This window comes from Juglans regia, chromosome 10 (assembly GCF_001411555.2).
Source record: "Juglans regia cultivar Chandler chromosome 10, Walnut 2.0, whole genome shotgun sequence".
Classification (NCBI taxonomy): Eukaryota; Viridiplantae; Streptophyta; class Magnoliopsida; order Fagales; family Juglandaceae; genus Juglans; species Juglans regia.
The window spans coordinates 19,962,147-20,034,235 of record NC_049910.1 but is presented as its reverse complement, the minus strand read 5'-3'; the positions used below and the strand labels follow the sequence as shown (position 1 = coordinate 20,034,235).

The following is a 72,089-nucleotide window of genomic DNA, read 5'->3' as shown; positions in this document are numbered from 1 at the left end:
ATTCTGATCTGATGCAATTTCAGCACATAGGGCAACCATTTTATCCTACACACAACTTATAAAATTAATATTGACACAATAATTTAAATATGTTTAATTAAAACAAATTATAATACTTACATAATTCTCACGAACATCGGGATGAGTCAACTCTCTATTACTATTAGTATGTGATACAACATATAATTTTGTCAGATCATAATTGATGTCTGACTCTTTCTACAAGAGATATTGTTAAAATATAAATTCAATATTAAAAATAAACTATATAAAATAAAATAAAAAGTACATTACCAATTTCAAAGAGAGGCGATGGAAAGATCTTGAATCTGCATGATGATGAATCTTCAACTTTGATTTATTTGTTTTGTTTATAGAACTATGCTTCTGCATAGAAGTTGTAAAAATTAGTAAGTGAAAATTACAAATAAGACACATAAAGAATTCATTTAATTTACTTTATATGATGGATCCTCAAATATGTCGCAAAGTTTTCCTAATCTTCAGGTCGGACATCCTAAAAAGGATATTGGCATGCATCTTTCTTGTTGTGATACTTCTTGTAATGTTTGTGACACATTGTCTTATACTTGCAGAATGCATTACACATCAGCTCCTCAATAGTTTTATTCTCTTCTCTCCGACCAAAATTTAGTTCGAAGTGATCGTTGAAAAAGTATACATACAAAAATATTATCATTTATAATATTAAATAATATCAATATAAATTTATTATTTAAATATTACGTACCAAACAACATTTATTTATATGTTCTTTCACATCTTACATAACTTTATGCCATGAACTCGTAGCCAAAGGTGTATAAGTCTGTATAAGAGCACCAACAAGCGATGCAAGGCAAGCTGCTCGTTGTCTCTCGCCTCTAATATGTTCGTCAGAAATGTTAACCTTAATCTTACACACTTCATGATATTTCTCCAACGTCACGCCTCTAGTAGTGCCTCGTCCGTGACAAAATTGTACTGTTATCTCTATAAAATAATATTTAGTTATTTACCTCGTAGTAATTATCAGTTATCTTAATTGAAAAACTGAGTATTAGATATTTTTCTTGTTTCGTAGAGTCAGTCTCTAATTGTGAGTTAGATGAAGAGTTAGGAACAGGTAAATATGGGATGCGAACCTCCTTACTCTTTGGTGGCATAATTGCAAGATACTGTATAATGTAAACACAAAATCGGTCAATCATCTGTAGACTCGCTCTCATCATCATCATCTTTAGATACTTCAGATGACTCAACACTTTGATCAACTGTCGCCTCATCAACTATTTCAGCTTTAATATCTTCCTTATGTAATGGAATCATTTCATACTGGCTCAAATCCACAAATAAGTTAAAGGTAAGTTGACTCTCTTGGTATGCTTCTTGAGTAAAGGGATCATCTTCTTCTTCATATTTTCCCTCTGCCTTAGAGATAACGTCATACAAATTTCTAGGAGAAAAACTTTTTTACTGCTTGCCATTAATTTCTTAATTCAGGATCATCTAAATAGAATACTTGAAATGCTTGGAAAGCCAAAATAAAATGATCATCTTAATACCATTTTTTTTTTATGTATTAATATTCAGAAAATATTTATCATGGCATTTTTCCCCTTTGAGGATTGCTTAAATTCCACCAATCACACTTAAATATATAAACCACAAGCTCCCCCACATATCTCATTTCAATTATATCTGCGATAACTCCAAAGAAATCAACGTTATCTCCATCATGACTCCCTTCGACAATGATACCACTATTTATGTTTTCCTATAAAGTTCTCGATCAATCGTGGGATACCTACTTCCTCGAGAAATACATGCAAAATATCGAGTAGCGCGTCTCGAGGGGCAACGCCCTAGTGCATATATTTCGTCTGATAGATCATTCGAATTACTCGCATGCATTTGTACAACCTACATATTAAATAAAGCATAAACATTCAATTGCAAAATCGCATCTGTATTAATGTCATTACCCGTTTTTCGAACGATTTCGAGAACTCCTGTTCATGTCTCTGGTCTATATCATTTACTCCCAATTTTTTGAGCATGTTAATATGACCACTGAAATTAAACATTACCTACAATAAGTATATTCGTATAATTGTTTAATAAGTAAATTCAATGATTAATTAACAATTAATTTGAACTTACTTCAAGTGGCTCTCTATCTCAGGGCAATTTTTTTGCACGTACCATTGACTTTTCTCGAACTCCCTACTACACAAATCATAATCACGCTGAGCACCAAGTGGACGTACTTGTTGGGAAAATGCAGAAAACCCATTTCGTTGTCTTGCTTGGTAAACATCAAAATTTATTTCCGGCCAATCAAACCTTGTGTCAATGCCGTGGAAGTATTTGGAATATAATATATGCCACTCATCATCAATACATGTTTCTACAATTGATCCTTCTGAGCGGGCCTTATTTCCCACTGTGTGTTTCAACTTTCCAAGAAACCATTCAATGAGATATATCCATCTATATTGAATTGATCCTGCAAATCGAACCTCATGTGGCAAATGAAGGGCTAAGTGAACCATGATGTCGAATAATGATGGTGGGTAAATACTCTCTAACTTACACAATATTATAACAATTTCTTGTTCTATACGATCCAAAGCTTTTACATTCAATGTTCTAGCACATAAATCTTTAAAAAATATATTCAACATTTTAAGAATTAATATGAGTTTAATTAAGTATTAACAATTCTTAAAAATTATTTTAAGTTAGTCCTCATAGTTTTTAATTAAATTATCTTTTAAGCATTAATAAGAATTTAAGTTGTAATAATTCTTATTTTTATTATTTTTATGTTATTTTATGACTTAAGTATCACAACTCATGAATACAACCGTTCGAACACTTAAATGTCTATTCAAACAAGATAATCCGTTCGAACAAAGATTATAGTGTTCGAACGGTTTCAACCCAAAATCCAAACGCAAGTCAGAGACGAAACACAATCTCAAAAAAATCACAAACTCATTTTCAGAAAACACTACAAACATACAACATATATATTTCGAATAGCAATTATATATACAAAACATGACAAACATACAACATATATTTTGAATTTAATCCATTAAACACCTACACAATATATATATAAACTATAAAATTAATAAACACCTACAACAACAATATAGATTTCTCCAATAAACACCTATACAATATAAATATCAAAAATAGAATCAATAATTGATTTGGAAATAAAATAAAAAATAAAACCATACCTTTAATCAATATAAGTGTGCAACCCTTTTTGTAAGATGATAGAATGAAGGATTTTGCGAAGAAAATTGAGGATTTTGGAGAGAAAACTCAAAATAGAGGAAAGGAGAAGAGAGCAAAATGAGGATTGACGGCACCGCGGAAACATTTTAAACTCTAATTTACCGTTCAAAGGGAACTAATTGGCAGTTGAACACGAAAAAATTTCAGCGCGTAAGTTTTCCAGCTCCAAAATTTTTCGGAGAATCGTTGGAACAGTCATAAAGTACAATCGAATGGTTTGAGGCAGTCATTAATTGGTAAGATATTTTCCCATCACTGCAATAAACCGTTTGAATGGTGTTTTCATATGTTCAAACACAAAATATAGTCTTCGAACGGTTTATAGATACAAATCGAACGTACCTTAATGTTTAAATATATTTATTTTCATCATTATACATATTAAATAATAGTATACTATAAAGTATCATATATATTATACTATACTAAGTTATAGAGGAAAATGTAAGATCATATATATTAGTAATCTATACTCTCATATATATAGTATCATATATAACATATATAGTAAAGTATAATGGAATATATAGTATGATATATATTAGCTAAGTATAAACTCATATATATAGTACCATATAGTATCATATATATATATATATATAGGAAAACTCATATATAATACTTTGATAGTATAGTATTATAAAATATTATATATATATAATATAATATGTATATATTATTATGTTTTCAAGTATTATACTATCATAGTGTATATATATATAATCTACTATAATAGTATATATTATACTAAATTATAGCATTATAATGTCATTTAAAATAGAAACTAATTATAATATGCTATAATATACATTTTTACTAAATTTGAAACAAATATTGTTTGATCGGTAAAATCACCGATTGAACAGTTCTTTAAAACCATTCAACCGTTTAAAGATACCGTTCGAACGGTTTTGTACATATAAGTTATCGCGAGTGAAGGCATTTCAATGCCGTCGTCCCCAACCGTTGAAAACCGAGAGAAAACATTTGAACGCTCATCAATTGCTGTCGTCTGCCGCCGTAATCACCACCGACGTTAAACACTAATCCTCCTAAGTGAAGGTATGCTTTTTATAAGTTATTTTACCGTTTATTGTTATTGTTTTATCATTTATTTGTTTTCTATAGAAAAATTATACTTTTTCATCAATAGGTATCGTAGAACACTGCAAATCCATTGTAGGATGTTTAGAAATGAAGAATAGTATGTGTTTTGTCAAAGAAACCAACTGAATCGATGTATTTAATATGTTTTCATGGCTGCTCAGTTGACTCAACTATGGGCAAGCTCGATCTGTTTTACTTTTGAATGTGTTCGAACGTATTTAACATGTCCGATTGAACACTTTTTTGACGTTCAAATGGTTTGAGCCAAACAAGATGTACTCTGTTCGACCACTTTTTGTCCCAGTCGAACATTCTAGTATCCTTTCGACCACTAAATATACCATTATAACAAATAATTTTATATTAACTTATTAATTTATTGTCATGGTCTTATTAAATTGTTCTATCAAATAATTTACTAAATTGCTATTACTATATAATTTTGTGAGTATTTTCTCATATTAAATTTTATCACTAATGTTTAATGTATATTTTATTTTTAAATTTCAGATTCATAATAATGTCTTATAGGGGCTGTAAATGTGGCAGATCAGGCAAGCCTTACATCCAAACAGTTTAAAAGTGAACTATTTTATTGGAGCAACATGTAAAACTGTATGATTTTGTGACTCTTATGTAGGAAGGTCATTCCCTCCAATCAATATTCAACGATGGTGGTTCGACACCAATCCTAGATCAACGAGAAGAAGCAATGAAGCTCTTTCCTATATTGACATCGCTGTTGAGTTCTATAAAGAGCTCGGTGGTACTAGTCCAGACGATGGAGGGGCATATATGATCTGTGTCTGAGGAGCTCCTGTTATATTTTCAGTGGACGACTAGCTGCATATCTTGGTATTCCTAGGCTAGTCAATGCCTATCCGAACATATCGCTTATAGAGTCTAATATTTCAGGTGATGCAGAGATGGCTCAAGACAAGGGACCTGTTTATACAGATAAGGTCGATACACTTGCTGATCATGAAGTCAGAGACCTGCTTGTTGGTCCAGATGCTCCAGTGTACGATGAGATGAAGAGCATTAGACAGGCAGATTTATCTTCTTTTTTCAAGATCATGAATCTGATCATTGCCAACAATATTGACCATCGGCAGTACAAGACCAAGGTTGGCATGAATCGAACGAAATTTATGATACGGATCGCTCGTGGCATTCTAATCGATCTTGTGAGGTATATATTTGAGAGGATCCAATCAGAGGCTCGGTACATTACGACAGATATACTGCCATTGATTACTCGATTTTCTACATTACGAGGTCATGCTAGAAGTTGCCAAGCGTGCACAAGATCCAACGAGACTGATCAATAGCACCACCCTGTCACGGAGCATTGGACACTTGAGGCTTTGTTTTCATGGACTTGTTCCTGACTGGACTGATATGAGATGCACAGCCAAGAGATCATATAGTCTCAACTGGTGAGGTATCTACATAGGCCGAGGCATCATGCATATCTACTCGCGAGGAGATGGCCGGCATACTGTGTGCTAAGAAAGGCATACACATATCAGCGGTGATCGATGCAGTGCATACTACCGTATCTGAGTTGAGTATAGAGATTACGTACAAAGATTAATGCTAGCATCTCTGAGTTACGTACAGATATTCATGCCAGTAATGCAACTCAGGTCACGCTAAGTACTCGACTGAGCCAGCAGAGAGATGATTAACTGCAATCGAGAATGTGTGTAGAGACCTCGCATCATAGTAGTTTCTATATTTTATTTATATTTTTTTTGTTACAGTTATGGACAGTATATGGTGTTTTGATCATTTGCTTTAGTTATGAATTAAATATTTTTTGTCTTCTCTAGATTAATTATTGATTTATATTATGTGGTATATGGCTGATAATATTTATTTAACTAAAAATCTTATTTAACATAAAAGAAATCGTTAAAATATTTTTAAATTAATTACATAAAATTAATTTATGAATTCGTATATATGATATATATACATTTTTTTATATTTTGAGTTACGCATAGATATTAATATTATACGTTCGAATGTATAAATATGATGTTCGAATATGTTCGAACTAAATATGTTTCATTCAAACAGTCTAGAAACCTTCTCGTCAGATTTTGCCACCAAATCTTTCACGTTTGGACAAAAAAAATTTACATTCGAACGGTTTTAAACTTTTCCAAGCAAAATAAATTACTTTCCCGCCATGATTTGTATGTTCGATTGGATTTTTTTTCCGTTCGAACGGAAAAAACTTTTTGAGAAGATCTAAATATTCATTATAAAAGATCCTGTTTCGAACGGTTTTATAAATTCATCCATTTTTTAGAGTAAAATTTAGTTGGTCCTGAAATAAATTTGTCTATAGAAGTCAAATTTGTTGTAGTGTAAGCTGAGACAATGCTTGTATATATATATATATATATATATATATATATATATATTATAATATAGTTTAATCTTACTGTAGAAAGTTGCATTAATTATTGTTGCAATAAATAATATTGTTCCATTAATTAATTAACATGAAACAGAAATATCAACCAAAGCATTAATTTCCATTTGTCTTTTATTTTTATTTTTTATTTTTCCTATTTCTTAGTTTTTTTGTTAAAATTATTTTAAATTGAAAAAACTTCGTTAATTAGTTTATATATTTTTTATTTTCTTACGTTTATTTTATTTTTTTACTTTTACTCCTTTAAAGGATGTATTTTGACTTTTCAACTAGACAGAATTTCTTATTAAAAACATTAGAAATGTGATAATCAGAAAAAAAAAAATATATATAATACTCAAAAACTAATCACGCCTTATATATATATATATATATATAAATATATATATATATTTCTAACGTGCTAAAAAAAAAAATGAAACAACATATATTTCTAGCATGCATCCGGGGATCATCAGTTGTCCAACATATTTTTCTAGCAATATCCTTGCATGGGATCATCGATTCATCAGTACTTGTCCATTTTGGATGGCGATGATCAGTACTTGCTGGGGCTTGACAGAGAAAGCATCTAGCTAGACCGACCAGTGAAAATTCACGCGTGCGTGTGTAGCTACTTTTATCTTTTGTCCTTGATGCTTACGTTTTTCTGTACGTTAACTATTAAATATTCGAAGTGGTATATCGGCATTGCTTTTGTCCACTTTCTCTATCTCCTCTTTTTTTTTTTACTAAGACAATAATATATCAACATAATACATTTTATAACATATTTTACAACACATATTATAAAATAATATTAATTTTATAAAATATTTTATAAAAATATTTTTCTTTTTAAAATTTTATTGCATAAAATATTGTGTAAAGTATAATGTATTTATAAATTTTTTACAAGAAATGATAAAACAAACACTCACTATAACAAAAAAGACTTTTTAAGACAATTTTCTTTTAGAACGAAATGAAAATCATTCTAAAAAGTGAGACTTAGGGATGAATTTCATATTTCATCCCAAAAAAAAGACAGAAGAACAAAACCGTTCGAATGGGATAATTAGGGACGAAATATTTTGTCCCTAATAATAAAACCGTTCGAATGTAATGTTTTAACGTTCGGACGGTTAAATTTAACCGTCCGAACGTACATTTTGGCGCGTTAAGTAATATTATTATAGTGAAAAATTGTTCTATCGTTCGAATGTATAATATTTAGCGTTCAAACATTATTTGCATGGTTCAAACGGTGATCATATGTTTTTTTAAGAGAATTATATTTATTTTAACTAGTAATTATAAAAAAAATTATCAATTAAATAATATGAATAATATCATTTAGAAAATATAAACTAATACTAATTCATAATTAAATACTAAAATTACAAAACACTAAATATTTTCTATTCTAAAAACAAAAAATAAAAAAATAAAAAAAAGATAGAAAGTACTAAAACCCCAACTCTTTGCACACTTCCTCGACTACAGCTAAGCGTTCCTCTATCTGTGTCAATCGAGTATTGATGGTGACCTGAGTCGCAGACATGGCATCAAGCTTCGTACGTAACTCAAAGATGATACCAGTAATCTCTGTACGAAACTTAGACACAACAGAATGGACCTCCATATTCACTGCATCGATCAACGCTGATGTCTGTCCACTGATCGCTGCACGCACGACCTCGGCCATATATATCCTCACGACATAACCTCTTAATCTCGCTCTCCTCTCGCACGCCACTCTCAGTCTGTTACGAAACAGAGACCCTTCGCGACACCAGGTATAATTCTTCCTCAATCTAGCCTCCAAACTCAAAAGAGCTTTCATCTCACTTAATTATTCTCGGATTACTACTTGTTGGGGAGCTCCTTCGCACGGCATATAATATAATCTCCTTACCTTTTCATCTCCAAAAATTCAAGTATGCCTTTTATATTCTCATTTTGGTTTGAATATAATATTTTGCAATATTGGAAATTTGTATGTTCTTGAATCCCTGATATTGTTGTTTGTATTGATGTCAGTTCGTGATTAATGGAGTTTTCCGTTGTTGAAGACAATTGAAATTTGGAATGAATCCGTTCGAACGGGTTAGTCTTACCGTTCTAACGTGTATGTTATGTTCGAACATAGTTTAGCACTGTTCGAATGTAGACTATACATCAATGTATTTACAATTAGAATACAAATATATAATAATAGTTGTAAATTATATGTACTACTAAATCTTTAAATTAAAATACAAATAGTTAGGATTTAATAACACTTAAATAGTTAATTCTAAATTAATAAAATTAAGTATTTAATTTAAAATACTATTACATCTTAAAATTAAAATACAAATGGTTAAGATTTAATAATACTTAAATACTTAATTCTAAATTAATAAAATGAAGTTTGTAAATTAAAATTCTACTAAATCTTTAAATTAAAAAATAAATAGTTAAGATTAAATAATACTTAAATACTTAATTCTAAATTAATAAAATTAAGTATTTAAATTAAAATACTATTAAATCTTTAAATTAAAATACAAATAGTTAAGATTTAATAATACTTAAATACTTAATTCTAAATTAATAAAATAAAGTTTGTAAATTAAAATACTACTAAATCTTTAAATTAAAATACAAATAGTTAAGATTTAATAATACTAAATACTTAATTCTAAATTAATAAATGAAGTTTGTAAATTAAAATACTAGTAAATCTTTAAATTAAAATACAAATAGTTAAGATTTAATAATACTTAAATACTTAATTCTAAATTAATAAAATGAAGTTTGTAAATTAAAATACCACTAAATCTTTAAACTAAAATACAAATAGTTAATATTTAATAATACTTAAATACTTAATTCTAAATTAAAAAAAATACAAATATTTAAATTAAAATACTATTAAATCTTTAAATAATACATACTAATTATGTTTTTGTTGTATTATTATATAAATAATATGTTGTTATTGTTTGACATATGTTAGCATATCTTGTATTATTTGTTCATCAAAATAAACTTTAGACCCGTTCGAGAGTTATCAATCCAGATGAATGCTTGATTGATAACTCTTGAATTGTCCAGAGTGGACAATTTGGGATTATAAGATCATTCTCGCAAACTATCGAACTATATCTGTTGTCGTCCAACATTATGATTTTGGTAGATTCATCCATTGTTCTCCGGATATGCAGTTTCAGTGATGGTGCAATGACGTATTAATCGTCAGTACACACAACCAAACGAGCATATTTGGAGAACTATGGGGAGATGCTACCAAAATTTTGTTGGACGTGACAGATAATAGATCATAGGTTGGCGACTATGATCTTACAATCCCGAATGGGATAGGACCAACTACCCAGTGAAAGGTGCCATATTCCTTGATTAATACATGATACATGCTTGTTTGCTGATGCACACGTGATTTTTTGTAATGAATATAGTCGGCATGGATAAGAGTTGGATGAGAGTTAGCGATCGATTGGGTCAGAATTACAATGTATATGCTGAAGGTGTTAAGAAATTTTTGGAGTTCGCATTGGGTACATGCGATAGTGATGGGCGTATTAGATGCCCATGCAGAGAATGCAGGAATTTGCGTTCTCATAAGATAGAGTTGGTGAGAGAGCATTTGTCTGTCAAAGGTATTGATAAGGGTTATACTGATTGGGTCTTACACGGAGAACCATATCCAACTTCATTTGAGGCTCCACATGAAGAAGAAGAGATCGATAAAGATGTACAACTAAAGGTTGTTGGAGATGAATACAATGAGGATATGGAGCAAATGTTAGGTGACATCGGTGCGGGAATGTTTATGGATGAAGGTGACATGGACACATCAAGCTCAAATGATGGGGGCCATAACACTTTTGCACGATTATGGAATGATTCACAGCGTGTGCTATATCCAGGATGCAGAAGATACAATAAGTTGTCATTTACCGTAAGATTGCTTCACATAAAATCAATGTGTCGATTATCTATTAAGGCAGTCAATATATTACTTGAGCTATTTAAAGAGGAACTATCGACAGACAATACTTTACCTCGTAACTTCTATGAAGCAAAAAAGTTGAAACGAGGACTTGGATTTGATTACAACGTAATACATGCATGTAAGAATGGCTGCATATTATTTTGGCGAGAGAATGAGCAGTTGAACGAGTGTCCCATATGCCATGAGTCAAGATGGACATCGGACAAGCAAAATGTTCCGCAAAAGATCGTACGCCACTTTCCATAGATACCAAGATTACAACGATTATTTATGTTACGTGCAATGACTGTAGATATGACATGACACTCATTAGACAGAGTAAGGAACGATGATATTTTGTCACATTCTGCTGACTCCCAGGTGTGGAAAGAATTTGATCAGGAACACCTATGGTTTTTTGAAGAACAGCATAATGTAAGACTTGGGTTGGCAACAGATAGATTTAATCCTTTTGGGAACATGAGTACTAGTCATAGTACTTGGCCAGTTGTACTTATGTCATATAATTTACCACAGTGGAAGTGTAGGAAAGATCCATATTTCATGATGAGTTTGCTCATTCCAGTCCGAGGTCACCAGGAAATGATATAGACATACACTTACAGCTATTGATTGCAGAATTGAAAGATTTGTGGGAGAATGGGGTTGTCACATTTTATTCATCAACAGGCAAGTCGTTCAAGATGCATGCTGTGGTGTTATGGATAATAAATGATTTTCCCGCTTATGAAAATTTTTCAAGTTGGAGTACTAAGGGGAAAATTGTGTGTCCAACTTGTAACAAGCATACCAAATCTGAATGGCTTACGTACGGGAGGAAATTATGTTTCGTAGGTCATTGTCGATTTTTACCTGATGACCATAGATAGCATGGAAATTATAGAATGTTTGATGGAACTGTTGAATGGGGCCAACCTCAACCATATTTGTCTGGCGAAGATGTACTTGGACAATTTATGGATGTTGGTTGTAATGAATTTGGTAAAAAACAATGAAAGAGAAAATGAGCTACGAATGAGTTGAATTGGACAAAGAAGAGTATATTTTTAAAACTCTCGTACTGGTCGAAGTTAAAATTGCGGCATAGTCTTGATGTTATGCATATTGAAAAAAATATCTGCGAATCCGTATTGGGAACATTAATGTCAATTGAAAGAAAAACAAAGGATACAATAAACTCAAGGAAGGATTTGAAGCGGTTGGGAATAAGACAGGAAATGCAATTGCAGGAAAATGGTTCGTCTGTCTACATGCCGATTGGGTGGTATATATCGTCAAGGAACGAAAGGATTACATTTTGTGAGTGGCTAATGAAGATAAAATTACCAGACGGTTATTCCTCGAATCTAACAAGGTGTGTACGAACAAATGATTGGAAAATAACTGGATTAAAAAGTCATGATTGTCATGTCTTCTTACAGCATATCTTGCCTATTGGTATCCATGAGTACTTGACGAGAGATGTGTACATGGCTTTGACTGAGTTGGGTGCATTTCTTAAAGACTTATGTGCTAGGACGTTGAATGTAGAAGTTTTGGATTGAATGGAACAAGAAATTGCCATAATATTGTGTAAGTTAGAAAGTATTTACCCACTGTCATTATTCGACGTCATGGTTCACATAGCCAATCATTTGCCACGTGAGGCTTGACTTGCAGGACCAGTTCAATATAGATGGATGTATCCCATTGAACAATTTCTTGGAAAGTTGGAACGTACAGTGGGTAACAAAGCCCACCCAGAAGGATCAATTGCAGAAGCATATATTGACGATGAGTGACATACCTTCTATTCCAAATATTCCACGGAGTTGGCACTTGGTTTGATAGGCCGGAAAGTAACTTTGACGTTGATCAAGCAAGACAACGGAATGTGTTTTTTGTGTTTTCCCAACAAGTACATCCAATTGGTGTAGTGCGTGGTTATGACTTGTGTGAAGAGAGTTCGAGAAAGCTTAATGGTACGTGCTGAACAATTGCCCTGAGATAGAGAACTACTTGAAGTAAGTTATAACTTTTTTTTAATTTAAATTCGCTCATTTACTTTAAAAAAAGTTTAAGAATATAAAAGATTTGTTGTAATCATCAATTTCAGTGACCATATTAACGTGCTCAAGGAACTAGAAGTAAATGATATAAACCAGAAACATGAAGGGGAGTTCCCGAGATGGTTTGAAGAACGGGTAATGACATTACATATGCTTTACTCAATAACCAATGAAAAAATATTGATTTAAATATTAATATAATATATACTTTACTCAATATGTAGGTTGTACAAATGCATGTGAATAATCCAAATGATATATCGGATGAACTGTATGCATTAGCGCGTGACCCATGGAGATGCGCTGCTCGATATTCTGCATGTATTTCTCGGGGAAGTAGGTATCACATAATGGATCGAGATTGTTATAGGATAACCCAAAATAGTGGTGTCCTAGTTGAAGGAAGTCATGACAGAGAAAATATTGATTTCTATGGGGTTATTGTCGATATAATTGGAATGAAATATTTGGAAGAGTTTGCGGTGTATCTGCTTAAGTGTGATTGGTGGGATTTAAGCAATCCTCGTATTGGAGTCCGTGATGATGAATATTTTTTGAGTGTTAATACATCAAAAAAATGGTATGAAGATAATCTTTTTATTTTGGCTTCTCAAGCATCTCAAGTATTCTACTTAGATGACCCGAAGTTAGGAAATCAATAGTGAGTAGTACAAAAATATTCTCCAAGAAATATATATGATGTTATCCCTCAGGTGGAAGGACAAGATGAAGAAGAAGATGACTCCTCTATTCAAGAAGCATACCAAGAAAGTCAACCCGCCTTAAATTTGTTTATGGATTTGAGTCAGTATGAGATGATTCCAATAAATGGAGAAGATATTGAGGCTCAAATTGTTGATGCGATAATTGAGAAAAATGTTGAATCATCTGAAGTATCTACAGATGATGAGAGCGAATTGTCAAATGAAATTGATACAGATTATGATTGATCAATTATGTGTTAACATTACACTTGATAACAAATATTTTACTTATTGAATGTATCAGTAGTTTGAAATTATGCCGCCAAAGAGGAAGGAAGTTCGCAACCCATCTCCACCTGTTCCTAACTCTCATTCAGACTCACCATTAGAGAATGACTCCACAGAACAAGGTAAAAATATAATACTCATAAAATTTATTAATTAAGGTCCTATAATAGACATATAAATGAAATTGATTACAATGTTATATTTTATAGAGTCTACAGTACAATCTCGTTAAGGCCGAGGCACCACTAGAGGGTGACGTTGGAAAAATATCGTAAGGTGGGTAAGATCAAGGTTACCATTCCTGACGAACATACCGGGGTTGAAGGACAACCAGTAGCTTGGCTTGCATCGCATGTGGGTGCTCTTACATGAACTTACGCATATTTGGCAACGACTTCATGGAAGAAAGTCCCCCAAGATGTTAAAGAGTTTATCAAGAAGCGTTGTTTAGTAATGTTTAAAACATTGATTTAGTAGAATAAATTTCTATATTTTACTTAAATTTAGAATATTATATATGATAATGTGTTTGTGACTATTTTTTTCAAGGATGATTTCGAATTAAATTTTGGTCAGAGAGCAGAGTGTAAGATTGTGGAAGAGCATATGGGTAATGCATTCTACAAATATAAGGCGAGGTGTCATGAGCACTATAATAAGTTTGAGAATAAGCAAGATGCACGTCAACATCCTTTTCAGGATGTCTGACTTTCTGAGTGGGAAAAACTTTGTGATGTTTGAGGATCCATTATATCAGGTATAATTAAATTTAATTATTTTACTTGTCCTATTTGTCATTTCGCTTCATAATATTTTCAATTTCTTTGCAGGAGCAAAGTTCTATAAACAAAATAAATAGATCAAAATTGAAGAATAATCATCATGCAGGCTCAAGATCTTTCCATCGTCTCTCTAAGAAATTGGTATTGCTATTTTTTTTCATTGGATATAGTTAATTATTTGGATGAATCATAATGAATTTGTATCTTAACACATTTATTGTAGCAAGATTCAGATACCAATTATGATCTGACAAAATTATATGTTGCATCGTACACTGATCGTAATGGAGAGTGGACTCATCCTAATGCCCATGAAAATTATGTAAGTACTATAACATGTTTTAATTAAATATATTAGAATATTTATGACGATATTAATTCTTTATCTTATATATGTCTAGAATAAAATGATTGCCCTACGTGCTTAATCTGCATCAGATCAAAATTCGTCAACAAGTATATTGATATTTTTACATAAATCCTGGGTCAACGTTTAGGATATTTGAGGGGTTTGAATTGCTTTGTAAAGCCTTCTCCCTCTTCCTCTTCTTCTAGAAATGCATTTGTGACTTTTATAGCGCTAGAGAATGCGAATTCTAGAATCGAAAAATTGACTGCAAGACAGCATGAGTTAGAGGCTCAATTGGCAAAATAAGCAGATATGGAGATGCGCCTCAAACAACATGAAGAACAACAAGAAGAGCTGAGAAACAGATGCAATTCCAAATGCAGCAACTTATGCAAATAGTACAGGCCTCCAAGCAACTGATTGCTTTTTGCATACATATTTTGGGATTATCTATTTATGTACGAACAATGCCAGTCTCACAGTTATTTATTTAGTTCGCACTTATTATAAAACTTTTGTGAGTGTTAAACAATTTATAATGTATTTTTTTCAAATATTATGAATGTCTATTTGGTTTTCTATTATGGACTTTAATTAAAATAGTTATCGTTCGAATGACCAAATAACGTTCGAACGCTCATAGCATTCGAACGTTAATATAATGTTCAAACGCAATTTATTTTCGTAGTGTTTGAACGATCACGCAACGTTCGAACGTCATTTATTTCCGTAGTATTCGAACATAACTTATACCGTCCGAACCCAAATACCGTTCGATCTGATTCTTTAACATTCGAACGCAAAGCTAAATTCATACCATTCGAACAAATTTATTTTTGTTCAAACATATTTTACAATCTTTCAAACACGTTACTACTGTTCGAACGTAATTTTTTTTTCCGTTCGAACGATATTCTGGGATGAATTTCAACTGTGACAAAAGAATTTCCCGTTCAAACGTGTTCGAACAGTTTCCTTCAATTTCGTCCCAAAAGCTATTTTTTGGGATGAAATGATGATTTTCGTCCCAATATAGCTTTCGGTACAGTGTTGTTGGAACGAGCTCGAGACGACTTTTTTTCGTTCTAAAATATTTTTTGGGATGAAATGGCTATCTTTTGGGATGAAAATTTTCGTCCCAAAATAGCCTTTCTGTAGTAGTGACCACTTTACACCTCCCAACATATCTTAGGGGTGGGCAGCAGGGGTGGGCGCCCCACTTCCGCTCCATCCCTGCATGGCCCCGCCCCCATTTATATATATATATATTATATACATATATATATAAACATAAATATATATTTATATTTTACAAATTCTGTATATATAAATATATATTACAATTTGTTAGACTTGTTCACAAAATATGCATTGGCAAATTTAAAAACTACATAATTTAAAAACTAATACACTACAATTTACGCAAAATATGCACTTGCAAATTTAAAAATTACATAGTTTTTAAATTATAGTCATTTTTACAAAATTTAAATTTATAATTTGGATCTAAAAATGTATTTTTAATTACATTTGCCCTTATAAATAATTTTTAAATAAAATAAATGTAATTTTTTTTAAGTGAAAAGAGGCGGGAATCCACCCTACACCCCACATTCCGGGGGCGGGGGACGAGGGTGCAAACCCATGCCCTGCCCCATGCGGGGCGGGGTCCGTGGACCCCTAACATATCTATACCAAATATTCCTTCCGTACACTCGGAGCTAACGTATTCAATAGATCTACATGTTTGGTATGTTACCAAACAGGTTGACTATAATTTTCCTTTTAAAGTTTATCTTTTTTATGAATCATAAGAAAGTTAAATGGTAAGAAAATTAATTACAACTTATGATATATACATGACATCCTCGTTTTATTGATGTCTAGATACACTACAATATAATTAATTTTTAGTTATGGTTGAGAAATTGTGACAGTCCCAAACTGTTATTAAAAAGTATTTTTTGTGACAGTTTCTAAAAACCATCACTAAAGACAGATGAGTTTTTTTTATGTTCGAACGGAGGACAAATTTACGTACGAACGTCACATATACGGTCGAACATTGTGGCTACTTATGTGCGAATGTGAAATGTTTTGGCACCAACGTTCGAATGTTAGTAATTAACGTTCGACCGTTAATTGTAAATTTAAATTAAATATGACTCTAATTTAAAAATTATGTGATTTTATAGTGCATAATTTATGAACAAGTCTAAAAAATTATAATATATATTTATATACACACAATTTGTAAAATATAATTATATATATAAACATATTTATGTTTATATATATATGAAGTGCAGTGATGTAGTATTAAAGTTGGAAAATCTAACATTAAAGAAAATTGAAAATTGAAATTAAAAAATAATAGATATATTAAATAATATTGTTCCTTGCATATATTAAAAATAAAATACAAAATATGATAGAATTTCGTAAACAACACTCAGAAAAATGCGTTGTTCACGAAATTCATACTTCGTATCTCCTCAGCCAAGCTATCAACCTTCTCGTTGAGGATACTTACACGATGAGCTATCTTAGCGACAGACTCCTCCACAATCTGTCGATCTATATACGTAGTTAGCTGTGAGATCACTGCATCAACCCAAGCAGGCTGCGCATCTCCCACAGATGTACTTGTCGGCTGCTGACTACTACTCCCCACACCGGGCCCGAGCTGCATTAGAGTAACCAAATCCTCTACAGGGGTGGCTGACGTCGAGGATACCCCATCGCCTGTCCAATGCTATGTCGATGCGTGCTCATATTGAGAGGCTCATCTGATCTATGACCTGCTCCTTTGGCTGGAGTGGCACTCTTTGAGCAAGTATAGCCGGCTGATGATGACACCGTAAGAGAGTTGTCCATGGAGACAATGCTCGGCCTGTAACGGATCCTCTCAAAGATGCGCAGTGGCAAATCGATAGGATCTCCACATCCTACTCGTATAAAAAATTATGCCCGAGTCTAACTAAATATGATCGTATGTGCCACATGATCCAGGTTTGTTGCAACAATAAGCTGCAACGTGCAGAAGAAAGGTAGCATATGTATTTGGTTGAAGGTGTTCTTCCTCTTAATTTGCATGTGGTTTCTCCCGGTGAGGATGTAGAAATCCTCTTCTCGGTCATCATCCCAAGCCTCACGGTTAGTACCCTCAGCCTCTAACTGGTCTGCATCTCTGGCATCATCTACTGGCTCAACTGGGCCAATAGATGATGCAGAAGTGCCTACATCTGCATCTAGTGTGCTGTGTGCAGATGTAGATATGCGAACCACGGTTGTGTCGCCAATCTGAGAGTCAGCTGTAGTCGATGTCTCAACTACTCGATGAATCTCGAGGAGCTCGACGATCACATCCGGTGAAATCTTAAACGAAACACCCTGTACAGTCGTTGTGTGAGAGTATGTGTCTTGAGACATGGAGTACATCTCCATATAGTGAACCATTGAGGGGTATACCTTCCCCTTCAATGTGCAGATATTTCTCCAGTCTCTACTAATGAAGACATCTCTAAGGTTCGTCTGCTCCCATTTAAGCTCGTTGAACTCATTGACTAGGACCTCTTGCTCCACCATAACAGTACGAGCCCCGATTTGAGCAGTGTCCTTAGTGGTTCATTCCCTCCCTCGTTTCCTGGTATGCAAAGGAAGAGTCATATTCTAAAAATAGAAAAGAAAAAAATTTTTAGTACCATTGATGCATCTTTAATGTTAATTTTAAATTGCTCTGCATTAATGTTTGAACATAATATAATATATGTTTGAACGTTTTATCTAAATGTTCACATGTATGTGTTTAACATTCAAACATAACAATTAACGTTCAAATGTATAATATATACATTCGAACGTTAAGGTCATAACGGCTAAGAATTTTGAAATGTGGTACATTTGAGTGTTATGCCTTACATGTTCGAAAGTATGTGTTTTATGTTCGAACATAAAGATTGACGTACGAACGTAAAATATTGACTTCTGCAACGTGGAAGGCGAAATGGTAGATAAATTGAAAAATAGTACATTCGAACGTTAACATTCAAGATTTGAACGTAAATGCTACGAAAAATAATGTTTGAATGTTCAAAATATACGTTTGAACGTGGAAGGCATAATGGCTATGCAATTGAAACATCATACGTTCGAACGTTCTGTCTAAACATTCGAACGTTACGACAAACTCGAAAATCATGTATCATGGTTCTAAGTGGTCAAATGCCACCATAGAAATGAATTTATAACTAATACTAATAGTCTAATATAGTATATACTAGTTCATTAGTATATAATGCTAATAGTTTAGTATATACAAAGTATAACCATTATAGTTATACTTGTATTAATATAGTTATACTAAATCACGATAAATTTATAACTAGTACTAATAGTCTAATATAGACTATAGTTATAGTAGTACTATTATATATAATATTACTAATATATATAATACTTAAATGAATATGATACTAATATATTATACAGTACAATGTCATAATATATAACATAATATATTAAGTATTATATATATTATAGTCTAATATAATAATAACTAGAATATTTGTATGTTACTATATACTTTTTTTTTTTTTGATAAAGATGATAATATCACTAACCAATAGAAAACAATTACAGACAATTATCAAGCCATATGACTTGAGAAATACAGTCTGGAATACACTCCCACCAAACATCAATACTTTCAACCTTAAAAGCATATTTGGCCAACTTATGGGCCACCATATTGCCTTCCCTATAAACATGTGAAAACAAATAATTCTCAAAACATCTTGCCAGTTTCTTTATCTCATGATATAACACTCCCAAACAGGAGTTAGTCACGCTATCATCTTTTAGAGAATCTATGCTTAGTAAACTATCACTCTCCACAATAATGTTTGGAAGACCCATAGTAGCACACTATTGTAGACCCCTGAAAATAGCAAATAGTTCAGAACCTTCCACGTCATCCATCAGCACCTCAACCTTGCTAAGAGCCATAAGAACTCTACCATTTGCATCCCTCAGAACTGCACCCACACCTGCTCTACCCCATTCAAGAGAAACTGAAGCATCCACATTTAACTTAAGCCACCCAGATTGAGGAGGCCGCCACTTATAATGTCGCATTAGCTAAGTTCTTGATCGTTGCCTAACCTGACCATAACTCTGCAACGTAGCAGTAGCATTCTCGGCTACCAATTTAGGACTTAACAACTCTTTATCATGAATAAATTTATTCCTACGGAACCATAAACCTTAGGCCAACACAAACAAAATAGCTAACTGCTCATAAGATTTCCTATCACAGATTTGCATTGCCATCTCAATCAAAGACATATTATTCACAATTAGCAGATCAGGAAGAAAAGCCGCCACATACCTTGAAGAGTTGGACAGTGGACCACTGCATGAGTGATATCCTCCCTCGTTGCTAAACAGAATCTGCACTTATCATCAGTAACCACTTGTTTCTTCAGAAAGTTGACCGCCGTAGGTAAGCCATCTTTTTATGCACACCATGCAAAAATTTTGATCTTATTTGGTATCTTCATCTTCCACAAGTGCTTCCAAAACAATTGTTGATTTTGCATGTTTGATGATTCAGCACCCTAGAAACCAATATGCATATGTATCAATCTATAACAGCTCCGCACACTGAAAATTCCAGTTCTCTCATGTCCCCAAACCCTTCTATCTTCCACATTATCAGAACTTAATGGTACTTTTAGAATATTGGAGACAACATTTGGATTGAAGAGAGATCTTAGCTTTTGAATATCCCACAAGTTTCCATCATCAGAAAATAAGGAATCAGTAAAACCAACTCTTATACCATCCCTTTCCACTCCCCTTCCGAGAGCAAAGAAGTGTGCCCTGGAATCCACGTATCTTTCCAAATGTCAACAGACTTTCCATTCCCTATCCTCCACCTACAACCAGCCTCAAGCAATTTTCGTGCCTCCCAAATGCCCCTCCAAGTATAAGATGGGCATTTTCCCAAGCTTGCTATCATGAAACTAGAATGTGGGAAATATTTCACCTTTTGAAGTCTATGAAGTAAAGAGCTATCATCTTGCAATAATCGCCAGCCTTGTTTTGCTAACAAAGCAAGATTAAAAATTTTTAGATCTTTAAATCCCAACCCACCATGCATTTTCTTCTGACACAATTTATTCCAACTCAACCAATAAATCTTTCTCTCATTTCCTTTTTGTCCCCACCAAAACCTTGACATCAAGCTTTCCAACTCCTGACAAAAATTAGAAGGTAATAGAAAACAACTCATTGTATAAGTTGGAATGGATAGGGCAACAACTTTCAAAAGAATCTCTTTGCCGCCCTGTGACAGCAACTTCTCTTTTCAAGCTTGAAGGTTCTGCCATACCCTTCGTTTAATAGATTGAAAAGCCCGTTGCTTAGACCTCCCAACAATAGATGGAAGTCCCAAATATTTCTCGTACTGTTGAACTTCACTATGGCTCCAAAGCTGCTTAGTCTCACTCAGAATTTCCGCCCTCACATTATCACTAAACACCATGGCAGTTTTTTCTTTATTAATTCTTTGGCCAGAAACAACTTCATACTTCTCCAACAACTTTTGCACCCTCTTGTTTTCTTCCACATTAGCCCGATAGAAAATTACACTATCATCGGCAAAAGGTAGATGATTTATGTTCGGTGCCCTTCTACAGATTTTAAGACAAGAAATTTCCTTTTTCAGCCCAACACTTCGCAACAGTGAAATTAGTCCTTCGGTGCAAAAAAGAAATAAGTAAGGGGACAATGGATCCCCCTGCCTTAATCCTCTAGAAGGCACTATGGGACCTCTAGGTTCTCCATTAATTAATACAGAAAAAGAAATAGATCCAATACAGTACATAATCAGCTTTACAAACCTTGGATGGAACCCCATTACTTCCATAACTGCCCTTACAAAACTCCACTCCACTCAGCCCAGTCATAGGCCTTGCTTATATCCAATTTCAAGGACATGAAACCCTCTTTACCTTTCTTTTTGTGTTTAAGGAAATTAACTAACTCATAGGCAATCAAGACCTTATCAGTAATGAGACGGCCTGGAACAAAGGCACTATGACTCTCACTTATGATACTTGGTAAAACAACCTTGAGTCTATTAGAAAGGACTTTTGCAATGAGTTTATAAGTCACATTGCATAGGTTAACAGGCCTATAATCCCCCATTTTAACAGCACACTTCTTCTTTGGAATCAAGACAATATGAGTATGATTCAAAGTAGAAGGAAAAGAACATGAATTTAATGCTTGAAGCACTGCTAAAGTAATACTTGTCCCCACCACATGCTAATATTTTTGAAAAAATATTGGAGACATGCCATCAGGTGCTGGGGCCTTCGTGGACTTCATTTGGTCTAAGGCTACCTTCACTTCATCAGCGCCGAACACCTTCATCAAATCCATATTCATTTGAGTAGAGACTTTCCTAGCCAGAGGTTCTAAGAAAGCCAAAGAGTCAGCATCAACACTTGGACTTGAGCTTGAAAACAAATTTTGAAAATAATCAAGGATGACCCTGTCTCGCTGACCCCTTTTTTGCCACTGATCAACATCATCTTGGATCTTTAAAATTAGAATCTTTTGGTTTCGCTGGGATGCCTTCATGCAGAAGTATTTCGTATTATTATCCCCCTCTTTAAGCCACATAGCCTTCGAACGTTGCCTCCACATAATCTCATTTCTTTCCAACCAAATTTGCACTTCATCCCTTGCTACATTGAGTTCTTCCAGAGGAATAAAATCTGGATCCCTTTCGTATAAAGTAGACAAAGTTCTCTGGGCCTTACTCAGCTGAGACTGAACATTACCAAAACAATGTTTGTTCCATCCCTGCAACTGGGTACCACATTCTTTTAGCATATCGGAAACATCTACCATATTAGTAGGCCCTACACACCTCCCCCAAACACCTTTAATAATATCTTCACACTATTTCACACCAACCCATGGCCTCAAACTTAAAAGACTTTTTTATAGAATGGGAAGCTGCTACACCCTCCAAATTCCCCCAAATGGGTAAGTGGTCAGAGTAAGCCACCACACCATGAGTCACCCTTGCATTAGGAAAACTATCCCACCAAGCAGAGTTGGCAAAGAATCTGTCAATTCTCTCACTGATATAGTGATCTCCAGCTCTCTTGTTAGACCATGTAAACTTTGGGCTTGAGAAACCCAAATCCCTAAAATTACACACATCAATAACCTCCCTAAAAGCAGAAAGTTGCCTTTCAGACCTAGGTTGGCCACCTCTCTTTTCATGATTATACATCACTTTGTTAAAATCTCCCATCACTAACCATGGCTCACTATTCACTCGAGACAAAGATCAAATCAAAGCCCATGTATAATGTCTCAGATTAGTTTATGGCCACCCATATATAACAGTAAAAAACCAAGACCCCGTTCGTATATTAGGGTCTTTAACAACAACATCAATATGATTCGCAGAATAATTAAGAATAGACAAATTGACATCAGCTCTCCATAACAATGCTATTCCCCCTTTCCTACCAACGGAACTAACAGCCAAACGATTTTGAAAATTCATTTTGTACTTATAGGATTCAACTTCTCGAGTGGTAAGTCTGGTCTCCTGCAAGACCACTACCTTGGACCCTTCCCTCTTGATTAAATCACAGAGGGTTCCAATGCCCCGTGAGTTCCCAAGCCCACGAGAATTCCAACTGAGGAGTGTCATGGCTCCCGGCGGTGCTGTTCCATAGCCACCGCCGATTTCACAAATTTCGGAACACAAGTCTACCCATTCTGAACATGATCCACATGAAGACGCTTTGCTGACCCACCCTTCGAACTCCCCTTCTCTGGAACACCCTTTCTCTTTTTTGGAAACCCTTGAGTCGAAACGTGCTCAGGTCGCACGTCTAGAGAAAGGCATGATGTCGTTTCATGCAGCTGGGCCGTGTGCTTCCACTTCTTACTACTTAATCCATCTGGCTTTGACACGGCCACCTTTCCAGGGCCCTCCGTAACACTACTATAGTTCACCCGTTGAGACCCAGTAGGCCCATGATGCTAACCAGTCTTACTCAACAGAATATCTGAATCGTGCAAAACCTTGCTTGTTGCAACTGTCCCTAACCTTTCGCCCACCTTAGCCCTCCCACTCTCCCTTTCCTGAACTAAAACCTCTGCATTTTCCATAACTGCCACTGAAATAGGTGGAGTCGTTGACAGAAATACTATACCTTCCACCATCGAAGCAGCCACCGCCTTACCCTTGAGATCCTTCCCCCTAGAGGCAGCATGATCCCCAGAAACAGTGGATGGGGAAGATTTAGACGCCCCATTTACTCTGCTTTGCCTGGCTAAAAGACGAGTACCAACGCCATGACTAGTACGAAGCCACATTCCATATGGGAAATTCTTCCGTACAGACAACTCCGAGCTCTGAACAACATTTACACAATCCTTCTCGCCATCAAATATCCACACCAGTAGCAAAAATTTGGGAGTCTCTCATAGGAGAACCGAACCCACACCGGTTCCCCCCCTTCAATCAAGAATTTCAAGCCTCTGAGCAACGATTTATCTACAGGCAGAGTGACCCGAACTCAAGATATTCGCCCCACTGCATCTCTCCTTCCTTAACATCCACTTCTTCAACAACACCAATTTTTCCACCCAATAATCGACCCACATACTCAGTACGGGCCATTAAAGGCAGATCATGCAATCTTACCCAAAATGTTGCCGAGGGAAACTAGATCTACTGGACTTGCCGTCTACCATCAATTTCTGTCATTAAGACTAGATGTTTGTCAAAGGACCAAGGACCCTCGCGGAGAACTTTTCCTTATCCCTAATGTCTTCAAAATCAGCAAGCATGAGCGTGGAATTCAAATCCCTAAATTTCACCCCTCGCCCCAAGTGCCATGCTTTCCTCATCATACTCTTGAAAAAATCGTTGTTGTAGTGTTTTTCAGTAAAGACCTTCATAATCAAGCACTTACCCCCATTTTGGAGAGCATCCACCAACTTCCCGAAGTCTACCACCACCTCTGCATTTTCCATCTCGATTAGTGAGAGACGCTGGTAAAGATCGTTGAGAGACTCCTCCATGAAATCTAGGGATCAAACTAGAGAGCAGTACCTGCACAGATGGCAATGATAATGGCCTCTACTTAGATAACCCATGGGAAACCTAGAGAGGATTTTTCTTCTTGGTTACTATTCATGTTACTATATACTTACTATATACTAATACTTTAATTATTTATATACTAATACCATATATATACAAAACCGTTCGAATCTTATTGGTGATGCTCAAATATAATATATTTATATATTAGTTATAATATAGTGTATATAATATATTATATAATATAATATAATTATGTTGTGTTATATAGTATATATATATATATACAATAGAATATATATATAACTAGTATAATAATAAATACTAACTATTGAATAATATCCTCCCTTCACATTTGAACATATATTATTTACGTTCGAACGTGCAATTAATGTGAGAAATTTCCCACTTGATTTCCTCAACTTTGTGATGAGCTTTCCACGTTCGACTGTTCCAATTTAACATTTGAACATGAATTGATGAAATTTGAGAGGAAATTTATAAACGTTCAAACGTTAAATTTTTGTACATTCGAACACGAAAACAAATGTGGGAAATTTCTTGCTCGATTTCGGGCTCTGTCATAAGAAGTAACGTTTGAACGTTACAATTTAACGTCCGAACGTGCCAGTAGAAAATTGAGCTTAAATTTCTTTACATTCTAACGTTTCATCTGAAAATTGGGCGGGATATGTTAACGTTTGAATGTACAACTCAAACGTTCGAACGTTCCATCAAATGAAATAGTTTTTGCATGAATACACGCACGGGAGGAAGCAGAGTCATTTCTGCTGCTTTTCCCGTGCGCAAAAATAACAGAGAGAGAGGGGGTGAGAGAGGGTCCTAGGTTAGAGTGAGACAGAGTTAGAGTGAGAGAGAGTAGAGTGAGAGGGTTAATATTTTGGAACTCTCCATTGATTTTGGTAAGGAAAAATCCTTTTTCTTTTTTTAGTTTTTTGCAATTTTATGATATTTGTCTTGTATTTTTTTATATATATTTATATATATATGTCCCTAACAAGCTAGTGTTATATTTTTTTGAAGGATTGGTTGTTTTGGCAAGTTGAAAGCTTTTGATTTGTAAGAAAATATTGTGAGTGTTAGGTATATTTATGAACTTTAGTAATATGTTTATACATTTTTTTGTGATTTTATTGTGGATAATGATGAATATGGGATGTGTATAATGTGAGTTGATTGTGGACTTTGATGAATTGGATATGGGTAGAATATTGTGAGTTCAATAGTGAATTTTGATTGTATATATATATATATATATATATATATATATATGAACAATGCTAGATACAGTCCCCATTTGAGGACTGCAATGCAAGCCTATGCAATTTTATTTTCAAAATTTTTTAAAATTACAAAACTATCCCTCCTAAAATGATGTTTTTTCTCAATTAATAAAGGGCCTACACATACAGTCTCTAAGTGGGGACTGCAAATAGAATTTCTCTCTATATATATAGTGAATATGTATCAATTGGGTATTGATGAACTAAAAGGAATTAAATTGTCTATATTGATGAATTAGACGGAAATTTTTGTGATATGGATTGTGTAATATGATGAATTAAAATGGAAAATAGTGTTGTGTTTATGCTTACTCCTAAAATGGAAAATTGTGTTGTGTTTATGCATACTCTTGAAATATTGTGATTATTGTTTGTGAATTTTGTGAGTTTATGGTGTTTATTGATAATTAATACGTTTAGAAATATTGTTGTGGGAATAATGTGAATATGTTGTCATATGGATTTAAAATATTGAGATTATTGTTTAAGAATTTTTTGAATATTTTGTAAGTTTATGGTGTTTATTGATGAATTAATATGTTTAGAAATATTGTTGTGAGAATATTGTGAATATGTTGTGTAATGGATTTGAAATATTGTGATTATTTTTTGTGAATTTTTATTGAATTTTTATTAAATATGTTTATATGGTTAGAAATATATTGTGCTTAGTTTGTGGATTTCTGTGACTTTTTTTATATAATATTTTTTTTATTTTTTTGAATTTGTTCTTTCTTAAGAAAATTATAAGTTTAAGAACTTAATTTAAGTTAAAATTAAAAACATTTAATATGGGAATTAATATTTAATATTTAATAAGTATATATAATATATTCATACTAGTTTAATTAGAATATGATTATTATGCAAATTATAAGTAAATAACTTAACTATATATAAAGTATAATATACATATAATAACTATAATTAATAATAACTTATGCTCCATTTTCCTACCATTGTGAGGTTTCAAACAATTATATTATTTAATATATATATATATATAAAGAAAGTAAAATACTCTTCAAGAATGAAGTTTTGAACCCACCAAATAAGTAGAGAGTTGGAATAAATAAATATACTTATTTAAAATAAAATAGAGAGTAAATAAATAATTTTCAAATAAATGCTTAATTAGAAATTATATACTTATTGTCTATAAAAATAAAAAACTCACTCAATTAAGTATAACAATTAAAATTATAATTTAGGAATAATAACAATTAAAATTATATAATAACAATCAAAATTATATAATAACAATTATAATGACATAGGTATAAATTAATAAGTAGGAAAATGATATTTGCAGTCGTGAGTGCGCAAGCGCGATGCAATCGCTTTGAAAAATTTAACAAATACGAGACTTACATGAAAAAATAATAATTTTTCAATAGTGAACTCCACTCTTTTTCAAAAAGACTGTATGGTGCTTGCGCACTACACGACTGTATATAGCATTACTGTAATAAGTAACTAAGATATATATTAATAATTAAAATTATAATTTAGTAATAATAATCTGAGATCAATCATTATAGTATTTTGCATAGGATAGCCCAGCCAATCCAAGATCACTATAAAATACTTTGTTGCCTGTTGAAAAATCTGAGACTTCGATTCCATAACTAATAATTTTTATTTTTTTATAAATTGTCATATTGTTAAATTAGAAAGAGATGGAAGAATATGCTCACAAGCTTCTTGTCTTGTATACAACGAGGGAGAATGATCTTGAAGAATATAACACTACTTGTGACATTTGAAGTGTATTTTGATACATATTGTGTGACATTGTATAAATAACCTTAGACCCATTTGGAAATTATTATACATTTATGTGTCACTAATTCCTAAATTATCCAGTACGGACAATTTGAGATTATATTATCTTTATTGTATATTTTTGTTACTCTTACTTTCTACATTTAATAAGAAGTTTTGGTGTCTTCCTCTATTGTTCGTAGGGTCACAATCTCTCTATGTGAACATGTATACTTGGAGAACTACGGAGATGTGTTGCCGAAATTTCTATTAACGTGGAAAGTAATAGAGTGATGAGATTTGTGCAATATGGATAATATAATCTCGAATGGGATAGGACCAACTACCTTATCAAAAAAGCAATGAGAATTGGAGCATGACATGCGTGTAAATTTTCTATCTACGTGTTACTAATAGATAGAGAGTAATACTACTCTTACAAATGATTTCTACCGCTGTGCTTTTTTTATTTTTTATTTTTTACTTAATGATTAAGTAAATATTTTTTAATAATATTGTGATTTTTTTTATTTTTTTAAAATATTTAAATGTGTTAAAAAACACATGAAACGAAAGAAAAAAAAAATCTCAAAACCACTGACGGTAGCTCCCAGCGGTGGCTGTAGTGCCACTCATAGATAGATGTTATAGAAATGGACAAAAGTTGGATTTGTCTAGGCTATATAGACTTGGAAATGATTACATACCCTATGCGCGTAGAGTAAGAACCTTCATTGATTTTGCTCGGGCCTCTACTGATAGTCGTGTCCATGTTGAGGGTGTAAAAATTTGTGTGCGATAGGGTTGGATGAAGTTGAAAGTCATATATTTATGAACGATATGGATCTGGGGTATACCCTATGGGTATTGCATGGTGAGCCGTATGAACAGTCAGAGGATGTATTGTTCGGTCATCTGAATTATTTGCGGCATATGGATGATGATTATGAGCAGGAGGAGATGGAGGAGATGGAGGAGATGTTGGTGATATTGGAGCTGAGATGTTTATGGATGAGGTTGACGATAATGCCTTAAGTGGCCAAGGGACTGATTCTAAAAATTTCGCTGCAATGTGGGAAGATGTGAAGCGCAAGTTTTATCCAGACTATACAAAACATTCCAAAATGTCGTTTATTGTGCAGTTGCTTCACATTAAGTCATTGTGTGGGATGTCGACGAAAGCAATAAACATAATATTGGACTTATTTAACGAGGTGTTTCCTGAAGGGTTTGCATTGCCGAATAACTTTTATGAAGTGAAACAGTTGAGAAAGGGATTACGGTTTGAGTACAAGTTCATAAATGCATGTAAGAATCATTGTGTTTTGTTCTGGAAGGAGAACGATGAGAAACAAGTATGTCCTATATACGAAGAGTCGAAGTGGAAGGGTAAGAAAAACGTGCCGGTTAAGGTGTTGCGATATGTTCCCTTGAGACCTAGGTTGCAAATACTATATATATGTAAAAAAACAGCTCACGATATGAGGCGGCACGAGGAGAAAAGAGTTAAGGATGACGCATATATGAGGCACCCAACTGACTCACTTGCGTGACAATCTTTTGATAATCAATACCCATAGTTTGGGATAGAAACTTGAAACGTGCGCCTGGGACTCACAACCGATGGATTCAACCATTTTGGGAATATGAGTACAAGTTATAGCACTGGACCTGTAGTGTTGATTCTGTACAATCTTCCACCATGGAGAGCATGAAGGCGCCCAACTTTTTATTAACTTTACTTATCCTCGGCCCGAGATCACCTGGAAGTGAATTGATGTATTCATGCAGCCGTTGATTAAAGAGCTGAAAGAGTTATGGGAAACAGGCGTCAGAACTTATGATGTATTCGCGTTTACATCTTTTTAGATGCATGTTGCGGTAATGTGGACGATAAATGACTTTAGGGCATATGAAAATCTTTTCAGATGGAGTACTAAATGAAAGTTAGCGTGTCTGACGTGTAATAAAACAATTGCTAGTAAGTGGTTAAAATATTCTCAGAAGTTGTGTTTCATGGGTCATTGACCTTATCTACCAGCAAATCATGTATGGAGAAGAGAATGTGCTAAGTTTGATGGGAGTGTAGAGGACATAATTGCACCAAATGAATTGTCTGGGATAGAGATAGTGGAACAACTGGTACATGTTAGAGGGAACAATTTTGACAAAGGTCAGGGAAAAAATAAGAGAAAATGAGACGCATCATAATTGAATTGGACAAAGCGTAGTATTTTTTTTTACTTGCCGTATTGGTCGTCCTATATGTTGTGACATAGTTTGGATGTAATGCATATAAAGAAGATTATCTGTGATAATATACTGATACATTGATGAGCATTAACAAAAAGACGAAGGACATGATCAAGACGAGGAAATATCTTGAAAGAATGAGAATTAAACATAATTTACATTTGCGGGTGGAAGGCAACAGGGTGGTCATGCGGCTTGCATGTTTTATGATGACGAGGGAGGAGATGATGGACTTCTGCAAATGGTTGCAAGATGCTTTAAATATCGGTAGATGTGTGAGCCCTGATGACTGGAAAATTAGTAGATTGAAAAGTCATAATTGTCATGCATTTTTGCAGAAGTGATTACCAGTGTGAATTCGTGGAAGCTAACATCTAATGTAAGTGTCGCCATATCCGAACTCTGTATGTTTTTTAAGGATTTGTGCGCTCGGGTATTAAATCGAGATATGTTGTGAAAACTAGAAGAAGACATTGTTACTATACTATGTAAATTCGAGCAGACAATTCCACCATCATTTTTTGATGTCATGGTCCATTTAGCAATACATTTATCTAGGGAGTTACTGTTTGGTGGACTGGTGCCGTTCCGTTGGATGTATCCAGTTGAAAGATATTTGGGTCGACTGAAGCGCACTGTTGAGAATAAAGCCAGAGCTAAGGGCTCAATAGCAGAGGCCTATATACACGATAAATGATTAACATTTTGCTCTCTATATCTCCGTGGTGTTGAGACACGATTTAATCGTCAAAAGCGAAATACTGATCTTGCTGCTCTGCCTCCTCGTGAGCTATCAGTGTTTTCCCATAATGTACGACTCTTGACGTCAGCATATTAGTAAGATGATGGGTACGTAGTACCACTTTAACCAGCAGCGGACCTATGAAGGGCCCCCCAAAAGTTTGAAAAAAAAATATATTAATTGTTTTATAATTTAATAGGATTATATTAATCTCATCTTGTGATAGCCTCTTCTAAAAAATTATCTTGGGGGCCCCTCTACTAAATTATTTTGATTTTATAGATTAATTACTTATAAGTCCAATTTAAAAATAAAATAAATAAATACATCTCACATGAAATAAAATGATCTAATAACCTAATCACACGTTTTTACTCTCAATAAAAATAAAAAAGGAATTCAGATGTTTTTTTCTCCTTCACTGCTGCCTCTACACTGCAATTCTCTTTTTCTATGCTAAAAGTTTAAACTTTAAAGTCTTGTCTTGTCTAGATGATCTGCCAAATGGACAAAAGGCCATCTTTTGATGCTTACGGACCTACGGTTACCGATTACGTGTTCATATCTTGAAGCAATTTAAAGTTTTGGTCAGACCTACAAGCTATAGTACAGTATCATGAGCTTTTGAATTTTGATAGTTTCACCGTTGCCTATCATCTGATACACGGTTTGATTTTTTTCGATTTTATTGTTCATTCATATATACAATTGTATTGAATCTATTGAATTTGATGCGGTGTTTTTAAAGTTTTTTTTTTTTTTTTTCATTTTTCACTTTTCCCCTTCTTTCATGTATTGATGAATCATGTAGTTGTATTTTTGTTTAATTGCTTTTTTCTTTTTGAAATAAATTGATTACTACTTGGTTTGGCTTATATATAATTATGTCTATTGAATGATCATTTATTTTTTATTTAAAGATTAACTTTAAATTCATGTTTCATGAGTAATTGAATTCATCTATATCTAACTTTATTGTATATGTTTCAATTTGATTTTAAATTTAGGTTCATGAATTATGTCTAAATTGAAAACTATCGACTCATTCTTCGAAAGAAAAGAAGTTGATACTCTAAAAAATTCATCTAAAATTTCAAGGATTGAACCTCAGGAAAATTCTGATCTTAACTCTCCAATTGTGGAGTCTGAAGAAATTCATTTTACATCATCAACTCTTGATTCTAAAGAGATTGATATATTTTCTCTACAATGAGATACATGATTACGTCCTCCTATGTGGGACTATCCAGTCAATCAACGTGATGAAATAAGAAGAGCTTACTTGAAAATGGGTCCATATCAGATACGTCTTTCAAAATATCAATTTTCTGGTTCTGAAAAGCATCCTCACCGCTTTCAAGCTTCTTGATTTGTACAATTCGCATTTTGGCTAGAGTAGTCTCCATTAAAGGATACTGCATATTGTTTACCTTATTATTTTTTTACAATGAAAGCATCTCAATGTTTTGGATGTGATGTATTTACTGTCATAGGATTTAGAAATTGGAAGAAGATTAATGATGGAAAACATTGTGCCTTTTGAATCATATTGGAGAGGATCCTTGCTCTTGTTAGAACAGTGATTAGTGAACGAGTATTTTCAACTATGAAGATTGTTAAAACAAGACTTTGCAACAAAATTGAAGATGAGTTTCTAGCAAATAATTCAGTTGTCTATATTGAAAGAGAAATAACTAAGAATTTTGATTTAAATTCAATACTTGATGAATTTGTTTATTTAAAAGAACGCAGGTTACAATTTTAGACATTTTGTGTTTATTTTGTTTGATATATTTGTATGAGTGTCTTTATGTTATTTCAATGATATATTATTCTTGACATATCATATACTTTTTTAACACATAGGTTGTATTAAACGTATTTTATTTTTATTTTAGATCTTACTATCAGATTGTTCTATATCACAGGAAAAATTATATAGAAATATAACAAAAAATATTTTATTATAGTTTTAGCTTTGCTTGGCCCCCCTAAAACAAATTCCTGGTTCTGCCACTAACTTTAACATATTTCTATTTGAATTAGAGAAGGAAAATTAAATAGTATGCATAACGATTTGTTATTACAACTTATGATGTACACGTGACATCCACGTGTTATTGACATTACCATATTAGTAAGGTGATGGGTAGTACAATTTGAACGTACATATTTTGATTTGAATTAGAGATCAAAAGAAAATTTAATAATATGCGTAATGATTTGTTATTACAAGTTATGATCTACAACATGACATCCAGGTTTTGTTGATGTCACGTAAAATTAGAGAAAATCATAAAGAAATGGTATTAAATATATATTCTTTTATGACGATTTCTTTATGATTCATCGTAAAATATATACCAAGTATTAGCAGGAATTTGTTCAAATTAATGGAGGGAGACATGTTTATTATTAATGGGTGACAAACTTGCATAGAGATGCCATGATAAAACTTTCCTTTTAAGGGCGCTGATGCTGTGGATGCATATATAAATAAATATATATATATATATATATATATATATATATATATATATATATATATACACACACACATATAGACAACCGACTAAACCTTTATGCATGTTAACATGAGCATCGAATTCTGAAGACCATTTTACGTACGTTTAACGTCTTTGCTTTTCCCCATATATATAATTAGAAAAACAACATTGAAAAAAGAAAATAATTTTAATTTATTTAATATATATACATATAGTCATCTCTGAATCATTAATTACTCGTCAAATTGCATAAAAAAAGAACATTAGAATCACATTTTCTTTTACTTTTTCACTTTTGACAATGTTCTTGCTATTGTCCCAACTTAAAGTTTCATTCATAATAGAGGTGGGCAGCGGGGTCCCACTCCCGCCACCCGGGGGTGGGGGACGGGGTCAAAAACCCTCCCAGCTTATGATGTAAGACGGGATGTTGGAGTGGGTCCACCCCACCCCGCATCATGCAGGTAGGACCCCTAGTCAATAATTCATAATTAATATGAGCATTATTCAACCCTTTTGATCTATCTCTTTCCTAATTAGCTAGCTAGGCCTCTATCTGGCAATAATTAACCGCGGCACTCCCTTCAATCTGCCTCCAGTGAAGGGAGCACAATTAATTAGGATAGAAATTACCAACTTCTAACTTCAAGGCACTCGTACGTACGTGTAGTTGAAGCTAAATGGCTACTTAAGCGCCGGTGTGTGCATGGGTTCATGATCATGGAGTTAAAAAAGCAGCAGAATTTTAACACTCGAGTACTTTTGACAACTGTATTTGGAAACGTCTTTAATCCACGACAATTTTGAAACATACTCATGAAAGAGATTATGGTACAATTTTAACGGCAATTTCTATCATTTTTTTCCCTAATTTCATTTGGTCACAAAATCTGATTCAGGATGAAAATCTTTGTTGGACCTTTCTGAATGCTTTCGCTTTTAAGAACTAAATATAGAAAAGAATTGAAGAAGGATTCCTAGAATTAGCTAAATCGAACAATTGATGTATAAAAGAGGCCTTGAAAGCCCCAAAAAAGATTTTAACCCCCTCCCCCCCCCCCCCCCCCCAAAAAAAAAAAAAAAAAAAAAAAAAAAACTATAGTCTTATTGTTGGGAGAAATTATTAGTTAGGTCTAACAAATTATCTATGGAGATGTCTAAAAAGACCCAAGAAAGATATTATTATACACCCGTCTCAAAACACAAAAAAAAAACAAAAGATCATAATTAGACATTAATTGATGGTTTAACCCCTCCCTTAAACCATAATTATAGTACAACTATAGTCTTATAATTATAAATGGAATCCGAGGCACCGAAGTTTGTCTAAAACGAGAGGTGGCCCCCCAGTTTGTACTTGGGAGCCATAGCCAAGTGAAGGCCAGCTGGTTCTGTCATTACTTAAAATTATCTCACTATCATTGTTATAATTATCGTCACCTAATTTCTTGACTAAGTTACTTCTTAAGATATCATGTTGTCCCAAAATATTTCATAATTCACGATGTCTTGTCTATTATCTCTAAATTAATTACAAGCTAAGCTTCTTGTACGTGGGGAAAGTGCCACTTTAGGTTACTAATTTAACATTTTATAAGAAGTGAAAAGAGATGGGTAATATAACCTAGCTATTTGCTTAAAATAAAAAGTAAAAGAACTGGAGTTATCTAGGAAATTATTTTTGATGGCTTGACCAAGAAACCACTTTACTTTTGAAAAGATTCAAACGAATTAGCTAGCTAGAGACATTCTTCATTGACGCTAACCCAAATGGAATCGTTCTTGCAAAAGAGAGAATTCAATATAAGACTGCTATTTTTCCCTAAAAATTAAGCCTCATGCATCCATATTTTTGTAGAAATTAGATCATACACAAACTGGTTTGGCGTAGCATTTAGCTTCTTTTTTTGTTCTTTTTTATGTCTTTCTTCCATGCATTATTGTAATATAAATTAAGAGAAAACACTTCACCCTAATCCCTAGGGAAGAAACATTTAGGCTAAGTAATTTAGTATATAGTACGTACAAAATAAGGATTTCGTCTTGGATGGTACTGTATATATATATATGCCGCGTTTATAATTATTAAACTCGTCAAGGTTAATTTTATGATTTTAGATAGAAAAAGACTCAAGTGAATTAATGGTTCTTAATTTTCAAGATATAAGTTGTGGCCCTTCGAGAATATTTTCTCTTTGTCACTGAGCTTTTATATATATATATATTAAGTTGATTGAACTCACGAAACCCCACAAATCTTTTTCTCTTTTTGTTGACGGTGAATGCCTCCGGCCCGACCAACATCAACTTTGTTTTATTTTACTACGATTGGACTAAAGTCGAGATTGTGGTACATGTCTTCTCAGTGTGTTTCAGTTGATAATTTACTTCCTTATTTATTTTTGGTACTATTTTCTCTTTGCGCCAAGATGGAAACTTAACTGATTGATGATACAAAAACATAAAATAAGAAAAGTGAAAAAAAAAACTTCTTTTCTTATGCATGATTGGACTTAAAAAATGAGACCGTACTACTGATGCCTCTCACTAGTGTTGACAGTGGGTGATGATCCTGATGGTGTCAAGAACTCGACATAACTAGTGTTTGAAGGTTTGAACATGTCGGCACCCTCATTTCTAATAACATAATTTTTAAATTTATTAGAATTATATTCACAAAATTGTAATACATTGATATCTAAAGTCGACTTTTATATAAGAGATTAATACAATATAAAAATCTTACTTAAACAATATGAGACTCATATGACGGATGGAGACGGGGTAGCGGGGTGCGGGCCCCTGCTGCCCACCCCTAGATTATACTAAAGATGAGTGAGAGATGGAAGGGTGGAGCAGAGGTCGAGGAGAGTGATGGGAGGTGCATGGTAAAACTTGAAGTCTCCAATCCCATATCCTTTGCATGTTTGTTCCAAGCGGGTAGGACTCTACCATAGGAGAGATGGAGTCTTCGACTAAATAGAGAATCAAGAGAGAAATAACCTCTTTCCATGGTAAAGTTTATTGAGGACCTATAACATAACCATACGGTTAATCCTGAGAGTAGTCATATTTTGTTTGAGAGAAAAACTAAACTTTTTATTATGAAAGGAACAACTCTCAATATTAAAACAGGAAATACACATTTATAAGATAAGAAACTGCACCTTGACTTGCACCTTGACTTTTACTAGTGGTAAGCATTCGTTAACTTCTTTTAAGGAATGTTATCTTCAACAAAATACACCTTTGAAACCTCTCCTCTTATGTAATGACCAGGCCTAAAAACTAGTCCATCTTTTGCCCAAACACAGCTCATTTTGTTCCAAAACAAGAAACATGAAAAGGAAGAGGTCAAAACAAGCACTTTAACCCATATTGTTAGCTATGACAAGACTGTTAATAATAGATAATGCTACTGAATATGCTATGAAAACATTTCATGTAAATATTGGAAGAACACATGTATGCATGGAGAGGAATCACCCCCACTCTTGCAGCTACGTGCATTGTCAAAACCTAGCGATGAATCACCGTCTCAGTGAATATATATATATATATATATATATATATATATATGCATGACGAGAAATCACCCTCTCAGAACAATTCCACTCTTTATGCAAAGTAGGAATAAAAAAAACACAATAGTAATATTATGGTGAGGAGTTACCCATCTTCATATAAGTAGAAAACCTGTAAAAACTAGTATTCAGCCTATTTGATCCAAGTAACATTCTTTCTCCACACGGTTGTTCGTCACCCAGATACTTGCTCATAGGCTTTGAACATAAGTATTAACTCACCAAATAGGCGCTTATTTGCTTATAGGCACACACATTTGCCCATAGAAACACACATGCACACTAAAACTTGTTGCCCTGGGTATGCTACTTTACCTAGTCGCAACCAACTCGATGACACCAGAACATGATACGCTGAGAGATCTCTCTTCTTGATTATCAGGTGAGGCCATGTACGAAATAGTTCCACCCGACTCCCCACGAGGTATTCTCTTTCTCATGTGGTGTACATAGTAATGCTTTGCAGAATGGTCCCAAGGAATTTTCCATCCCGTACAATGAATAGAGATTCACGTTGACTCCTAGTGCGCACACACACCAATATCTAGGGTTCCCTCTTAGGGCTAGATGGGGTGGTGCCATCACAGCAAACACACTCTGGGTAATGGAAATTATTGAAATAACTTTCCATTTCTGGAATATAGTTGTGACCCTCTGTTTTCATAGTTGTAGCAGTGATACTCTCCACATATAATGGTCCATGTTTTCTACATTCTATGTTTTGTAATATAGCTATTAGTTTCCATGTATAACAGGTTGTATAGCTAGTAGGCTAGCTATAGGATCTCAATGTTGACAGATGTAATGGTTCTATAAATTAATACAAAGCCCACAAAATGGGGCAGGCTGCTTTCTCACATGGTATCAAAAGCCCTCGAGGTACCTAGTATGGCGTCAACTTCTACCTCCTCCTCGATCCAACAAATTGATGACTTTGCTTCCCTTGTGTTCTCTATTAAATCCAATCTTCCTGATATCTCAATTAAATTTGCCTCAAACAATTATTTGTTGTGGAAATCTCAAGTTATACTTGTCCTCTGTGGCCATGGTCTTTTTGGATATGTTCTGAATGGAGTTCCTTGTCCTTCAAAGACTGTCATTGGTGATAATGATGTGTCAACTTTGAATCCATTAGTCGTAAGTTGGTTGTGCACAGATCAATTGATTCTTGGATGGACCAACATTTCATACACATGACCGAGTTCAATAGATGAAAGGCAAACTCCAATCTCTCTTCAAAGGTGCTCTGTCCATGGAAGTTTACCTTCATAAAGCAAAGTCGCTTGCTCTCTTGCTTAGGGGTGTGTAACCAATAGATGATGAAGATTTTATTATCTATGTTTTGAGAGGTTTGGGATCTAAATTTGATCCTATTGTTGCTACTATAAACGCTCATGATGTGTTCCCTTTACTTTAAAGCGTTAGTGGAAAACTTCAAGACTTTGAAATGAGACTCACAGCTACGAAAAAAGCTTCTTCTACAGTTGCTTTCTAGTTGAACTGAGGTGGTTCTAACTTTGGGTCTTGAGGTCAACATGGAAGTTGTGGATGTGGTTCTCCATCATCCAACTTGCAACAGGACACAAGCCACAGAGGAGGTGGTTGTTCTCATGGTCCCACATCTGGTGGGCATCCTCAACAATTCAAAAAATGTGATGCTTAAAACGTTGGCCATGGACGCAGTAAAAGTTACCGCTCTTGCATCACTTCTTTCCGTTGTGGTGGTCCGAATCATAAAGTTGAAGGTTGTTGTGCAACCGATGATGAGGTTGAACAGTACAAAATTTTTCCAGCATTGCAAGTTGGTGAAACTGTTGATGATACCTGATATCTTCATACTGGGGCGAATCAACACATGACTATTAATGCTACTTAAGCCGAATGTATTGATTCTTATTGTAGGAACGATTTCGTGAAAGTTGGAAATGATACTAGTTTATCCATCACTGGTATTGGTGAATTTCAACTTCCTAAAACTAATCTTCACTTGGATAATGCTCTTATAATTCCTACCATAGCCAAAAATCTCCTTTTGGTTTCTTAGTATATGAAAGTTAATAACTGATGCTTCTTGTATTTATCCGTTGAGATTTCTTACCATGGATTTGAAGACAGAAAAGTGTAATACCCCGTATTTTAGTGTATTTTTAATTGAAGGATTATTTTTATTAATTTAAAAATTGATTCTCTTGTTTTAAATTTGTCAGATTTTTAGTGGGTTTAGTTTTATGATTTTTAATTTGTGATAATTAGTTTGATATGTTTCCTTAATATTAATTATTGTTATGCATTTAAATTGTTCTTCATTTTTTTAAAATTAATTTATTGTTGGATTTAATTATTTTATTTTCATTTTATCACTACGTTTAAATTATTTTATTTAACTTGCTGTTTTGAAATTATTTTCGGTGGATTATTTTTGTGACCCAAGATGTGAGGATTAGACCTAATTTCTTTCCCTCACTTTTTTTCCCATTTTTTCTTTCTTCTTCTTTTCTTTCTTTCCATTTCCTTTCCCCTGCTCTTCCCCGTGCGACGTCCCTCTCACCCTCTTCCCCGTGCCTTTTCTTCTTCTCCACCCAGCCACCGCCGCGCGCCGCCGTGTGCCTCACCGCCCCTCTCTTTCCCTTCCCCACCAACCGGCGACTACTACCCTTCAATCTCAGCCTCTCTTGCGCCGCCGTTTGTCCCCACGCTCAACACGAAGCGCCGACACCTCTTGTGTTCGCGCACCGCCATTGCGCCACCTCCGGCCACCATTTCTTCACCACTTCATCTCGACCTCCTAGCAACCTAATGCACCCATCCTCAACCCCGATCTACCACCAGTGAAGCACATTCATCAACATTTTCGATTTGGGCATTTTAGTCTCCAACCACCCTCTATGCCGCCGCCACCCACGGCCAACCACCACCACCATTAGCTTTAACGACATCCCTAAACCCTTCCCTATCAATCTCGGGTCTTGGTTTGTCCCCGTTCAAAAGTGGGTTTTGAAACCCACGACTACAGTGCATTTTTGCACTGTTCTGTAGCTTTGTTGCCACTTCTTGTAGCTCTGTGATCTTCTGAAAACTATTATATAGCGCTGTAAGTATTTTCCCAAATAACTTTTATGATTTAAATGTATATTTGTGCTAACTCATTTTACTGTGAACTAGTTGGTTATGCCAGACTGAGTCCGAGGAGAAAGAGGGTCGGATGGATTGGAGGATGGAGTTGTTTGTGTGATTGGTTTATGCTGTGAGATTGTTGATTGTTTCGGGTTTAAATATTGGTGTTTTGAGTTTGACGTTGGTTATTGTGGATATTGATGATTTTATAAAGTGATGATATATTTTGGAAGTATGAGGGTTTTAAGTTTTGAGGAATTAAAGTTGGTTATTTTAGAAGTTTAGGCTTAAATATCGAAATACATGATTGATTGGAAACTTATAGAAATTGCGTGATTATTTTTATAGGTGACGATTTATAATAGACTTGACATTTTTGAGAAAAATTCTGAAAAGCTAAGAAGTCCCGGTAATCGGGGTTCCTATGCTAGATTTGCATAAAAAATAAAATGGGTTGAGGTTGATTTTTGAAAATATGCATGTTTTGTTATGAAAAGAGATTTGAACTACCTCAGTTATTTTTTTTGCATTACTCATGAGATTCTGTTTAAGAATAAAGTATTTATGGCATGACTGGTATAGACATGAGCTATTTTTCATTTTGCTTCTGAACTGTGCAAAAGAGAGCGAATATGAAAGTTTGTGCATAAAATTATGTTTTGTGATTTCTGAAAACTCTGTTCTGTTCTGAAGATGTTCTGTACTTTGGTATGATGTGATTTCTGAAAAACCTTTGGCATGACTTTCTGATTTTGTTCTGACTCTGATTCTGATTCTGTTTTGCTCTGATATGTGGCCTTGTCATAGGATATAATAGTGACCTTTGGCCCTCTCACAGGATACAATAGTGACCTCTGACCCTGTCATGGGATATAATAGTGACCTCTGGCCCTGTCACGGGATACAATAGTGACCTCTGGCCTTGTCACAGAATATAATAGTGATCTCTAGCCCTGTCACGGGTTACAATAGTGACCTCTGGCCCTACCACGGGATATAATAGTGGATTTCTACTCTGAGTACAATCGCTTTGATATTCATGGTGATTTATGTTCTGTTTGGCTTTCCACAGAATGCACAACCCTACCACGAGGGTTAAGCATGGCCTTCTTATATGATATGATAAAATAAAGATGTTCAGTCATGTTGTGCCAAATGAGTCTTTGAATATGAAAAATTGTTTTCTGAATATGAAATGTTTGAAATATCGCTCTGGATTTATGATAATATGTATTTTTGAGGTATGCATATTGAAAACTGAAATATTTTGTTTCTACATTTTGCACCCTGTGAAAATGCTTGTGTTTACATACTAGCATATGTTCTCTGCTTACTAAGTTGTTGATAACTCACCCCCCTCTTATCTCCAATATTTTCATATGATTTTTAGATATTTCAGCTGAGGATCAAGACTATGAAGAATTGGGTGAGATGACTTAAGAATAGTGGATTAAGAATATAAAGCTTTCGATGAATATTGGTGATTTTTTATAATTATATTGTTGAAATGTGAGTTTAAGTTACATGTAGAGAAGTTGGTAATTTTTGAGATTACTGTATTGAGGATTTTATATAAGAGTATGTGTGGCTAATTAAATTTGAAGTGTTTACATTGGATTTAGAGCTTTTGGAAGAGTATTAGCAATGTTGGAGTTGATTATTAGGTAATTTGAGTTAACTCTCCAGACCCTCAGGGACGGGGCGTTACACAAAGTGCTACTTAAAGGTTCTATGGTTGATGGCTTGTACCCAATCAACCCAAGGTGTTTCCAAGCACATAAAGTTGGTTTGCAAGTAAATAAAGTCTTAGGCAGTGTATAGCATGGATGTTTAGACATCCAAATTCTCTCATTCTTCAATTATTGTTACCTTCTTTACCATTTTCAAATAAAGTTGTTTCATTTTGTGAAAGTTGTAGTTTTGAGAAATCAATGAAATTGCCGTTTCAATCTCGTACAAATTATGCCACTACATTTCTTCATTCAATTCACACTTATATGTGGAGACCACCCCCTGTTACCTTCGACGATCTTTTTCACTTTTATCTTGTTATAGTAGATGAGTACTCTCATTTTATTTGGCACTTTCCAATGATACGAAAATCTGATGTGATTCATATTTTTTTGTCCAAATTCCTCATGTTGATGGAAAATCAATTTCACACTCATGTTAAAATCATACAAAGTGATGGAGGTGGGGAATACGTTAATAGTACTTTGAATGATTATTGAGTCTCAAGGAATTAGTCACAAGATTTCTTATCCTGGCATTCCTAAACAAATTGGTTTCATTGAATGTCATCACCGGCATATTGTTGAGACTAGTTTAATGCTTTTGGTTCATTCATCTGTGCCATCAAAATATTGGACTGTTGCATTCAATATTGATGTGTTTCTTATTAATTAGTTGTCCACTCTGATTTTAAATAATAAATCATCATTTGAGATGGGTTTTGGACGTTCATCACCTTATTTATCTCTAAGAACTTTTGAATGTGCATGCTTTCCATGTCTAACACCTTTTGTGCGATCTAAACTTGAGTACAAATGTGCTAGATATGTCTTGCTCATATACTCTCTTCATCTTAAAGGATATCGTTGTATGGAAGTTCAAAGAGGCTGCATATACATATCACGTCATGTTGTTTTTAATGAACTCATGTTTCCATTTCAACAATACACCATAAAATATTTAGCCATTCAAGGTTTGGCCCCTTTGAAATTTCTTCACCTGTGGACCTAGTGTCATGCTCTTCATCTGCTACTGTTGATACCTCACATTTAGCCATGCCTGATGTTCCTGACACTAGTTTATCTCTTGCATCACTTGTTCCTCATCCCGAATCAGTCTCAGTTCCCACCGAAACAAATCCCATGATCACTCAAGCTCAAGATGGTACTAGAAAATCCAAAGTTTACTTCTCTTCACGTCATCCTATTCTCACTTGTTCCTTAGTAAATCTGGTTGCTCATTCAAAGGAACCAAAAACCTTCCAGCAAGCACTCAAAGAGTCCCATTGGCACAAGGATATAAACCTCGTCTCGTAGCTCGAGGTTTCACTCAATTTCATGGCTTTGACTATAATAAAACTTTTAGTCTAGTTGTAAAACTCAGGACCATTCAATTGGCTTTAACGTTAGTTTTGTCTCAAGATTGGTCTCTCTAGCAACTTGATATAAGTAACACATTTCTCCATGGAGATTACAAAAAATGGTTAATCTCTCTCAACCTTCTGGTTTTGTGGATCCATCCCGACTTGATTTTGTTTGTCACCTTCACAAGGCATTGTATGGTTTAAAGCAAACTCCTACAACTTGGTACATGAAGTTCATTACCTATAAACAGTAAATGAATTTTCAGTGTTGTCCCTATGATACCTTCTTTTGCTATAGACAATATGGCTCTAATATTATTCTGCTTTCGATATATATGGATGACATGATTGTTAGTCCTACCAATGTTAGGGGTGTAGTGGACCAAAAATTATAGAGTAATGATACCCATAGAACACTTTTCAATACATATATCACAACTATGTTTTAAAATAATTATAATGTGATGTTACCTTTATAATATGTTTTATAAAAATAGCTCTCATTTTAAAACATAGTTGTGTAAAATATTTTGAAAAGTATTGTTAGTTTATCCTTTTCTAAAATGATAAGATCTAACCTTTAAAAGTTTGAAGAAAGTAAAAACTAGAGAAAACATTATAAAAAAAAAAAGACAAGAAGAGAAGAAATGGAAGTATAGAGGAATTAAAACGCTGCGCTCTAGAAGAAGAAGGGTTGAGCTTCTCTCCTCCTCAGAGTGACATTTGAAGTGGCAGGTGGGTTTAGGATTTTTGACTTTGGGACTTTTGAGGTTGTTGGGAGGAAAGGGGACAGGGCGGGTTTGAGCATGTCTTGCTATAGGTACAAAGATCAAGATGATATCCGTTTCTCATAACACGTTTCTTATTTTAGTAAATTTTTATATACATTGAATTCTAGTAATTAATGTACATGATGTAAGAGAAAGATTTATGGAAACCCACATGATTATCGTATGACCCATAACACCCGTCCTAATGAACTCACACATGAAAGTAATTCGTGAAAATCTCGCTGTAGTATGTGCCTGTACTTATTTATTTATTTTATTTTAAAGAGATCGCATACTTTTCAATATCTCTTCACGTTAATTTTTCCCTTTCTTTTTTCCTTACCGTCGATTGTGCACGCGAAATGAAAGCAACATTTAGCAATGCATAATAGATATAATTATATGCATATATCTATATATGTATTGTTAAATTTTTTTATTTTTGTGACTAAAATATTTATATATATATAAAGTAAATTCACAAATTGATGTGGTTTTATATAATACATTAGATCTACATTACAATAGACATAACTTTACAATCTAAAGTATCACGTCAAATTACATCAGTTTATGATTTTATTTTTTTGAAATCTCTATGTGAGTAATATATATATATATATATATATATATAAACTAATGAAGCAAAGTCACATATTTGAATAGTGCATTAATAATTTGACTATGAGAAATTCTATACAGAAGCCTTACACCACACACATCCACTTAATCAATGTGTAAGCTGTTATTTTATTTAAACACACATATTTAAGCATTAAGATAGAATGCTAAAATAATAAATCATATGTTGATTAAATGAAGAAGTGTGGAGTAAATTTTTTATATAAAATCATATGTTGATTAAATGGAATAAATGTGTTAACGTTATGTTTCGTACACCTTTGTACTGGGTTCTAGCAACTCGGGACTTCAAAATGGGGACTGCAAAAATGAAGTAGAAAGTAGCTGAGAGAAGGCGGCCTTGGGGCCGGGGAGTCTCGGATGCCAAAGTTAGTGAAGTATTTTGAAAGTTTTTAAACAATCAGAGAGTCTAGAGACCAGAGCTTTTTCATACTTGGAAGTTGCTATTTATACTGGAGTCTTGAGGGGAGGGGATAGATCGTGCCTATCCTTGGGGAGCCCATATCCTTTTTACAGTTCCTTTTGTTAGAATCCTTTAAATGTGGTATGCCTTTGTGGCGGTGCTATTAATGTGGCGTGTTGCTCGGATAGTGGTGCAATTAATGCGGCGTGATTTCCTGATTTACTTTACTCTACTGGTGTCTTTGGTGGTCCGTCGCTGTTGCCATGTCAAAAGATAAAAAATTCTTCGACTTTCCCATAATGCCCTGTACGAGTCCCCATGAGCGAGGTGCGGTCGAGTGGCATCAGGCTTGTCCGTCCCATCAGCCATCATTGTTTACTTTTCCTTGCAGGTGTAACACCCTGTATTTTAGTGTATTTTTAATTGAAATACTATTTTTATCAAATTAAATATTGGTTCTCTTGTTTTAAATTTATCGGATTTTTAGTTGGTTTATTTTTATGATTTTTAATTTGTGAAAATTATTTTGATATGCTTTCTTAATATTAATTATTGTTATGCATTTAAATTGCTCTTTATTTTAAATTAGTTTATTGTTGGGTTTAATTATGTTGTTTTCATTTAATCACTACGTTTAAATTATTTTATTTAACTTGCTGTTTTGAAATCTTTTTCGTTGGATCATTTTTGTCACCTAAGATGTAAGGATTGAACCTCATTTCTTTCCCTCACCTTTTTTTTTCCTTTTTCTTTTCCCCTTTCTTTTCTTCTACTTTTCTTTTCTCCCCATTTCTTTTTCTCCCCTCTCTCTCTTCTCACCCGCGCGCGAGAGCTCCCTTCTTCCGTCCGTGCGTTGTTCTCCACCCTGCGACGCCGTGCGCCGCTCGTGTTCGTCACCGCCCCTCCCAACCTCTTCCTCACCGGCCAGCGACCACCACCCTTTGTTGCCAGCCCCTCTCGCGCTGCCATTCTCCTCCACACACGGCATCAAGCCGCGGCCTTCTTTATGTTCCCGCGCCGCCGTTGCACCACCTCCGGCCACCATCTTTTCACCACATCTTCCTTGACCTCATAGCAACGTAAACCACCCATCCCTAGCTCCGATCCGCCACTGGTGAAGCCCCACCATCAGCATTTCCATTTTGAACATTTTGGCCTTCAACCGCCCTCTACGCAGCCACCCACGGCCAACCACCACCACCATTGGCTTCACCAACATCCCTAAGCTCTTCCCTAGTAATCGCGAGTCTTGCTTTGTCCCTGTTCAAAAGTGGGTTTTTGAGACCCACGGCCACAATGCATTTTGCACTATTCTGTTGCTGTGCCGCCACTTCTTGCACCTCCAAGATCCTTCGAAAATTATATTATAGCCCTGTAAGTATTTTTTCAAAAAACTTTCATGACTTAAATATATTTTTGCACTAACTCATTTTTTCTGTGAACTGGTTGGTTATGCCGAACTGAATCCGAGAAGTAAGGGGGTTGGATGGATTGGAGAATGGAGTTGTTTGTCTGTTTGGATTGAGTTGTGAATTCTTGGTTGTTGGATAATGCGTTGTTTCATGTACATGGCATATTTGCACGCATGATCATGTTTGTAAATGAAAATTTGGTTTTTGTATAATTGCATTCATGTTCATGTGTTTATTGAAAACTTGGTTTTCATGTGAAAAAGGATTTTTGGGTGCGTGATACACGACCCCAAGCTGAGATGGGGCATTCTCTGGATGGAGCTCCTCTGGTCACTCGGGAGCGGAATATACTGAGTAACGTCCCCTGGGTTGTCACTGGGAGACAATGAGATTGGACGTGATACACTAACGCGCTGGCGTGAAACTGAGTATCGCTCGTTACGAAGTCACATGCACGGTCGTTACCCGTGGTGTGGCGAAGGGAGCCAGGGTGTGTGGATGGTCCCTAGGGGAGATCATGGTGCATATGATAAAATTAGCTAATGGGCCATTTTCTGGGAAAATGACGATTTCTTGGATAAGTGGATTATTGGGTTGTTTTCTGGAAAAATAGCGTGTGTTGGATAAAAAGGATTTTGTGTGGATCATTTTCTGGGAAAATGACAGATTATTGTTTTGGGCCATTTTCAAGGAAAATGGAGCGAAATGTTTTTATGGAAATATTTTGGTCCAAATGGGATTTTGGCGTGCGTTGGAAAATATTCATTTTCGAGAAAAATGATGTTTTGGACATAATGCATATTTCATCATATGCATGCATAATTGTTGGTTGCATTAATGCCTTTTTATTCTCGAGGATTGTTTAGATTATACTTACCTGCAGTACCGTTTATGGTAATGCATATTTTGATGCAGATGAATCTGAGGATGAGCTTGAGGATTTGGCTCAGCCGAAGGAGTGATATGGGATCACTCGTTATTGTATTTGGAATTGAATTATATTTTATTTTGGGATACTGTATAACTCTCTTTAAACATTTTACCTATGTAAATTTGTATTAAAAATTTTGGTACTTAGTTGACTTACTTTAATTTTCTGGTGCGTTGTTTATTGTACATTGTTGCATGTACACACACTTGACACTATCGTTGGGATGCGTGACCGTATTGTTATCATCCTGGTGTCTCGATTCCTGTGTTCCTGTACATAGGGGTCGGGTGCGCCACAGTAGGCGTGTTGCTTCATGGGAAAGTTTGGGCCCTGGGGGCCGAGTATTGGGGTGAAGCCCATTACCTTCACCGGAGTGTCTAGTGAGCTTATGAGTGAGGGGAAAAGCCCCTTACAGTTATCCTGCCAATTCCCATCGGACGGGTCTGATGGGAATTCTGGCTTTCTTTCCTTTATAAATCAACTTTTGCAACTGCGGATATGCGGCGTTTTCTTTTCCGAGAATGTCAGTTGTGGATTTCTCACAAGACCCCAACAAAAATTGCCCTATGACAAGGTCCTAGGCATGCATGGATAGCCGAGATCGGGCCACTTTCGGGCTCAAGCCAAACTTTGGAGGACTTCCCTAGGGGTCTAGTGTATGCCCTATGAAGATTGCAGGAATGACACGGGTCAATTAGAACATGGCTCACGTCCTCCCTCTTGATCGTGCCATGGCTCAGCCCCTTGACACTGCTGCTGACATGCCATGATAGCCCCTTGACACTGTCGCTGACATGCCTTGACAGCACCACGACCATGCCTCTCGACGTTAAAGTTGACAAGCCTTGACAACCCCATTGGACATGCCATGGCACTCCTAGCAGTAGCCCAGCGCCCATTAGCATGCCCAGCAGCCCATCAGCATAGTCAGTAGGCAGCCCCAATGCCCATAAGCTTGCCCTGCAGCATCAGCAACCCATCAGCATGCCCACTGGCATGCCATGGTCCCTACCAAGGCACGCCCATGACAGCCCAACAGACATCCCATGGCCCCTGCCAAGGCACGCACTTGACATCATCACTGGCATGCCAGGGCCCTTGCCAAGGCATGCCTATGTCATCACCATAGACATGCCGCAGGCATGCCATGGACCCTACCATGACATGCCCAGGACCCCCCAACAGGCATGCCATGGCCCCTGCCATGACATCCTCCTGACAGTCAGCAGCACGCAGCAGGCATGCCATGCCCTCCGCCATGAGATGCCCTTGACAGCCCAAGGCGAGGCAAGTGACATGCCTTAGCACGCACCAGCAGCACATGGCCTGTCCATCAGCATGCCAGGGCCATGTCAGGACATGCCCAGGGCGCACATGCGCATGTGCACCAGCGAGGCTGGTGGACACTCAGTGCCCAGGCCACCGGCCTGGGCCATGGACACAATATTAGCGCCCAACGCCCATGCCACTTGACTGGGCCATAGGTGCATCATCAGCATGCAGCGCTCATGCCATGTGCATAGCAGTAGCAGCCCACACCCAGGCTACCTGCCTGGGCCATGATAGCACACCAGCAACACTAGCAGACATGCCCAGCATGCCATGGCAACCCAGCAGCCATGCCATTAGGCAGCCCTAACACCCAAGCCCTTGCCTGGGCCATGTCAGCCATGCACCAACGGACAACACCAGCAGGCAGCCCCACTCCTAGGCCCATGCCAACCACACACACAACATGCCCATGGCCCAAGCCATGGGCTAGCTAAGGCCACCAAGGGCTAATGCCGTGGGCCCCACGCTACTATCACTTATTTATTTAATTATTTATTCATGTTATTTATCAAGGGGCCTATTAGGGTTTCCACTTTGTAATCTCTATAAATAGAACCCATAGCATCTTAGTTTACATCTTTTGGCTTTTTTATCATTTGACATTTTCCTTTGTGGAATGGTTTGGTGTGTTCTTGTGAACATTTTCGGTGCTTTTGCACTTGGGCTCTTTGGGTGCATTTCGTGAATCCAAAGGAGAGGATTAACACCTTGAAATTCATGAATATGTGTTGTCCATTTATTTATCTATGATTCATCACCTTGCAATTCATGAATAGGTGTTGAATCACGTATCTTTCTTTCATCTATCTTTGTTTCATCACCTTGCAATTTGTGAATAGGTGTTGATTCATTTTATCAATCTCTTGTTATTTTCCATTCTCTATTTAAAAATCCAAAAATAAATTATTGTTCTTATATTTTCTAGTTTGTTGATGTCTTTTCTTGCATTCTCTCGCATACCAATCGTATCATAAGCTTCCATCTTTCCAATCCCATAATTCCCATATTTGCCACTTTTCAAAGTTAGCCTCCCTCCATCCAACTTAGATCACCTGAACTCATCATCATCATCATTTCACCACTAAACACCTTACCTTCATCAACCTAGGAATCCATCATAACCATCATACGTGCAAGGCAATGAAAGTTGGCAAGACATATCTGGTCATCGCAACGCGAGGCGAGCTCACGGACCCCCTAATGTTTAGGGACGGGACCGGGGTCCCTAACAATTTCTCGGTACTCACGTGTCGTACTTCTGATTTCCAGCCATATCCGAGTGGCCTTTTTGTCTTTACAAAATATCTAGCAACGGTTAGCCTTAAGCTTTTATGACTATACTTCGACAGTTTCAATTCGCATTAAATGGCACCCCTTCAGTCCATTTGTCATTATTCACGTTAGGTGGTTACCTCTTTCCTACATCATATCACTGGATACGCTCTGCTGGAGTTGCTGTGATTGTGAGATTCTGGTACTCTATGGGGCGCGTGGGTTCCTACTATGTCGGGATGTTAATCGTCGAGCTTGCCTATATAAGGTCCCATTCTTTCTCAGCAATGGATTACTTTGTCTATTATTTTTTCTATTGAATATACCGCGTTCCCCTTCCTCTTTTAAGCACTTATCCTTACGTTGTTCTTTCTAATTACTCTTCTTTCTCCTTGGTTGCTAATGGCCCCCAAGAAATCCTTGAGTCCTCTGGGCTGGCTGGATCTTCTGACTCTGCCTGTGCTACAAATGAGCAAGGCGACACCATTCTAGAGGAGTTTGCTGGCTTCTCATGACGTTCGGAGGTGACTTCCATTGAGTTGGATTATGGAACTCGAGATGCCCCCTACTGAAGGGGCGGTAGATTCTGAGGGTTTTGCCTCCAAAGTGGCGGTGTACCCCACCATGTTCTTTAGCGGCCTCAGATTGCCCGTATGTCGTCAAGTGCGAGAAGTGCTGGATCATTTCCAGTTGGTGCCTGCTCAGCTCCCCTCTAGCGTGCGGTGGATCCTTGTGTCGTGCAACATCACTTGGTGTTATGCGTTGGAGGAAGCCAGGGTTAACTACCCGGACTTCATGGCACGTGAGTTCCTCCACTTCCAAAGCTCACCCTCGCTTTCAGCCTTCATGTTCGCATACTATAGCACACAACATTTCTTCTTAAGCTCCAAAATTACCCTCTTATTGTCATCTCACCCTCGTTTCTTCACCTCCTCCAACACTTTCTCATACCTCTCCATAGCAGGTGGGCTACTCTAGGTGGCGTCTTAGAGGTTGTTGTCACCGTACGACCTAATTAGCTACCTCATTACATCCCTTATTGATTTTCTTCGAGGTAACCTCTGGCATTATCAGCACGTTGTAATGATAGAGATCCCTTTTTTCCACTTCTACTGGAATATGATCTGATCAGGCTTCGGTTTGCTTGTGCCTCCATGACTTCCTGTTGTATCTAGTAGACTTATGTTGTATATCATTATAAGCTTACGTCTTTATGTGGTAACTTGCCGCTTCACGTAGTAATTTGTTCATTGTAAGCTTGCATCATCCAGAGCCTTATGGTTCACCTCGCCAGCATCGAACCCATCCTCGACGACCTCGCCAATTGGCGGCTCCCCGCTGATACTATCCCCGCTTACCTTCGTTAGTTAGTTATCCTCTTGTTGCCTTTAGCAACGTCGTTGACGAGGCCGATGTCTCTCCACTTTTTCTTTGTGCCAATTTCCTTCTTTTTGTCGTCGATCTCTCAGACGTGCTTTACCCCACCTAGTCTTTTAGTTCTTCCATTTCATGTTGCCATGCTTTATTTTGATATGTAACTGAAAAAAAGAGAAGTGTTATCAGCGTATGCCAGCCCTCGTCCGCTGTCGTCAGCTTAGAGGGAGACTCTGGTTGCCTCATCAAGAGGAGAGGCTGGGAAACATTTTGCTAACCTACCTCTATGTTTCTTCAAGTAGCACCGTGGCTGTAGAGTCGAATTAAATAATCCAGGCTATCCTTTTTTTGCAATGGGGGTCAGGGTAAGTTATTCAGGTAGCCGTGGGGCTGGTCCAGCTGTTTGCTGTAAGGAGACAAGGCTGCATCTGGCTCGACCAATCTCCTTGGTCTGTGGGGAGGTAGGTTGTTCAGGCAGTTTAGGACAGGATCTGCTCCCGCCCGTTGACATTGCGTATTTAATTCTTGACTAAAAAATAAGCAGGCTATCATAATTTTATTTTTAGCTTCGTAGGAGTTAGACACGATGTGCTAACCACTTTTTACCATGTTGTCGATGTTCGCGTTCCCAAGTGTAACATTTGGGCTTTTGAAGGATGCGGCCCGCACTCCCTCGGGGAGGGATCGAGATGCCTCATGCCAAACCGCCCCTTTGCCCCCCTTTGAAGTAATTTGAATAGCGGTGTGGCTAGTCTGCTCTTTCGCCGCGATGGGGGTCGCGGTATGTTTTTGGGTAGCCTCGAGGCTGGACCTACTCTCCATCATGGGAGGGACAAGGTGTCCTATGCCTCAACTCATCCCTTTATTCCCCGTGTGAGGTAGGTTGTTCAGCTAGACTGCTACTGGACCCACTCCCTCCCGTTAACACTGCAGGGAAGGGTACGTTTTGGGTCAGGATGGCGTTGAACCCACTATTCATCACAACAGAGGTTTGGGTAAGTTATTAGGGTAGCCATGGGGTTGGTCCTATTCTCTGCCGCGAGGAGACAAGGTGGCCTCTGGCTTAACTCGTCTCCTTGGTCTTTGGGGAGGTAGGTAAGTTTTTCCATTAGGGTAGCTGAGGACTGACCCACACTCTATCACGGGAGGAATAAAGTAGCCTTAGGCATTACACCTATCCATTCGGTACCCCGCGGGGGCAGTAATTCAGACAACAATATGGCTGGTCTGCCGCTCCTTCAGCATGATGGGGATCGGGTTAAGTTTTTTGGACTGCCAGGAGGCTGGTCACGCTCTCTCGGATGAGGAGATTGAGCCTTCTGCTCACTTATCATCCTTCGTAGGGAGGTAGACTGTTTGGGCAGTTTGGTACTAGGCCCGCTCCCGCCTGGTTACATTGCAGGAAAATGTAAGTTTGGGTTAAGCTACTATTCACCCTTTTGTTTGGGTCTAGACCCGCTCACTTATCACCCTTTTGTTGATAGTAAAATTTAAAGATGAATGTTATGCATCAGCTACTATTCATTTCCACACCCCACACTTATAGTTTTTTTTTTTATAGTGTGTGAGTATTTTTCATAGGGTATGGGTGTGGAGTGTTGAGTAGTGAATAGTGGCTAATGAGAAGAATTTTTCAAATTTAAATGTCTTCCCCACACACAACAATGCCAGCTTCTTTTCTTGGTCCTGATAACTTCTTTTCTTGACAGCTGGCGATGATTACAAAGGCGAGTCCCACCCCCCACCAGCCCACCCCACTTCCGTTTTCTTTGCTTCTATCCTTCCGTTAAAGGTTTGGACTTGCCAGATTCATGATTCCAGGATTTTGTTTTTTGTATATTTATTCATGCAAAATCATTTTTCTGCTTAATTATTTAATTATGAAGCTGCATTTATATCTGATGTGTATTAAATATACATAAATTGCAAACAATATAGTACTCGAATATTAATGCAGTACCCAATATTCATATACTTGTAAACAAATCTTATATTTATTAAATAAAATATGAATCTAATTGGGTTATTAGGACACTAATTCTAATAATCTCTATGCTTTTTTTGTTGTGCATGCTTTGATCATTTTGGGGAGGTATGGGTATCAACTTGGTCTGGTGTTTCTCTGTGCTTTAAGGTCATGTTTTGATTTGTAACTTCGTGTTCACTACATTTCTGAACCAGTAGATATAAATTTTCATGACATGTCTTGGAGCAAATCAGTACAAGAAAATTATTTATTGTTGCCAGTTATTTCCTATCAAAATAATTATTTCCTGTCAAAATGAATTTATTTCGTCACACATAGTAATTTTTATCGTAAATAACTCATCACAAACACTATTTTTTTTTGTAGTAAATAGTAACTCATTACAGCATATATATGCTCATTGTATCTTGAGTTTCATTTAAATGCCAATTGAAGTTTACATAATCATGCCAACAATTACAATACCTTTAGAGCTAGCCTTCTCAACAAACAACATGCATCCCAAATTTGAAATCAACCGACATGTATTAATAAAATCACCATATTCAAATTAGCTAAAGGAATTAAACTGTGAAGTGCACAGTAGATCAACTTGGTTCTTCGCTTCCCACACTTTGATTAATAGTCTTCTTCTTTTTCTTCTTATACGGCAACCCCCTTGCGTTAGCTTGAAACTCTCTTATCTCTCGAAGATAAACTCGGATTTCACCGCTAGCAAAAGGATTTGCCTCGTGGGAACCTCCATTCTCTTCATAAGCAGCTCTGAGCCTCCCAATAAGAGAATCAAGGCTACCCCAAGCTTGTCTAAGTGGGCAAATGCAAGGTGCAGGACTAGGCTCCGACTGTCCATAAAACATACATCCTTGGTGGTGAACTTTAGTCTTTCCAAATTGGTCAAGATATCGGAGATAATTCAATACATGACTGCAATCGCACTGGAAGAGTGGAACTGGGGGCCTTTGGCTCTTGAGGTAATGGCCAAAGGTGGTCCAATCCCTTCTTTTCTGTGACTCATAACGGCTTGGTGTTGTTCGTTGCCGAACATTTGAAAAACTTGACGATCCTTCTGCAAAATATTTATTGTCGGACATCGTGCTGGTGATTATTAATGCAGAATGAAGATAAATATATAGGTTTGATTTCGCTAAATAGGGTAAGAATTAACGTGGGTGAAAGGAATAGGAAGTGGTGGAAGATGGAAGATCACATCAAGAGTCTTGACTGATGAGTTGACATGTCATATTGGGCCATATAAGTTTATTTTTTTCTATCTTTAATTCTCAACATTTATCATTTTTCCAATAATTAACATCATAATTAATTATAGTACTAATACCCCAATAAACATAGATTAATTATGGTATGCCCTAATTTGTCAAAGGCATGCAGCCTTAATTAATTATTGAATTGAGCAACATATTTACAATGAATGTCATAGTTGTTGCCAATGCTAACGTTGTTTACGTACGGGCCGGGCTGACATATAGTTTCTGCTTCCCTGCAACAGTTTGGACATAAGTCATTTACTATCTATCGATAAAATAACTTTTGCTTTGTTGGAAGAATGGCTGTTAGGGCTCTCCAGAGAAATTATTTTGTTGATCATGGGATGTTAATCTTCCAAACCTTCTCTCATACTGGCTTCTGTGCTGAAAAGTTTGAAGATTCCCCTCTCTTTTTCTTCTCTAAACTTATCCCCAAATGATAAGCACTCCTTACAAAAAAATTTTCATCCGTAGTAAAGCCTCATATTACTTTATCTTCTGGCCCTCTTCTACTCAAGGGTATACTACATATTCTAAGTGCTTCTAATTCTTTCATGAAAAGTTCATATATGAGCTTGTCATTCCAACCGTCTAATTCCTCAATTATCAGTACCCTGACCTTTGCATCCACTAGCAGTATCTTAACTGATGATTTAGCTTGAAAAGACAGAGACCTTGGAATCCATTTTTGACCCCATATTGAAATATTTTTTTCATTCCCCACCCTCCAAACAACCCCAGCTTTTAATCAATCCTTTGAAGACCACACACTCCTCCATATATATGATGGATTGTGACCAAGTTTAGCTTCCATAAACTGACAATTCTTATAATATTTTTCTTTAAAAATTCGAGCAATCAAAGATTTTGGTTCTTGCATTAGCTTCCATCCTTGTTTTACTAACATTGTTTCATTAAAATGCTCTATATCTCGAAACCCCAATCCTCCAAAACATTTTCGTTCCCCCTGTTTTTCCCATTTCTTCCAATGAATACTCTTTCTTTCACTTTTTCTATTGCACCAAAGATTTTCAAATAAAGAATTTATCTCCTGTCATAGAGTCATTGGCAACATAAAAATATTCATTGTATAGTTAAGGGTTGCCTGGAGAACAACCTTTGTCATAATCTCTTTACCAATAGTAGAAAGAAAAATATTCTGCCTAGAATCATTTACAAAACTTGGAGAATTTTTTTTGAGTATCAAAGCAATGAAAGTATGATTAAGAGGACTAGGCATGCTGCCTCCATTAAGGAATTCAAGCACAACCATATACATACCTCAGTCCCAACACTACTCCAATGGCCTTGAAAGTATCTAGCTCCAAATCCATCTTGGCCCAGGAGATTTAGAGCACTCTCATTGGATTAGCTAAAAGCTAAATCCATTGAGTATTTATCTATTAGAGAGCAAAATATGCTCACAATGGATTAGCTAAATTCTAAATATTTAAAATTTAGTTACAGTAACTTTTGACATTCATCTTCACAACAATCTTTATACATTCATCTTCACAACTCCACCAACGCTCATAATTGAAAGACCTAGCAGAAGATGTTCCTACATTAATCTCTCTATTACATGATAATAGTAAAGGTTTGTGGTTAGAGCTTCCTGCTGCTAGAGTACCACTCTTACTGACTTAAACATGGTACTCTAGGTTGAGTTTGCAACCCTCTATCCAACCTCTCCTTAGTATAATTACCATCTTTATGTCTGTTACTCTAGGTAAACTTAGAACCCTGCCAACCCAAATCATACAAACTGCCATTGTCCAATGTCTTTCAAAATTTTCCATCAAATTCTCCTTATGAGGTCAACCCCCAATCTTTTCATACTGAGACACTATTTCATTAAAACCACCACAAATCAACCAAGCCATCTAATTATTAGGTCTAATAGATCCTAACAAATCTCACACTTGTTGTCTTTTACATGCCTCTAGATGCCCATATAGTCCAGTGAATTTCTATTCTATAGTTCCTTCATCCAATTTTATTCGAGCATTAGTATGGTATCGAGAATAGGATGAAATCAAGACATCCAATTCCCCCTTTCCACAATAAAGCCAATCCCCGACTTCTGCCTCTAGGTTCCACCACAAAACATGTAACACCCCGTATTTGAATGTATTTTTAATGAATGATTATTTTTATTAATTTAAAATTTATTCTCTTGTTTTAACATTGGTTGAAATTTTAGTGGGTTTATTTTTATGATTTTAATTTTGTGAAAATTATTTTGAAGTGCTTTCTTATAATTAATTATTGTTATGCATTTAAATTTCTTTTCATATTAAATTAGTTTATTGTTGGGTTTAATTATTTTTATTTTCATTTCATCATTACGTTTAAATTATTTTAATCGACTTGCTGTTTTAAAATTTTTTTCTTTGGATCATTTTTTTTGTGACCCAAGATGTGAGGATTGGATCTCATTTCTTTTCTTTTCCTCTTTTCTTTTTCCCTTTCTCTTGTTCCTCTTTCTTTTTCTTCTTTTTCAAATTTCTCCCTCTGCTTCTCTCCCGCGCGACGCCACCCTCCCTCTCTCTCCTGTGCGTTTTCCTTCCTCCCCCAGCCTGCCGCCGTGAGCCGCCCGTGACCGAGACTGCCCACCGCCACAACTTCCCCTACCACAGGTCATCATCCCCCACCAAGCTCAGCCCCTAAGTTGCCGTCGTTCTCCTCCAGGAATAGCTTAAAGCCGCGGTATTCCTTGCGCCGTTTTAGTTGCCGTCGCGCCACCTCCGGCCACCATTTCTTCACCACTTCATCCTCGACCTCCTAGCAACCCAATGCACCCAACCTCAGCTCCAATCCACCAACGGTGAAGCCCCACCATCAATATTTACGTTTTGGGTATTTTAGCCTTCGACCTGCCTCTAAGCCACCACCCATGGCCAACCACCATCACCACTAGCTTCACAGACATCCCAAGCCCTTCCCTATCAATCTTGGGTCTTCGTTTGTACTAGTTCAAAAATGAATTTTTGAGACCCACGGACACAGTGCATTTAGCACTATTCTGTTGCTGCGTTGCCACTTCTTGCAGCTCCGTGATCATTCAGAAATTATTACATAGTGCTGTAAGTATTTTCCAAAGAACTTTCATGATTTAAATGTATTTTTGCACTAACTCATTATACTGTGATTTGATTGGTTTTGCCGGACTGAATCCGAGGTGTACGGGGGTCGGATGAATTAGTGGATGAAGTTTGATTGTGTATTTGGGCTGTGTTGGTTGGGTCGCATGATCATGTTTGTAAAGAAAACTGAGTTTTCTGTAATTGCATCCATGTTCATGTGTTTATTAAAAGATGGATTTTCATGTGAAAGGAAATAGACTATAGGGATGGTGGTAGAGTCCAGCTTGTGATTCCCACCTACGGTGCATGTGGTAGGGATGGTGATAAGTAGGGATGGTGGTTGTGTCCCGCCTGTGATTCACACCTACAGTGCTCTGATATGTATTCATTGTGTAGAAAGGAACTGTAGGGATGGTGGTAGAGTCCCACCTATGATTCCCGCCTACGGTGCATGTGGTAGGGATGGTGGTAAGCAGGGATGGTGGTTGTGTCCTGCCTGTGACTCCCGCTTACGGTGCATGCGGTAGGGATGGTGATAAGCAAGGATGGTGGTATAGTCCCGCCTGTGATTCCCGCCTACAGTGTCCAATAAATGGTTGGGTTTTGTGTAAATCATTTTCTGGAAAAATGTTGGATTATATGTTTTGGCTAAAATGGGAGTTTCAGTGTGTGTTGGAAAAATAATCATTTTTGGGAAAAATGAGGTTTTGGGATCTGTTAGTTGGTTGCTTTAATGCGTTTTTATCTCGAGGGTTGTTTGGATTATTACTTACATGCAGTACCATTTTATGGTATCGTAGATTTTGATGCAGATGAGGACGAGGAGCCTTAGGCTTTGGCTTCGTTGGAAGAGTGATTTGGGAATGCTCTCGTGTATCGAGATTTGATTTATTTCTTGTCTATGTATTTGCCTTTTGTAATATTTTGGAATAACTGTATAACTTTTTAAAGGTAATTTATTTTGGATACTTGTATTTAAATTTCTGGTACTTAGTTGACTTATTTATATTATCCGCTGCGACTTTTGTTGTGCACTTTTGCATGTTGCACACACTTGGATACATTTCGTTGGGATGTGTGACCCATGTTGTCATCATCCCGACGTCACGATTCTGATGATAACATTATTTTCATTGTAAAACATCATTCTAATATACTCCTATCTACCTACATCATTGCATCAGAAATGAATATATATTGATCATCTTAGACCTCTATATATTCCTTGGATGCATATCTAATGTGGGTGTTACTCTCTGTTTTCTTCTCTCAATTGTCTATAATATGATCAGCTTGTTTATCCTAGATATTTCATTTCTTTTTATGCACTTCTTCTGACCCATTGAAACTTCACACATCAAACTCTCTCTCTCTCTCTCTGTCTAGATAGCAGAGGAGAAGTTGTGCTCTCAACAAGTGTATATTGTTGTTGTAAATAGACAAACTAGTGTGGTCATTCATGGAACCTATGCTCTTCCTATGAACGATTAATTCACCGATTTGAAGGCTGACTGGATACCCTACTCGTATACCAATTTAAAGGTACTGTAACCATCAATAAACTGGTTTATTGAGTTCAAAGAATGGTAGAACTACTTTGAACTCAAGACCCACCTCACAACTCTCAACTCTGAGTCTTTTAAATGTGTCTTTGCTCTCAACCCATAAATAACACTCAACCAACTATCACCGCCAAATTCCCCTCTATCACCAAATATATCACCAAAAATAGATCCATTTGCCTCTTCGGAGGTTGGCAGACCAAATCAATTCAGCTCTCCCACAGATGCAATAACTATAGTTAAGCTAAAGACTTAGGATCCATCTTTCTAATCATTTAGATGAAATCATTTTGATTGATAGCCTTATTAGCTCTCTGTTTTGTGCTAAATTTGCTCATGATAGAGAGCTTGATTATAGACATATTCTCCTTTTTAATTCCTTCCAAACGACAATATTGGTAGACTCTACTAATAATGTTGTTTCATGCCTTGTAGTGGTGGACAAAAGCTGGATGACTAAGCCCAATAGACTTCGATCACCTGCTTATGCCATAGGTGTTAACAATTTTCTTGAGATGGCGTGAAACCACGCCAGCGGAAGTGATCGCATTCAGTGTCCATGCCGAATATGTTGTAATAATCTCTTCCTGCCCTTATTTACCGTAGAGAGTCACTTGTTCATAAATGGGATCAATCTGAACTACACTGAATGGATTTTCCACGGTGAGGAGGAAACCTGAAATTTCAATGTGGACGATGAAGAAGTTGATGTTAGTCATGAAGATGAATTCATTGATGATATGGACCATATGTTAGACGACATATGGGCTGGGAAAAACGTCGATGTTCCCCAAAGCAGCACTCCATTGCCAAGCTAGGATTCAGTTCCTGATTCATTACCAGTGTCATCGTTTGACCAGCTATTAGAGGATGCTCGACGTGCACTTTACGACGCTCGTACAAAATTCTCTAAACTGTCGTTCATTGTGAAATTGTTACACATAAAAACACTTGGTGGCTAGTCAATCAAGTCATTTGATATGCTTCTTAACTTGTTAAAGTCTGCTTTTTCGGATGCTGAATTGCCAAACTCATATGAAGATGCTCGTTCATTGGAGCGAGGTTTGGGCTTCAAGTACACCAAAATTCATGCATACCCCAATGACTACATCTTATATTGGAAGGAGTTTTAGAACTGAATTCATGCCCTATATGTAAGGCCTCAAGGTGGATGTCAACTACAAATGGGACCCGAGTGATCCCTCAAAAGGTGTTGTGGCATTTTCCTTTAAAGCCAAGATTATAACGGCTTTTCCTGTCTACAAAGATTGTAGTTGAAATGAGATGGCATAAAGAGAAGCGAGTGACAGATGAGAATAATATTCGTCATCCCGCTGACTCTAAGTCTTGGAAGTCATTTGATGAAGCCCATAGTTGGTTCGCAAACGATGCTCGCAATGTTAGGCTTGGTTTGGCAAGTGATGGTTTTAATCTCTTCAACAATATGGCTAAGCCTTACAGCATATGGCCAGTGATCCTTGTACCATATAACTTGCCAACGTGGTTATGCATGAAGGACCAATTCTTTATGACATCTCTCATTATTCCTGGCCCAAAATCATAGGGGAATGGCATTGATGTTTATTTGCAGTCGTTGCTAGATGAATTGCTTGAACTTTGGGTGCATGGGGTTCCTACGTATGATGCCTCCATGAAGGAAACATTCAGGCTGCATGACACTTTATTGTGGACAATCAATGACTTTCTTGTCTATGGGAATCTTTCCAGTTGGTCAACAAAAGGAAAATCTGCATGTCCATGCTGCAATGCGAATACATAATTTAATTGGTTGAAGTATGGCCGGAAGCACTATTATATGGGACATCAACTTTTCCTCCTACAAAACCATATTTGGAGGAAGAAAAAGTCGTTGTTTAATGGTAAAGAAGATCATCGCAGCCCACCAAGGGTGTTAGAAGGAGCAAATATTTAAGTCAGCTACAAATGGTTCGGGATGTATCATTTGGAAAATCTCTTAGGAAGAGAAAACGCACTGCCGTAGAATTGAACTGGACGAAGCACTGCATATTTTTCAAGTTACCTTATTGGTCAACACTTCATCTCCAACATAATTTAGATGTCATGCATATTGAGAAGAATATATGCGATAACATCTTCAGCACTTTATTGAATATTCCTGGGAAAACAAAAGATAATATAAACTCTAGATGTGATCTGGAGTTATTGGGGTTAAGAAAGGAATTGCATTTGAAGGTTGAAGGGTAGAAAATTACCATGCCTTATGCATTGTACATGTTACACGTAAATGAAAGGAAGATATTTTTGTTCTTGGATGGCCAATGTTAAATTTCCATATAGGTTCGTAGCCAATATCTCCCGTTGTGTTTCTGTATGTCATTGCAAAATCGCAGGCTTGAAAAGCCATGACTACCATGTTTTCTTACAGCGTTTACTGCCTATTGCTGTCGGCGGGTACTTAAGGAGTGATATTGCCTTAGCATTGACTGAACTAAGCACTTTCTTCAAAGAGTTGTGTGCGAGAACACTGGATATCAATCGCTTATCCCAGCTTGAAACTAATGTTGTAAGCATTCTATGCAAATTGGAGATGATATTCCCTCCATTCTTCGATGTCATGGTTCACCTAACTGTCCATTTACCTCGTGAGGCCATACTTGGGGGTCTAGTTCAATACAGGTGGATGTACCCATTTGAGAGGTATTTGGACAAATTCAAGCGGTATGTAAAAAGTAAAGCACACCCAGAAGGTTCAATAGTGGAAGCATACATTCACATTGAATGCCTGACATTTTGCTCAATGTATCTTAATGATGTTGAGACGAGGTTTAATCGACCGGACCGCAATGTTGATGTTCAAGAAGAGCCGACTACGGATGGATTTTCAATCTTTAACCAAAAAGGTCGTCCGTTGGGTATTGCTTCTGATGTGCGATTAGAAGATAAACTCTTTATCGTTGCCCGTTGGTACGTGCTTAACAATTGCCAAGAAATTGGCCTCTACTTGGAGTAAGCATCCTTGACATACCATTGCCATCATTAAAAACAAACCCACAGAGTTCATTTTTTCCTGGGCTTGCTAAAATTGTTGCATGTCTCATACTAAGTAGTACTAACATGGTAGATTTCCTCAATGTGATGTGTGCAAGGAGCACTACGAGAAATGTTAGGTGAACAACCCAAGTTCTATTGATCGAACGCATCAACATGAGTTTCCAGCGTGGTTCAAGAAACGTGTAAGTTAGACTGATGTTTGTCTAGTTAGAATGACGAATAAGACCATTCTATACGGTTTCCTGAACTTAATTTGGACAGTTAACGTATCAATATTTGTAGGTTCAAGACCAGCGAGCCATCAACCCACTTGAGGTCTCTGCCGACCTATATGCGTTAGCTTGTGGCCCTAACAATTGGGTGGCATCGTATGTTGCTTGCATAATAAATGAGAAAAGGTTCCATACAAAGCAGCGTGAACTTTGGTGACGAACACAGAATTCGGGTGTGGTGGTAACTGGGGACCAATAGTCTAATAATGTAGACTTCTATGGTGTTATCAATGATGTCATGGAGTTACACTACATGGGAGGTTGACGCATGTACTTATTTAGTTGTGATTGGTTTGATCTTAGTGATAAGAAATGGGGGGTACGAGTAGACGACCACATGACTAGCGTCAACATGGGTAGGACTTGGTATAAGGACGACCCATTTGTCTTGGCATGCCAAGCTTCCCATTATTTTTACATTAGAGATCTAAGAATGAGGGGAAATTGGTGTGTTGTGTAGAAGTTCACAAATAGGAATGTATATGACATTCCACCAATCATGAGGGTGTTAGAAGATTTAGATGGTCAATATAGTGATAATGATGCTTATCAAGAAAATGAATCTGCATATGATTATGTACCCATTCAATGTGATGAAGTTCCTGTCTCAACTCCATTAAGTAGGATTGATATAGAACCTAGGGAAATTGATGCACACGGAGTGGCGATGATGGATCCAGCAGGCATAGATTCAATTACAGGAGCAACAATGGAAGATTCCCTCGCCATGTCAAATTCAACAGATGGCTATGGGGATGGAGAATATTATGATGAGGAAGACCTATCCACAGATGAGGAGTCCATGTAAGAATAGACAATCACTGGGAATATTTCTTAGAAGGTAAATACTCTATTTTTTTCAAACCCCCTAAAAGGGTGTGTGATCCTAGACCATACACACCTGTTTCCATGTCAACTACAAATGTAGATGCACATCTAGTTGGTGCATGTTGTGAATATGCTCAATAATTACATGTCCTTATTGAGCTAACCCAACTGTTGTGGTTTTGTTAACAGGTGTATGCTCCAAGGGGTGTGAGATGGGCAACGCGCAACGTTTCATCAATAAAGTTAACTTCTTGATATTACTAGTTCATTTTTTCCAACACAGTTTGTTCATACATTAAAATATAGAAGATTTAGTTGCCACTTACCTTGGGCTTTGATGCATGTGATGTTAATGCAGGTGCGAGGTTGGCGTACATGTTCTCAAGGCGTGATACAAAATAGAAGATGGGAGATTTCAAATGAATATTACTAGAAGATGTGCTTAGTGTATAAACTAATTCCCATAATCCAGCAATATGCATGGCCATTAGTGGAAACATAAATTTAAACAAAGTAGACCATTAATTGTTTATCAAATTTAAACAAACCTAGGCAATATTTAGCATAAACAACATTTCGAAATAATACCACCCACCCCTATTTGAAATTTGAAGAATTAAGTTCATATGAACCATTAATGGCAGATTAATCTTTTCCTTGGACTGTTATATTGTGTACTATCTTATCATGTATATTTTATTAAAAATCTAGCCAACTTTGTCAAATGGAATATAGTGATAACAATGACAGCACCCTTGGGTGCAACATTTGCCAAACAAAGTGAAGATGGTGATGAGATTGTTAATAGACTATGTTATGTAGTAATGTTAGATAATGCCATGGTCAATTCAGGTGTAAGATAAAATTGGAATGGAAAAACTGGTTGTTACTCGTATATGAGCATCAACTAATTTTGGTTTTTGGATTGATGCTTGCTGCATGTTGGCATAATAAGCAGGTTGACAATAAAAAAAAATCTTCCCACAATAGGGGGCATTTATTCAAGGCCTAGAGAGAAGAGTACTAATGTTTTAGTAAATAATATAGAGTTCACTAAGAAAAATTACAATTACATTAACTAACTTGAAATTTGTTTAAATTATATGGACGAAGCAAATTTAAGCTAAAGACTTAATCAGTTACCCATACTACTGTGAGCAAATAGTGATTTACTAGTTCTATAAAGATGATGCTAAATACACATTGTATAAATGGGATAAAGTATATATACTTAGACTGGGGGATAATAACAAAGAATCTGGCCAGCTAGAGGGGTGTCAAGGATTTCCATAAATGGTTTCAACATGAACTACACTTCCTTAGACACATTGTAAAAATGCAGGGCCCGTTTCTACACTCAGTATACAGTTGTCAGCTTTTAGACACATTCCAATTTGCAGGTCCCTATCTACTACTGATATGCGTTAGCTTGTGTATCTCATGATAAAGCCCAAAAAGTTGGTGCTAATATCCAAGACAAGATGGGCGGGAGTTTTACAAAAAGCTGAGATAGAATGAGGGCAAAACAGTAATCTCATGATGCTGACATGAGATTGAGAGCTAACACAGTTTAAGTCATGCTCCATATCATACTTTCACAGGGCAGAACCAGAAAACACTTGAAGAAAAAGATATTCCTCGCCATGCACCTCTAGATGCCCTGCTGCGGCCTGAAGAAAAGCTTGAGCTTTTCACCCACCCACAGCCATACCTGGAAGCTTCACTAGACTAGTACTGATTTGCTCCAAAATTCCACCCAAAGTTGCTACTGTTTCCTAGCCAGTGAAGTGGAGGTTCTTTTTATGCCTTTCATCGAGGTTGAAGTCTGAGGTTCTGTGTGGTAGGCTTCTCCAAAATATAACTGGTACATATTGTTAAAGACCCTTAAACACTCTTTGTCCATAAAAGTGGGAGGTTTCCCCGACACATGTTATTTTTTCATCTGCAATATTTGGGTGTTTTGCTGATGTATTTTAGCTTGTGGGGTTTTGTTGGGTTAAAATAACATGCAGGGAGGGGGTAGCTATTTACAACATAGGAATAGCTATTAAATATGTGGAGTTTATGTATTCAATTAAATGGCATGTTTACATCAGGATTCTATGTAACGGGAACCAGATTTATTTTCAGGTGCAATCTGGTTTTGCTTTCAGGTGAAATCTGGTATTGCACCCACTTGCCAACTCTCCAAAAGAGAAGGTTGGTATACAATGTTTGAATCCTTCCACATATTGTATAATAACCATTTATCATTTTGAATAATAAAACATACTTAGAATTAGTTGGGAAGTTCACTGGCTGCCAATAATGTATCCTTCTCCCATTTGAATGTTATAATAGGTTGATGAAAAGCATGTGGTCTGTGGTTCTTTCTTTTGTTTCCACATTTGTGCGACACAAGAATTTGGCCAACCGTTAGAGGCATTGCCATTCAATCTCTATTTTTGGATTTCAGCATTAGATGGTTTCACATATTGTTTTGTTCTTGGTAGAATTGGATCAGAAAAATAAGTGAGGTTCGAATGTGATGCTTCTGATGCTTATGGAGTCCATTTCTATTCCAGCACATTAAATGTACTTCCAATTTCCATGGAAGCATATATTATTTGTAGCCAGTTGTTAACTAACAATTTTTCCAAATTTAATGAGTTATATTTTTAGGTGACCTCATGGAGACAAGCGGTCGTTTTAGAGGAAGAGGACCAATAATTTGTCCTAGACAACGTTTGCCACCGTGGCCAAGTCGAGCCTGCCGACCACGCTGTGTTCACATCGCGTCATACAGCCTTGTTGAGTCATTTGAGTCCAACTCAGGTGACTCAACACAGCCTCCCTCACACGTTTGGGAGACTCCACCTGCCAATCCAATCCCACAGCCGCAACATACTAGAGATGAAATTGGTAATGTTAATTACTGATTATATATGCTTTAAAACTATGTAATAGTTTTAATTCTATAGTAGTACAATAGGCAATAATCACCATACAAAGAATGAGATTGATTTATTATTTGTTACTACCAAGCAGACATGGACGTGACGATGGTTCCTATTGTAAACCAAGTTCAGAATAAACATTCGCGTGGGCCAGCGAAGTGCACAGAGTTTGAAAAACTGCAAAAGCATGGGAAAATTCACTTGAAGATATATGAAGGAGAAACCGCCCCTTGTTGTGAGAATGCGTCAATGTTTACAACGCGGATAACATGGATATTAAAACATCATTTGGACATGTCATATGCTAGATAGAGTGACATACCCAAGGTAGAGAAGGACAAGCTTATTGAATGGGTCCAGGTAATTTTCTCAAAACTTAACTGACAAAACTAAAAGTGAACTTAGTATTATGATAATGGACAAATTCATTTGGTTATAAATATGTAGGGTGACTTCGAATTAGATTGGGAGCTGGATAATCATCGACTGGCAGTTACGAAATAGCTGCCAAAGAGGTTTAACGCCTTCCACCATGAGTTGCTTAAGAAGTACATGGCTTATGGCAGCCATGAAGAAGGGTTGACGTCTTGGACTACTTTGGTCGACAATCTCGTATGGGTAAAGCTATGTGGTCAATGGGGGATCTGACACGTTCAAGGTATGGTGTGGTTGTTAACTGACATTAGTTAGATAAGTAATACAATTAACACTTGGGTTGGAGGTCAGCAGCTTGTTCACTCGTTCACCCAGCTAAGAATGGTTGTTATTGCCAGAAAATGTCAGCCCAAAATCGGGAGAACCAGAAGAGGCTCAATACCAATCACACTGCAGGGTGTAAATCATTTGTCCGGATCTTAGAGGAGAAGGTAATATAATAGCTTGGGTGGGATATGCTATTATGCAAACTAAAAATAGCCATTTTGCTACATTAAACCTGTAGGTAGCCATAATTATTAATTTGTGGTTGGGTTACGAAATCAGTTTTTAAATAATCACATTTCCTAGACAAAGTGTATATTTGATTGATACATGTCATATGCACATTGTAGAGGGCTGAACGAGCCAACTTGGTGGACTTCTACAAGGAGGTTCATTGGTCTAAGAAGATGGAAAAATTTGTGACGCCTACCATAGAAGACATCCATGTGAGTCTTGATAAATTACATTCAGCCACTACTATTTGTAAACAGTTAATGGTTCATTTATTTTGAATGCAAAGTGATAAACAAATAAATTGTGACGCCCACAGATTCCGCTTGGGATCGGACGGACATTTGAAGCGTCGAGACATGCAACACAAGGTTACCTGCCTCCTTTCATGACATATAAGATGCAATATTTCTAACATGCATCTAGCATTATGCAATATTCGCAACTGAAAATTTTTTTCTTTAACAATACTATGCACCAAACTAAAATATCCCGAATACTTAAAACATACTCCATACTTAGCGACATACTAAACAACTAAGATCACAATAATAGTCCATTAGGTTGTGATCAAAAGAGTGTTGGAGATTGAACTCCACAAATACAAGTAGTAATCTGAGGTAAATACTGTACTACCATCTACGTCGCACCGTCGCTTAGTCGACCGTTTCCAGTTGGTCGATTCCCGGTTCTCCTTCAGATCCTATAACAAAATCTACCATTCGGGGGGAATGGTAGTTGAGACTACCACAGTGAGATTTGATTACAAATCTCAGCAAGTTAACAGAAAACTTCCACACAGGTTAATGATGCATGCATGGCAGTAAAAGCATGAATGCATAATCAAATCATAAGTAATCATAGCATAACTTGACATACAACATAACATAACTAGCATAACTTAAACTAAAACTGAAGCTTAGCATGAACGTGACTTCAAACATAACATGGACTTGAAACATAGCATGAACGTGAACTTGAAATATAACATGGACTTGAAACATAACATGAACGTGAACATGCATAATTTGAACATGAACTTGAGCATGACATAACATAAATGTGAACTTGGAATATAACGTAAACGTGAACATAACATAACATGAACTTGAAACATATTCTTGTCTCATGGGATTACCATGATTGCGTGAACGTAAACTTGAACATAACATAACGTGAACTTGAAACATGACTTGAACGTGAAATAAATGAACTTGAAATCTTATTCAATAGAATTAATCATTAAAGTGACCATATGGGTCCTACACAGGTCCCCTTGAGCCGTGTGTCCCTGCCGATTACCGCATCACATCACAGGTGTCTATACCAGCTGTGAGTGCGTTAATACGTACTCCACAGTTGTTGTGGCCCACGTATTCTACGTGTCACAATTGTTGTGTCTCACGTAGTGTATGCTCCACCGTTGTTGTGGCCCCATATTTCATGCTCCACAGTTGTTGTGGCCCCATGACTTATTTGTTTGTGCCACACTTACTGTGGACACACGTAACATAATGTGTGGCACCATCGGCGTTAGTGCCTGGCGTGCTCCGGTGACCAGCTAATTAGGCCCCATTCGCAACCTATTGACTGTAGTTCGTCAACCCATGAAATTTCACACCTATTTAGACACTCCAGCGTGAACAAAGGAGTTCTACTAGGATATTACCCCATCCTAGCGCTTAAGGTCGTGATTGACATGAATAACTTAACTGGCATACATGACATTTTGTAACGTGACGTAACATGAACGTGACATAAAAGACAAAAGTCCTGACGTAGCATAACGTGACATGAACGTAAGATGACAGACGTGACATACTTCAAGACATAAATGTATCAGAGTACATTTCATAACATGGCATACATGTAAGATGCAACATTTCGTAACATGGCATACATGTAAGATGCAACATTTCGTAACATGGCATACCATATAACAGACAATATTTCTTAACATGGTGTAACATGTGACAATGAATATTACGTGAAATGAAATACATGTAACAGATGGCATACTTAACTTAACATGACATATTTGCAATGTATAGGGATATGTGACAGAATATCTTTTGTAACAGTAAATTCTGTGTAACAGATAAATATGTAATTACTTGGCATGGCACATATGATAACATGCATACATACAATTTAGTTTGCTTACTTATCACTCATACACATTAAACTGATAGTAAGTTAAAAGCTAACTTACCTCGATCGTCGCGTTCTACTAGAATAAAGTGCGAAACACGATGAACTGTAAGAAGGTATTCTAAATGTTAGAAATTAATTACTAACAATTAAAAATGTGAAAAGAGACAACTTAGAGTAAAATTACCATTTTACAATCAACATGTGGGCAAATGACCATTTTACCCCTAACTTAAGGATTTCACATCCTAACTCCAAAAATTACCAAAATTTACATTCCTCATGTAAATCTTGTCCTAGACTCAAATAACAACTCAGAAAAATTTAAAACTAGTCACAACTATGGAAACTCACAATGACCGAAACATTCATAGACCATTTTTCTTGATTTTGGTTGCAATTTCTTCCATATTCAAAACCCATGATTAAACCAAAATTTTGTAACAAGGATCTTCCTATCCAAAGTTTAAAAATACACTTCAAATATCCATTAAGAAATGCTAATCATCAACACCAAACTTTTTGTAAAAATACCCAAACTTTTTAACAAAAAGTAAACCCTTAAATCACAAGTTTTGACCTTAATAAAAAATCTCCAAGAATTCCAAAAAATCAGATCTTACTTCTAACATATTCATAACATCATCCTAAGACCAACCATGCTTTAAATCACAAAACAATACTTGGAGTTTTTGGTTTTAAACTTAGTCCAAAACAGAAACTGTTTTTCCCAACTAACTTTGATCAATCTCTAGATCCATGGCTTAAAGACATGTGATCTTCAAACTAACACATCACATGGTTTAAAAATGTGTCCTAAAGAAGATCCAACCATCAAACTTAAAATCACATGGCTAAATTTAATAAAACATGGATCTAACTCAAAAACATCAAATTTTAGGCCTAACCGAAATCCTTTTGCATAGAAAATCATATCTTTAAAACTAATAGTAAATATCTTCGAAATAACATTCTAACATGTATTTAAGAGGCTTAGGATCATCATATAAAAATATCAAAGCCTTTGGAATAAGATCAAACCACGAAATATTCCAACTTTCACAAAACAGAAACTGTTTTTCCACTTCCAGTTTTCAAGTTTCTAACTCTAAGAAAATATAACATCAAAAGTCTTATTCATGTAACAAAACCTCAATGAACATTCATAAACACATGTTAACATCACTCCATAAAATTTTCGGACCAAGACATGTCCATTAGCTTGGTCAAAACTTCCAAAACATAACATACTCTCCAGTTTCACGCCCGGAATGACCTTTCCATGGTTAAAAATACTTTTGACCAATAAAATGAGCATCGAATGAGACTAATAAGATATCCACAAAAACTAGACTCAAATACAAACAACTTTAATGAGGATTCATTGTGAGATAATACTTACAAAGGATCGAAAATGGCCACGCAACAAGACCCAGAAATCTACCCGAGAGAGCTCTTTTGGGTTTCTCTCTAAGAACGGGGGAAGGAAGTGATAAAATGGAATGAAAAGTGCCTTGCACGACTATAGACTCCTAGAGGGGGAAGTTGTGGGCTGGAATGACCCTTGATTGGAGGTGGCTATGTGACATAAAGTGGAGAATAGTGAGGGGCAAAGACTGCCTGCAGCAGCTATGAAAGATGGAGGTTGATGGAGTGGATTTCTCCTTCACATCAAGGCACTATTGGGTGTAGCCAATGGCAGTGGGTGGTCTGCCATGTGGGGGAGGAAACTTCTCCAAGAAGCTTTGCCAAGGTGGCCAATTTCGTGGGCCTTGGTGGGCCCCACCAAGTGGGCTTCAATTTGGGGTTTAAAGGGGGTTCGGTTAGGGTTTGAGATGCTATTAAGCCCAAAATCAATTTTTCTTGGCCCAATCAAATTTCGAAAGTTTAAAAGGTTGGATAATGATGTCATAACAAGGATTTGATTAATTAATAGCATGTGGAAGTGATTTAATCAAGTGATTAAACATAATGCTAGAAATCGGATTAAAAAGGGTTTGGAGGCCAACTTTTGGGTTTGGGAAAACCATTTAGGGTTTTGGTTTCAACCAAGCTTTTGGGGTTTCAATTGGATTCCAACTATTTGGGATTTTGCTAGGGTTGAAATCCTCTTTGGTCTAGCACAATTTAGTTGATCAGATGAAACAAAGCTTTGCTTAGGTGACATGATCTCACACCTTGACTTCCTTCACAAATCCATCTAACAGTTCCTCTTTGTACCAAGTCTCTAAAATTATTCACTATGTGTGTCAAAGATATTGCCAAGTATCCAAATAAAACTCCTCCAACCTAATTTGGACATTTCACACTGTAATTTTGAAAACACTGCACTGGGTGCGCTTATCGAGGTTA

At 36.2% G+C, this 72,089-nt stretch overlaps 1 protein-coding gene across 1 annotated transcript; it reads right to left on the bottom strand.

The window, feature by feature from the left end:
• Window positions 1–54,261: 54,261 nt before the first annotated feature.
• Window positions 54,262–54,765, bottom strand: LOC108994959 (protein LIGHT-DEPENDENT SHORT HYPOCOTYLS 10-like). Its single transcript, XM_018970399.2, has one exon. The coding sequence runs from the start codon at window positions 54,763–54,765 to the stop codon at window positions 54,262–54,264; it is 504 nt and encodes a 167-aa protein (XP_018825944.2).
• Window positions 54,766–72,089: the final 17,324 nt, after the last annotated feature.

Coding starts and splice junctions, on each gene's coding strand:
- LOC108994959 (XM_018970399.2), bottom strand. CDS start 54,765: ATGTCCGACAATAAATATTTTGCAGAAGGATCGTCAAGTTTTTCAAAT.